This window comes from Camellia sinensis, chromosome 9 (assembly GCF_055761805.1).
Source record: "Camellia sinensis isolate YWXY chromosome 9, ASM5576180v1, whole genome shotgun sequence".
Classification (NCBI taxonomy): domain Eukaryota; kingdom Viridiplantae; phylum Streptophyta; class Magnoliopsida; order Ericales; family Theaceae; genus Camellia; species Camellia sinensis.
This window is the reverse complement of record NC_138969.1, coordinates 150,846,564-150,918,652: the sequence shown is the minus strand read 5'-3', so window position 1 is coordinate 150,918,652 and position 72,089 is coordinate 150,846,564. Positions and strand designations below refer to the sequence as shown.

Here is a 72,089-nt window from a genome sequence, read left to right as displayed (position 1 = left end):
AATTTTCATATTTTTAATTTTATTTTATTTTTTTGAAACGGCACCACGCCGTCGCAAAAGATATTGGCAAAAGTTGGAAAAAAGCCTTTCGCGACAGTATTATTTGCCATCGCAAATAACCTTTTAGAGACGGCGTTGTCATGTTGTCTTAAATAAACGTGGCAGGTTACCCCGTCGTAACAAAACACTTTTGCGACGGCATTTTTCCGTCGCAGATAACACTTCTAGCAACGACAATACAGTGTCGTCTCAAAAAATCCTAGATTTTTACATATTAATGGCGATGGCATAATTCCGTCGCAAAAAGGCAACTTTGTTGTCGCAAAACAAAGGCGACAGCATTGTGCCGTCACTAAAACCTTTTAGCAACGCCCTTTGTTGCGACCCTCCACTTGCCGTCACTAAAAGTCATATGTTGTCGCAAAAAACTTTTGAGACGGCATTTCGAGTATTTGCGATGGCATTTTGCCGTCGCAAAAAGTCAATTTTTTTGTAGTGTGTTATGAACATTAAACTATTACAAATTATTGTGTTGACAGAAGTTATGAACTATTATGATTTTATTATGAATCATTGTAATGTAGTTTCAAAAGTGCATATGGTATTATCTTTTACACAGTGTGATAGATAATTCATTATCATTAATGTATTGTGTGATATTATTTATGATTTTCATTTTTCTAGTGGTGCATCAGTGAAGTTCAAGTTTCTCTAATAATACATTTAGAGTGTTCATTGTTGATTAGTTTATCTTTAGTAGTAATTTATTAATTTTAATAATCATTTAAGTCGTTTAAACATATCCTCACATGGCCGCTTGGATTTATCTAATGCCTTAGTTTTAACCCCAGTAGAACAAGTATCTAAATAATTCTTGAAACAATTGGACCGACAATACACAAAGAAATCAAATTGAGTGTAAAACTAATTTTTTTGTGACGAATTCAGATCCTTTCAAATGTGTTAGTCTGATCGGAAATAACGTTTAAAATCAAAGTCATTTTCATTATTAGCAATGATGCACTGTGGAGTTTTTAACCAAATTCTTTTTTTTAAATCCTAAAATCAATGATTTTTCCATTTTAAGAAAATTTTGTTTTAGCAATAACTTTGTTTTTGGGAAGTTAGTTTTTAGTGCACTCTATTTCGGCATATTTTCAATATTTTGTAAGATTCAGATTTGAGCTTAACTCAAATTTATCATTTTTGATAATTTTTTGTTTTTGTTTTTGTTTTGTTTGTTTGTTTGTTTGTTTGTTTGTTTGTTTTTTTGTTTTTTTTTTTTTTTGTCTACCAAGAAATTAACCTAATTAGAGCATCCGCATCAGGATCATCAAAATAACAAAAAGCTAAAATATAACTAATAAATCATCAAATTCTCCCTCCATCAGTCTCAACAAATTTTTTCTGAATTAACTTTTTGTTAAATTTGCTACAGTACCTCAACAACTTTGTTAAGGCACTGTTCATTCTCTACATGCTTTTTTATTATATATTTTCTGGAGCAAAACAGGGCCAAAACCCTTTAAACCGGTCGTCTACCCGGATGTCCTCCCGGATATCCCACCGTGTAGTTATGTGGTTTGGAAATACTCATAGATCCTAAAGGACGTTTCTCTTCCTCTGATTGCCACTTGAAAAGGGATTAACACTCCGATCAGGGGTGCTAGAATTAGCACTCCGACGGACAAGTCAGTATATGTTTCACATTTGCTTATGTCTTAAGTTTCTTGGGGTTATTTCTCACATACCTTTCTTTGGTTGTTGTTCCTCTATTTATATACGCTCCTAGTCCTCAGGGTAGGGCCCACTCTTAATCTGTCGTGTGATTGTTCACTTGGCCCTCATTTTGTCATATTCTAATTTCCACTCGGCTTCTCACTCAACTGGCTTTATGGCCGATTAGGATACTCGGCATCTAGAACGTACGAGACGGGGCCGAATATAATATATAGCCTGATTTTCTAAATATGTACTCGGCCTATCTGCGTCCCTTGATATTCGGCTCCCACAATTGCTCCCCAAACACCCCACCAACACCAGTTAGTTGGCATGTTTGGTTTCGAACTTGAAAAGTCAAAAATTCGGCGGTTAACCTCATTCCAACGTGTGTCAAAATGCACACGCTTTTTGGTCATCATTACGATTTTCAGCCCCTTCGTACGCTTCCTCCATTTAATGTGATTTAAAACTTTGTCTCTTCGAATGTATGTTTGAATACTCAAAGTTTCTGGTTCGCCTTCTAGTACAACTCCTTCACTTCGCGACCTCTGCAACTTCCTCCCGTTTCTCATTGCCTTCTCCACTTCTTGTAAGTTCTCTTTTCCCTCATTTTGAATCCCATTTCCTTGTTTGTTTTTAGTTTAGCATACTCCCTAAACTGGCTAGGATAGCCAAACACTTGAAAGCCCTCCTTTCTGCGGACCAAATCACTGGTTTCCGACGGCATTTTGCCATTCCCGACGACGTCCACATGTCATTCGTGGTAGAGAACACACTTGATATGGAGAGGACTGATGAGAGCACAATCATCTTTCCTCTCCTATATATTGCTGAGGGCGGAGTCTGCTTCCCCCTTCACTGATTTCTTAGGGTCGTCCTTTGCCATTGGGGTCTAATCCCTTCCCAACCTAATGTAAATTTTTACTGAATCGTAAAGGTAATTGTAGAGTTGAACCGACACCTTAGGATCAATCTCGGTATCCATGCTATTCGGCATTGCTATGCCTTGGCCAAGTCTTCGGGCCAGCAGGGGCACTACTTTATCAGGGCTAAGGACACCGACCATCATTTGGTGACTATGCTTGCCAGCTCTGGCAAGTGAGTTGACGATGTCATGATCGTTGTCCGAGACAACTGGGACTTTGGCGAGGGCGAAAATCGCCTAGATCCCGTACCTAGATGAAGAGGTGAACCAGGTGGCCATATAGTTTCATACATGCATCTGCTATATATTTACTCGGCTCACCTTTCATGAACTTACCGCTTTGTGTATGTAGGAAACAATTTAAAGAAAGTACTTGTTTCGGCTGACAACGTCGTGCTTGTGGAAATCAAAATCGCACGCCAGTTCTTCGACCATCCAAACCTCCAGAAGCAAGGGAGGGCGGCTCATATACTCCTTAGATACGAGCCGACTTACGTAAACTTTTCGGCTGCAGACAATATTCCGATTCCGAGAGGCGAACAACAGCTCACAGCTCTTATTTTCCCCAACTTCAAAAACCTCAGGCAGATTGGTTTGGAAGCTTCTGAGTCGGAGCCGGCAGAAGAACAAGTAGCCGAGGAAGTCGCTGAACAACCTAATCAGGCCACTTTGGAAGCTGAAGTTGACGAGGCTCTGAATTTGGCCTTTGAGAAAGTCGGCCTTAATCAGTCTGACCCACCATCTACTTCAGGACGTGGGGATGCCTCATTCAAAGACATTTTTATCGACTTAGGGGACCTCCCCGGTATGTATACTGAGAACATGGCTGGGGAGTCTCTAACGTAGCTGGCCAGGAGAAAAAATGCCGAACGTATGGCTGCCCAGAGGAGGTCTGAGACTAACCGATCCGAACCTCCCCCTACTGCCGTGGCTGAGTCTTCTCCGCTGGATAGTGAGACGGAGCAGGTCGAAACGGCTCAGGTTGAGATGGCTCAGACGGAGCAAATTGAACAATTGGACCAGGAGGCCGAGCAGACGAGGGAAAAACGTCCCGCCGAGCTCGAAGCCGACCCTGAGGAAGCACCTACAGATAAACGGCCGCGTTTGGAGGAGTCAGACTCAGTCGTGCCGTTCATTATCCAACTGAGGATAAAGAATGTGCCGATTGCGTCTGACGTGTTGGCCTTGAAAGATCCGGCTGTGGCCCTGAGTATGGCTTCCTCAATTTCCCTATCGATTGACAGAGCAACTTTTCGTGCGGAGCCATATCTACTGTCAATAGCATTAGCCGCTCAATCGGCCATATTGGTGCGTGACTTAGCCTTATTTTCCATCTTTGCCTATATGCATATAAACATATATTATTTATTTATTTATTATTAATTAACTCTAACTCCTTGTTTTCCAGACGATAAGCAGGATAGCCGAGATCAGTCGCCGCCAACACGATGCTATTGAGCAGATCGGCTTTTTGAAAGCCAAAATCGAAAACGAGAAGAGCAAGGCCATGGAGGCCTCCCAAAGAGCTGAGTCCGAAGCGGCGAGGATGGAGGCTGAGCGCGTAAGAGCCGACGCCGAGGCAGAAAAGGCGAAGAGTTCTGACCAGCTCAGATTGGCAACCGAGGAGAGGGCAAACGCGAGCGAAGACACGCTCAAGTTAGCCAAGGAGGTGATCACCAAATTGGAAGCCGACTTGGAAGAATCGAAGAAGGCAAAGAAAGTAGTAGACTCCGAGATTTCCAAAGCGTTCCAAGCTGGAAAGGACGTCGCTTTGGAAAACTATGTGGAGGAAGTCCCTAAATTCGAGAATCGGGGCTTCAAAAACGGCTGGCTCAAAGCCCTCATTGCCACTAATGTGACATTGGCCCAGCCGATTCCATACGAGCAGGTGGACGTTGAGCCACTGGAGTCTGACCCTAAAGATTGACTAGGGTGACTTTGATTTTTGTTAGGAATCTACCATGCATGGTTCTTGTAAATTTTTGTTAGTATATTTCTGTTAATTTAATGTAATTTTCAAGTATAAAATGACTGCTATCTGTACTCAATTTATTAATGAAAATTTCCTTTGCCTTTTACTATTATTTGTGCTCAGTTTTTGTTATTGATGAAGATTTTTGATTTTTCACTACTTTGGGTAGAATGATTACTGTTTGTTGCGCGTGCTAGCTATCAATCCAATAGGATGTAGGATCATGAGATGAGTAAATTAAACATCCCACTAAATAGCTGCCGATTAGATAACTGCGTGTCTTGGCAATTTAGCCGTCTTTCAATTTTAGCCGAATGAATTCATGAATATGCCATTGCCCGTTAATGAACTAAAACACTTAATATTGGTGGCTTCAATTTTAGCTGAATAAATTCATGAATATGCCCTTGGCCAATGAACTGGAATGCCGAATATCGATGGCTCATGGGGTGGCTGGGGCATATGAACCTATCGGCGCAAGGCCTTGACATTTGGCCGATTAGATTAGCGAATCCTTAGCCACTAAGATTGATGAATCTACCCTTGCCGCAGTTAAGGAATGAACTGGAACGCCGACTAGCGGTGGCTCATGGAATGGCTAGGGGACATGAACCTATCGGCGCAAGGCCTTGACATTTGGCTGATTAGATTAGCAAATCCTTAGCCGCTAAGATTGATGAATTTGCCCTTGCCCTAGTTAAGAAATGAACTGGAACGCCGACTAGCGGTGGCTCATGGAATGGCTAGGGCACATGAACCTATCGGCGTAATGCCTTGACATTTGGCCGATTAGATTAGTGAATCCTTAGTCGCTAAGATTGATGAATGCGGGCATTGATGAGCTCACCTCAGGAGTGTGGCCCCCGTAATCAATTAGACGGGGGCTACGTGCGCGAGGGTGCCATTATTGTGTTCAAATCCAACAAATTGGGAGAAGAAAAAGGAGTGTGGACGACTATGGATGGCAAGAAGAATGTTCTTCAATAGCAGAGGGAAAAGTAGGACACTCGTAGAGCTGGACGAAGAGATGAACTGGGGGGGCGAGCCCATGCGCACGGTGAGTAGGACGTCGAGGGAGCGTAAGAAATGCCAATCCCCACGTCACCGAAGTAGGTCACCTAAAAGGGAGAAACAACAACGAGGTAACTCCCCTCGTTCGAGGGGTGAAACGAGTGTGACACCACGCCCGTTGAGCTTTTCGGTGTTTGTTGGGAATAAACCAATGACGGAGGCGGATTCCATCATCCGCGGCCCAAATGTAGCAGTCGATTTTGCGCGACAGATTTTTCTGCTAGAAGTTCAGCAGTCCATGGTCGGCCGAGCTGATTACGAAGTCTTCCAGGAGGGCATTCATGGAGCAGTAAAGGGTCTGTACACCTCCTATGAAATAGGCATGTGGCTGCGTGCCGCACGAAGAGAGATAGAGCAAAGGGATGCCTGCATTCAGAGCTTGCAAGTTCGCGCGGAGAAGGCCGAAAATGAGTTGAAGAGAACTGGTACCTCTGAGACTCATTCGGCGTGTCAAATGAGTCCAATTATCGTGGAGCGAGTGAATCGTTGAATCTTGGATCACGCGATCGCTGACCGGGATACGGCCAACATGTTTGTAATTGAATCGACGAAGGCTAAGTCTTACAAAAAAGGCTTTCATGACGGCCAAAAAGTCGGCAGAGACAAGACGAAGGAAAAACTAGTCAAGGAGGTCTGTCGATGCGAAAATCGCGGGTTTAAGCATGGATGGACCAAGGCACTCCAGGCCGCGAGCATTGATCCGGCGTCGCCCTTATATCAGAGTTATACTTTTCTGTTCGAGGCTTTCGAAGCCGAGAAGACTGACGACGAAGGTGGCGCCGAATAATTTTAATGTATTATTGTATATATAGTTGTTTTTTTTTTTTGAATGTAAAGTATGTACATTTGACCTATTGAATAAAACGCATTATTCTGGATGTCGATATGTCATTTCGATTAATGATTGCATATTAAGTTGTCTATTACTTCATGCTGATCATATCCACGAAAGGAGCTTCGGATTCGGAGGCTTATTCGGCCCAAACGTGTCATTCACGAAGGGCGCACCAAATTCGGAGGCTTATTCGGCCCAAATGTGTCAGCCACGAAGGGCACTTCGAATTCGGAGGCTTCTTTGTAATGGCCTAAACATCATTCGCGAAGGGCACTCCGAATTCTAAGGCTTATTCGGCCCAAACGTGTCAGTCACGGAGGGCACTCCGAACTCAGAGGCTTCTTTGTAATGGCCCAAACGTCATTTGCGAAGGCCACTCTGAATTCGGAGTCTTATTTGTAATGGCCCAATCGTCATTCGTGAAGGGCACTTCAAATTTCGAGGCTTATTCGGAAGCTTATTCGTAATGGTGTAGACGTGCCCGAGGACTCCCGAGCTCTGTGCGTGAAGGCGCGGAATTCGTTTACTCTCTAGCTACTACAGTTCGGACTCAAATGTCACGGTTCTGAATCTAATCTCACAATGTGCGATGTAAGATCGATAAATTACCAAAGAGTCCAAATCCAGCAAATCGTTTTCGAAAACTGATTTTTAATAAAGAAGTGCCAAACATGGACTGCTTTTCCAGATACAGAGTCGCCACCTAAATATTTTATTTTGGGAGATTTAGGAAACCCTGACTCGTGCCTAAGGCCACGCGTCTGTCATCACCAAAGTTGCCTCTGCTCGGGAACTTGGGTACGAGAGGGGAAGGTCATGCAATGAGCACCCTCGCTCCCTCGATCAAAGATCGGCCTGTACTAAGCATGATATTTTGTTTTTGAAAACATATGTGCTCTTATTCCAGTTAATTAGCTAGAATTACTATGTGATGCGCACAGCATACAAGTATAGACTAGGTCGCCTAATTTGGAACAAAACATTGCCTATTTGTTTGAAAATGGTTTGGAGTTTGCTACTCGTAAGTAGGCTAAATCAGGGATTTTATTGAATTGTTCCAATTCAAGTAATCCAACCTTCACCCACAGACATTTAGGCAGTTAATCAACTAAGCAGTTAGCCTCATGGCAAGCATGCTTTCATGGCAACATTAACACACATGCAGTTTGCTAAAGCGTAAACACTCACGGTGTACTCCGAGCCAAAACAAAGAACTGGTTATAAATCATGCATGATCCTAGTTCATGTTAAGATGGCTAATGCAACACATGCGAGAATGCAACTAAGATAGGCTCGACTATCCTAATCATGCCATGTGAAATGCAACTTGGTACATATATTCAAATAGGAATTGAAATACAATGTAGTTAGTATGATGCGCCGAGCCCGGTGCATTCAATGCAGGTGAATGGATGCACGCATGCAAGCATGAGGCATGCTAATCAAAACGTGCCCTAAAACTAACCATCGTAAGCGGTTAAGTAAAAGGGAGAAAGAAATAGAGGTTGGAAGACATGCATTGCACACACGCACGCTTATTACAACAATACGCCCTCTCGACGAAGGGACCAAATAAGAAGCTAATCTAAGCTAATTGAACTAATTATTACAACACAATTAATTAACTAATCCTAGTTAACTAATTATTACAAAACGAATTTAAATAGCTAAACGCATTAACTATTAAGGTACAAAACAAAGCAAAAGCTAGCTATCTAAGCATGGCAGCTAAGGAAAGAAGTAAATGCAGGGGCTTCAGAGGGAAAGGAATGCATGCATGCCCGGTCGCCTCGTTTGGAAATCCAATGCGATGCCCCGATTTGCCTCTGTTTTCATTTGTTCTCAGGACACTGCATCAAGCTCCATAAAGCAGAAACTTCACCTTGGAGGTCCTGTGGGAGGGTGGCCGACCACTTTTGGTCACTGTAGCCACCTGCCAACCACTTTCTTTTTTGAAAGCTAGAAAAAGTGGTCGGCCAGCTAGTTTTTCTGGCTAGCCGACCAGTTGTTGCTGCTGAATTCCAGTTTGCTGCAATAGAGAGCAAGAAAGGGCATGGCAATGTATTTGCAAGATATGTGTGCACAACCACCCTCCCTATCATGTAATGAACTCAAGGGAGTGTAGTTTTCGATCCTCGGGCCACCAATCGCGCATTTCAATGCATGATGGCCGAGAGGCGAAGTTGCACAATTCAATATGGAAATGAATGCACAAGTAAACACATAAGGCCTAGAAGTCTATCATGTATGATCAAGAGCGTCGGCGACCGGGAATTAAAGCACGATTCATCACTTTAAGTATGAAACGTCTCTCGTTTCCCGTGTTTAGACCAACACCTATTCCAAACATAATGCAACACATAACATGGCATACACAATGCGACTCGAGCATGCAAACATGCAATATGACTTAAGCATGCAAACATGCAATGCAACATGAACAACCTAACAAGGCTAATAGCATGCAAACAATGCTAATACATGCATGCACAATGCAATGCTACAAGGGCAACTTAGCAATGTTAGGAACATGCATACTCAATGCAAAAAAACAACTTGGCATACACAATGCAAATAACCACATGGCATGCACAATGCAATGTAAGATGGCATACTTAATGCAATGAACAATAAGCATGCGAACAACATATAAACAAGCATGCTAAATGGACTCAAACCAAAAGGGGGTAGACCTCAGTCATGCCCAAATCAGTGGCCATTGGTGATAAAATTAAGGCACATGAAGCATATACAAGCATGCACATGCAATGGCCCATCAAAGAGGCCTAAGAGCACAACTCTCAAGAGTGCTCAAAGAGTGACAAACATGGAAGTGTAACAACACCAAGTGCACTGAAATGAGGTAAGAAATGATGCCAAATCATTCAAACAAAGCAAGTAAAGCATGCAAGAGTCCTTAAGGCATGAAGCTAGTAAAGAGGACTACGAATGAGGCATGAAATACATGGAAAATATGCATGAACCAATCATGGACAAAGCTGAAATAGGTCAAAACAATGAACAAAACATGCTGTAGACACCCCATTTTTGACCGTTCTCAAGACTTGGATGTCATCGTTTGAACACTCGATGATCATCCATGTTCGTGTTCGTTTTGAGTTCTTGGAGGTCTCGGCTACGCGCCTCGCCTCAAGATCTCTCAACTTATCTGTTTTGTGCTTGGTTGTATACCAAACACTTGTGTTTTTGCTTCTGAGGGTAGGGAATGGCTTGTTGGCCATCCCCACACCTCACCGGCCTTGGCTTGAGGCCATCGGCCCTGTTTTCTTGCTACCGGCCAAATACCTTGGTCGGTCGGCAGTGTTTCTGGTTGGCCGGCCATTTTTATTGGTCAATCGGTCATATTTTCCATCTGACCCTTGTTCATCTGCTTTATATAGATATTTAGTGCCAGCTGGCACGCACAATTCCCCCCCTCAGCTGGCACGCACAATTCCCCCCTTCATATACGTGTATGGAGGGATTTGCCTCTTGGGTTAGCTTCTCTTAGAAGCTTTAGAATTGAACCTCTATAAGAGGAGAGGCCTTCCTCCCTCCTCAGAGGTTCCAGAGGTATGAAATTAGGGTTAGAAATATTTGTATCTATCTATCTCTATATCTCACTCTCTTTACATATTTGTGTGTGTATAAGGTTGTTTTGTTCATACTTTTGCACACAAACACCTAGCATTACACCATCCGCTTGGAGCTGAGGTCCTTGGAGGTTGATTTTGGTGTTCTTGGGTTGCTTTGGACTCAAAAAACCTGCTGGACCATTGTTCTTGAAGAAGGTCTACAAGGGTGAGTGTTCTTGCTTTAGTTTCCCCATTTTTGCACAAGATTTTGGCCTATCTTGCTTATTGTTTTGAGTTTCGACTATAATTGATAAAAGTTTTGATTTTGTGTTATTTAGAACTTTTCTTAAGGTCACTTTGAGGTTTGGGGTTGTCTCCCCCCTCCAAGGCCTTGTTAAGCCTTGTTTTAGGCCATACCTTTTGGCCATTGTTCTTAGCTTTGCATGACCTCTCTACCACTAAAATCCAGAGGATTTTTAGTGGTGGAGAGGTGGTTTTGATGTCCTAAATAGGAGAGGGTCATCCCCTCTCCTTGTTGTCTTTGATGCTTGCACAAATGGCTTGTGTTGTAGCTTGTATGCCTAGCCTGCTTTAGCTTCATTTCAGTAGGTATTAGGCTTTGTTTTTCCATGTTATACCTCTGTTTCAAGTTGGTTTAGACATGCCATGTATGCTTCATACACTTGTCTTGTAATCCCATGTTTTAGCCTTAACATGCATCATGTTGTAACATGTATTTTTAGCATGATTTTGGCTCAATCTCATGAAGCTTCTAGCTTTGTTTTAACATGCTAAAGCTCTGATTTTGGTTGTTTTGGTCATCCATGACTTGCTTTGTATAGCTACCATGTAATCTTGCTTGCTAGCTTCGAGTGTTGAATCCTCTAGCATGCTCCATTTGGATCATTTCAGTGGTTTGGCACCACTTATAATGCTATTTCAGTCCATATGTTATGCTTGTATGCTTGCATTTATAACTCCTTTAATGCTTTAAAGAGTTAGGGTTATGCCTCATGGATGTGTCATTGTGTATGCCATCATGTCTAGGTATTTGGGATGCCATCTAAGTGGGCTTTTGGGCTCATTTTAGCATGTCATATCTCTGATTTTGGTCGCCTAAATCATGCCATGTTTGGTTGTCTTGGGTGTAGTGTAACACCTCTTTGGTGGCCTTGTATGCCTCATGCCTTGCCCCTTTTTTTTAGCTTGTTTTAGCTTTGGCCATTGCATGTTTTAGGCTTACTTTGGCATGATTTGGAACTATTTTGGTCCACTTTGGTCATTTGCTTCATGTGTCACATGATCATGGTTTGAGCCTTTGGGCTAGTTTCAAGCTTTTTGTGCATGACTTGTTTGCATTATTATGTTGATTTGGCATCATTCTTTGCATGTTTTCAGAGCATTAAAATGCTTTCCATATGTCCATGTTTGTCCCTTTTAAGTGTCCTTAAAAGTTGCCCTTTTATGCTTAAGTGTTGGACCATTATACATGCATGTTTGTATGTGACTTTGTCCCTTATCCCTTAGCATATTGGCCGCTAATTTGGGCCTATTTGAGAGCTGCCCATATCGGTTTAAGACCATCCTTTGCATGTTGTTACATGCTTGCCTTGCATGTTGTCGCATACTTGGCCCCTTTGCATGTTGTTGTATTGTATGTATGTTTGTACGTCTAGATGATAGGACTATTAACATGTTGTTGCATGTTTAAGTGATATTGCATTTTGGCATGCATCTTTGATTAAGTTGCTTAACATGTTGCTACATGTCACACCCCAAACCTGCCCCTAAAAGTTTGGGCATGACCCGTTCGAAAACGAACACTTAACCTGTTGTAAATAACATACGGGGCCTCATCGGAAGCATAAAGTAAGAAAATAACTATACATATAAATTCCATTGAGCTACATCTACATGCCAGGACCTCTTATACATCACATTCATCATGGAAAATAGATAAAGCTCCAAACCATATTTTGTAGCATCGATGATAAACAAACATACGTATAGACCTAGCCCTATCATTGGGTTTATACAAAAATCATTGAAGTTCTATGTCTTCAACCTTAAATGGGTAATCAAAATTAAGCTAACATTCCAATAGACTTTACAAGAATAAATGGCTTCGTGCAGTGCCTGAACCCACGAAGGTTGACAAAAGAAAACTGGTGTCATGACTAGGACTGACCACCTGGTTGGTTACCTACAGAAACAGACATTAAACAGAGTGAGCCAAGCTCAGTGAATAGTAATACATAAATAAAACGATGCTTAACTTGAAACATAACACATAGTAATGCATATAAAGATGTAGAGTTCACATAGTTAGTCTGATTCTGTGCTGAGTACATAACGGCCTTAGGTTCAATCTTGCAACATAAACATGGTGGCTATAAGCCCTTGAAACATGGTGGCACGAGGCCCTTGAAACTTATGGCATAAAGCCCTTGTAACATATGGCACTAAGGCCCTTGAAACATGTGGCATAAAGCCCTTGTAACATATGGCACTAAGGCCCTTGAAACATATGGCATGAAAGCCCTTGAAAAGTTGGCATGAAGCCCTTGATACAAAGAACTTGTAACATCTTTGAACTTGTAACATACATAAACTTGTAACAACATAAACTTGTAACATACATAAGCTTGTAACAGACTTAAACTTGTAACATATACTTGAAACATACCTGAACATACTTGAACTTGTAACATACTAGAAACATGCCTGAAACATGCTTGAACATCATTCATTAATTCAAACGGTACATATCATAACTAGAGCATTTCTTGTTGTATCATGTCATTATCGTACGCTTAACAATGAGAGACTAATTCACATTCTCATGAGGGTCACACAATGATGCTAAACTTTGCACTTATATCGTAGATTCTGGATAACTTCCAATTCATAAGCAACATAGCAAAATAACTTCAATTCATCTGGATACACATAGCTACTCTTATATTTACCCAGAATCCATTCTTCAAGAATGAACATAAATTCTTTTCGGTAAATGACTTACTTTACGTGCTCTATTAATCAATAGCATACACCTTTGTTTAATCATTCTTTTATCTTAACATAGTTGCCTTGCCTTATAATTAACAGAGTCCTAATGGTAACCGTTACATCATTCCCATGAGTTGACATAATTAACGTAAAGTTAACAGGACATTCCTGATAATTAGTAACGAAAAGTAAGTACATTTTCATTAGATTATAGATGACTTTATTGGTTTCACAATTTCACAGCTCGGCCCTTGGCCTGAGGGGTTCACACATTCACAATAGCCTTTGGGTTTCATAGATTTACAACTTATCACATCGGCCTTCGGCCCTTTGGATTCACAAGTTCACAAGTTTGGCCCTTGGCCTCATAGCTTCATAAGTCACAAGTCGGCCCTTGGCCACATAGGTTTGATCTTCACGAGTTCTTTTGATGTTTTCATAATTTCATAATGTTTCTCACATAACATACATAACTTCACAAACTCTTTTGAAGTTTCCATAATGTCACAGTGTTTCTCACATAGCATACATAACATTTATGTCAACATAATTCTTATGACGAATATTTAACATCAATAACGATAAATGGTTAAAGGTACATCAAAGTACTACTATTCACAGCGTTCAGGCGCTTGATCCGTCCCTGTAGCTGACCCTACACAATTCACATAATTCAAACATAATTCATCATAGTACAACACCAATCAATTCACTATGAGTCAACACAACATAATCCAACAAAGTCAATATCACTTAGTTCATCAACACAATTTGTAATTTAACATAATTCAAAATAAATCCTTGAATCCCATTTCAACATTCCAAAACCAAGTTTACATCATTCATACCATTAATAGATTATTTCCCCAATTTTCCCTTCACATGATAGCATGAATTCCAATATTCATAACAAAGTTCATTCGCAAATTTTAAACATAATTTTCAAACATTTCCAAATTCTAATTAAACTTGAAGACATATAATTCAATACCTCAATTTCATTATTCTACTTTCAATTTGGGCCAAAACATTGGGTATCATCATTAATCAACCTAGGGTTTCAAGAAAAATGAGGATTTTTAACAAAAATTCACACTTCTTAAATCACCACTTTTAATTCCAATTTTCCCAATGATTCTACATCTAGGATTCATAATTCATCATTTTAACCCACCAATTTAACTTCCAACATCTCAAACTCTAAATCCCCAAATCTCATAATATGCCCTAGATGATAAAAATGAAGATTTTTACATTAATATACTGAAGTCACCATAAATCTATCCATAGATGTAAGTATTGAGGAGATCTAGAACCCCTACCTCGAAGAACAAACAAAGGAGCGAGCTTGGATGAGATTCCACCTCAATTTCAAAATTCAATCGGTTGGAAATGTTGACCCTTTCTTGTTCTCCATCCTTGATACAAGATCCATAGAGGATTTGTTAGGTTTTGGAAGCTAGGGTTTAGGACATGGAAGAGGGGAGAAGAAGAGAGGAAAAGAAATTGCAAGGAATGGTCCAAAAATCCCGTTTTTGAGCTGCTATCCCGCACAGACCGCACGTGCGGCGCTATTCCCCGCACGTGCGGCTCTGCTTCCAGCACAGATATGAAAACTTCAAACGGGTATAACTCTCTCATCGGGACTCCGTTCTTGATCGTTCTTGTGTCCAAATCGAAGCCCCAGAAATAAGCTTTCCAATGGTTCTAACCTCACATTCAAATTCAAAGTGTGGAAAATGAAAAGAACAAATGAATGACGGCTAATCGTAGGTTAATTATTCGAATTAAATTCGTTGGTCCAATCTTACTTTACCATCATACCACCACCTCAAACAATACCCCAAAATAAGGTAAGAACATTCCAAATACACTATTAAGAATGTCAAAAATGAGCCTATGCTCGAGCGGAGGGTAAAAAATTCCAAGCCGATACAATAAAGGTCGCCATAACTCAGCATATAAGTCTTTAATTCTGATAGATATAGTTGAATTAAAACACATTAACCCCTAATTAAATAAGGATGACTTTCTATACGCATTTTGGGATCATTACACTACATGTCTTTCTTGTTTGCATGTTTAAATTGCATCTTGCATGCTTGTTAGCTTGCATACTTGTTACATACTTGCACGTTTGCATGCTTGTTCACATGCTCATATTGCATGCTTAGCTCGCATGCTTAGGTTGCATAGCAGTGTGCATGCATCACATCCCTCTTGATAAAAAATGATAGAGATTGAAGGGACCCTTTGTATGTTTTGCGTGCATTTCATTTGATATCAAATTGCACATTTGGCCTCCTTGGCCATTATGCATCGAAACACGTGATTGATGGCCCGAGGGTCGAGTACCATACTCCATTGAGTCTTAAACATGATAGGGAGGGTGGTTGTGCACACATTGCTTTGAAAATGCGTTGTCATGCCGTGTCTGCCCTCTGCTGTAGCAAAATAGGGTTCTGCAGGAAGAGATGGCCGACCGACCACATTCAGTGCCGGCCGACCATGAATTGTTAGCCAAGAGCCTCACAACTGGTCGATGGCCACTTTTCCATGGCCGGTGACCATTCCTCTTGGCTGGTGACATCCCACAGTGATCAGGGAGTGGTTCGGAAACATCCTGGAGACTTGTGCAGTTTTTAGAAGTGTAGAGCAGTGTAAATAGAGACAGCATGAGTATGGTGATGGATTTCTGAGCGAAACCGAACATGCATGCATTCATCCCTCTTCCCGAGGCCTCTTTACTGTTTTCTTAGCTTAATTACTTCATTTAATTAGTTAAGTGTTGTGTAATAATTAATTAGCTTGTTAGTTAGTTAATTTATATTATTCTTTCAGACCCTCCGAGTGAGGGCACAATTGTAATAAGTGTGCATGTGTGTGATGTATGTCTTCCAACCCCATGTCTTTCTCCCTTTTATTTACCAACTTATGATGGTTAGATTAGGGCACGTTTCAATTAGCATACTTATGCTCGCATGTTTGCATCCATTCATCTGTCTTGCATGCACCGGGCACGACACATCATACTAATTGCATAGTATTTCAATTCCAAGTTGAATATGTGTATCGAATTGTCGCATCTCATATGCCATTTTAGATTAGCCGAGCCTATTCTAGCTGCATTTTGCACGTGATGCATTAGCCATTGCTAACATGAACTAGGATCATGCATTGATTACTAACTAGTTTTTGTTTTGGCTCGGAGTACATTGTAAGTGTTTATGCTTTAGCATCTTGCATGCGTGTGAGTGTTAACATGACAGCATGCTTGCCATGAGGCTAATTGCTTATGTGATATAACTGCTTGAATGCCCGTGGGTGAAGGTTGGATTACTTGAATTGGAATAATTCATTGAAATTCGTGTTTTAGCCTACTTGCGAGTAGCAAACTTCAAACCATTTCCAAACAAACGGATATGCGATGCTTTGTTCCAAATTAGGCTATCTAGTCTATACTTGTTTGTTGTGCGCATCACGTAGTAAGATTAGCTAATTAACCGGAATAAGAACACATATGTTTTCAAAAAAGATATCATGTTTAGTAGAGGCCGATCTTTGATCGGGCGAGCGGGGGTGTTCATAGCTGACCTTCCAAAATCGTACCCAAGATCCCGAGCCGAGGCAACTTTGGTGATGACGGACACGTGGCCTTAGGCAACGAGTCAGGGTTTCCTAAATTCTCCCAAAATAAATATTTAGGTGGCGACTCTGTATCTGGCAAAACAGCCCATGTTTGACACTTCTTTCTAAAAAGCAGTTTTTCAAAAATGATTTGCCGGATTTGGACTCTTTGATGATTCATCGGTCTTGCATTGCACTCTGCGAGATTAGGTATAGGACCGTGACATTGAGTCCTGAACTGTAGTAAGCCCAAATGAACAAAACGGGATTTTCTCCCGGGATGTTCGGGGACGTCTACACATGCTAAGATGGAGGCTCAAAGGCCTAGGTAAGATGGCATACATGTTAGGCTTCAAGTAAGGCAACAATGCACAACACTTAAAGGCATTCAAAGCATGAAAGAAGTGAGAATATAAGCATGCTATAAGCTCTGAAATGAAGTATTAAATGATGCCAAATCATCTAAATAGCTCAAAGATAGCATGCATGAGCCAACAAAACACAAAGCTAGTAAGGCCAATTGCACTACAGCTATACAAAACATGAAGGATATGGCAAAGGCAACTGAAAACAGTCCTAGAACATGTCAAAATGAGTCTAAAACATGCATTGAAGGAAGCCAAAACAAGCTAGCATGAAGGGCATAAGGCATGATGAATGCAAGGCAAATAAGGTGGATTACACTACACCTATTAAGAAGCATGGAATAACTTAAGAAAAAAAATCAAAGTTATATCATGGCAAAATAACCCCAAATAAGCATTGAAATGATGGCTCGCAAGCTAAGGCATGAAGGCATACGCAATGGTTCATGTTAAGGCATAAAGGGGCCAACCCTCCAACGCATTGAATGGATAATAAATGCAAGTGCATGAGCATGAAACATGGACTGAAATCACATAATAATTGATGCCAAATCATTCAAATAGTCCAAGTAAAGCATGCTAGTGAACTTGGCACACAAAGCTAACAAGCTAGATTGAACTATGGCTATACAAAGCAAGTCATGCATGGCCAAAACAACCAAAATCAGAGCTAAAGCATGTTAAAATATGGACAAAAGCTTCTTAGAGTAAAGCCAAAAGAATGCTAGAATGACATGTTAAAGCACGATGCATGTTAGGCTATTTCATGGAAATGCACTACAAGTGCATGGAGCATGCAAGGGCCAACCAAACCAAACCAAAGCAGAGTCATAACATGGAAAAACATCACAAAAAACATGCTGAAATGGAAACAAAACAACCTAGAATGACATGCTACTTCATGAAACATACAAGACTAGTTTGTGTGATTTACACTACAAGTGTATTAGGCATGCATGGAGTGACCAAAGCAAGTAAAAACGGTGACATGCCTCAGAAAAATAATCCCAAATACAAGCTAAGATAGGGCCAACATAAGCTCAACAAAGATGCTCAAACATAAGGCATATGAAACAAGTAAAACAAGACATAAGGAGAGGGGATGACCCTCTCCTATTTGGGAATCCAAAACCACCTTTCCACCACTGAAAATCCTTTGGATTTCAGTGGTATAAAAGTCATGCAAAGGCTACAACAAGAGCCTAAAGGAATGGCTCAAAACAAGGCATAACAAATCCTAAGAGGGGGTAGATCACCCCCAACGAAAACCTTAAACAAACTTTTCAAGCATGCAAAAAAAGAACTTTTTCCAGTTAAGATCTAAGCTTAAAAAAGTATGCAAAGGGGGCTAAAATCTTAAGCAAAAATGGGGGATTAAGGGTTAAGAACTCACCCTTGAAGACCACCTTTACAACTGCAACTCCAGCACACTTTTTTAACCAAAACCAGTCCAAGAACCTCAAGAACCCTCAACAACACAAGCAAGGTGTTTGAGTTTGTGTTTGTGTACAAAAGTGAGACAAAATAACACTTTAAGGCACAAAATGGGAACAAACAAGGAGGAATAGATACAAGTGTATATCTATCTCTCAAACCTCAAATTTTTTGACCTAGAGGAGGGAGGAGGAGCCTCCCTCTTATAGAGACAAAAGGCAAAGCTTCTCCAAAAAGCTAAGGCTCAAACCAATCCCTCCATACACGTGTATGGAGGATGGCTCTGGTGCCCTCCAGCTGTGCCAGCTGGAGGAAAATATCTCCAAAAAGGTGCCAAAAGAGTGGTTGGCCAGCTACAAAAAGTGGTCTCCCAAAAATGAAATTGGTCGGCCATGGTGGGAGAGAGTCCAGAGGATGAAAACAAGTAAATGGTGTGGTGGCCGACCACTTTTGATGGTCCAAAGACCAGGGACACCAGTTGTCAGACCAGAAAACTGGCTAGCAGGAGGAAAAGTGGTCTCCAAGGGGAAATACTGGTCTCCCACCCTTGTACCACCTTCCAAAGAAGGAAAGCAAGGTTTGTACCAAAAACAAACCAAAACAGATGCAAGACAAAAGTTCGCGAGGCAAAGCGCGCAGCCGGGAGCCTCGAAAACTAGCTGACAAGCACCAAAAGTGGTATATGACCACAAAAGTGGTCTCCCGGACCACAGTGTTCCTCTAGGCAGAGGCAACAAGGTGTGGTTCAAAAACCACGCCAAACGGAGAACGTTTAGCGGTCCCGAGACAAGGCGCGCAGCCGAAGGCTCCAAAAACTGAAAACTAGTCTCCAAACGGAAAAAGTGGCCTACGACCACAAAAAGTGGTCTATGACCACAAAGAGATGGTCTAATAGACCACTCCCTCCCTCCGGGAAGAGAAAACAAGATTAGGTCCACAAACCGAGCCAAAGCACAAAAAGTTCAGAGGCCCGGAGGCAAGGCTCTCAGCCAAAACTCCGGAAACTCGAAATGAGCACAACATGCGCAATCATCGAGCGCTCAATCGATGACGTTTGAGTCTTAAGGTTGGTAAAAAATGGGGTGTCTATAAATGGCTCAATCGTCATTCGCGAAGGGCGTTCCGAATTCAGAGGCTTCTTTGTAATGGCCCAATCGTCATTCGTGAAGGGCGCTCCCAATTCGGAGGCTTATTCGTAATGGCCCAAACGTCATTCACGAATGGCGCTCCGAATTCGAAGACTTATTCGTAATGGCCCAATTGTCATTCGCGAAGGGTGCTCTGAATTCGGAGGCTTATTCGGCCCAAACGTGTCAGTTATGAAGGGCGCTCCGAATTCGGAGGCTTATTCATAATGGCCCAATCGTCATTCGCGAAGGGTGCTCCAAATTCGGAGGCTTATTCGGCCCAAACGTGTCAGTCATGAAGGGCACTTCGAATTCGGAGACTTCTTTGTAATGGCCCAATCGTCAATCGTGAAGGGCGCCCTGAATTCGGAGGCTTTTGGAAACACCTTGAATAAATAATCACAACTCACTGGGCAAAAGAACATTATATTGAAAAAGGAAAAATATACATGGAGGAAAATCAAAACAAGCTGTTGTGTCGAACAAGTTAATGACAGAATTTCCACAAGTGTGTGGAATTCCACGGGCGCAGCAGGCTTCTTCCATCCATGTCTTTGAGCCGATATGCCCCTGTTCCTGCAATTGAATCAATCTGATAGGGGTCGTCCCAGTTAGGACCCAATTTTTCGTCAGCCAGATTCCTAGCAGCGGGAAGTACTTTCTTGAGAACCAATTCTCCTGGTGTATAACGACGCAACTGAACACGTTAATTATACGACTTAGCGAGCTGTTGCTGGTACCGCGCCATGGATGCAAGGGCACGGTCTCGGCATTCTTCAATCAGAGTCAAGTTGAAGGCCAACATCATGTCATTTCGGTCCATATCAAAAACTTTAGATTTCAAAGTTCGGAGGCCGATCTCCAGGGGGATGATTGCCTGGGTTCTGAAGCATAGAGCAAATGGTGTTTCCCCAGTGGATCGCCTCGGAGTAGTGCGATGAGCCCACAACACACTGGGCAGCTCTTCGACCTATCTGCCTTTAGCTTTCTCCAGCCTTTTCTTGATGCCGTCCAAAATAACCTTGTTGGTGGCCTCCGCTTGACCATTGCTCTGGAGGTAAGCCGGCGAGGAAAAGTAGGGCCGGATACCATAAGTGTTGCACAATTCTCTATACACGCCACAATCAAACTGGGTCCCGTTGTCAAAAACAAGTGCTCGTGGTATGCCGAATCTTGTTATGATGTTTTTCCATACAAAACGCTTAACGTCGGAATCTCGAATATGTGTTGGTGCCTCCGCTTCGACCCATTTAGTGAAATAATCCATCGCAACAATTAGGAATCGCCTGTTGCCTGGGGCCCGTGGCAATGGTTCAATGATATCAAGGCCCCATTGAGGAAACGACCAAGGGCTAGTGATAGAATTTAATTCCTCGCCTGGCAGGTGAGTTAAAGGGGAAAACTTCTGGCATTGACCACATTTCTTGACATAACACTCAGCGTCGGTTCGCATGGCCGGCCAATAGTACCCCTGCAATACGGCGCAGTGAACCAGAGAACGTCTGCCCGAATGGGCTCCATAACTGCCTTCATGTATTTTAGATAAAAAGTTCCTCGACTTTATTTGGGTGAACACACTCTAAGTACGGCCCAGAGAGAGATTTTTTGTAGAGTTTTCCCTGCGGATCCAAATAGTATCGGAGGGCTTTGTTTCGGAGTTTGTGTGCTTCTTTCTTATCCATCGGGAGCTGTTCTGAAGATAGGAATGTGGCGATAGGGTCCATCCAACTCGGACCGGGTTCGATAACGTTGACCTGAACTGGTTCTGAAGAGGCAATGCTCGGTTCGGGGACAAACCCTACATCAATTGTCCGCTTAATTTAGTTCGCGGTGATCGAATTTCGTGAGCAAACAATTCGTCGTTTTCATATAGGCTGCCATGCGGTCATTGTTTGCTACATATTCCCCTTTCAACTGGTTAATTACTAGCTTTGAGTCACAGAAAACAAGCAGATGTCACGCACCGAGGTGAAGTGCATTTCGCAAGCCGGTTAACAGTGCTTCATATTCGGCCACATTGTTTGATGCGTCGAATCCCAATTTGACGGCTTGTTCGATTATTGTCCCTTTAGGGGTCATGATTACTATGCCAGCCCCATTGCCACGCTGGTTGGATGATCCATCACAATACATCTGCCAAACGTTGCCAACATACATTCTCCAATCAGGCTTAGTTTGCACTTGATCAGACTTAAAGTCGGACAGGGATCTTGTGAACTCGGCAACAAAGTCGGCGTGCACTTGCCCTTTGATGGAAGTTTTGGGTAGATGTCACGCCCCAAGCTCCATGACAACGCCGCACACTCATTTATGTGAGCATACAAGGCTAAGATTCCAACACATAACCAACAATATAAAATACTTAAATTAAATCCTTAATTATCATAATGCTAAAATCCATAAAAATAGATAATTCTTGTCATATGAAATTGTCCACCAAGTCCACTAATATAATCCCTTAACAAAATAATAAACCAAGTACTAAAATCATAGTCCTACTCTCGGCACTCCCACAAGTAAAAACCCTGCGCAGCTCTAGTCCTCAGAATCTGAGAAAAATAAATAAAATAAGGGTAAGCTAGACAGCCCAGTAAATAACCAACCATCACTGCTAGCTGGATCAAGTATACAAAAAAAAAAAAAAAAAAAACAACAAATAAATCGATAACCAATAAATATAATTTTTGCTACAATTCAATAAATGAACAATTATTTGTAAGATGGTTTCATAGCTAAAAATAAACAATGCACAATACATTTTAAATGAAAAGCCAACAAGATAATTCAAAGTAATTCGTTATTCAAATCGATGGTTCGATATTCAGATAGTTCAATGATTTGATTCACAAAACCCAAGTCTTGGTGACTATGGTCACTTAGCCCGTGACAAGGCCCAGAACCACACATAGGCCGGTGGTAAAGCCCCAAAAGAAACTAGTTTTTGTGCCAATAAATAACCCCTATTGGCTAGGGTCCAAATCATAGTCAAACTAGAGTGATGTTCAAAATTCAAACAATACACAAATTTTAAATAAAACATTTGATATTTTCAGAATAAACGTTTAGTACAATTTTCAGAATAGTTCCACAAAATATTCAAATAATTTTTATAATAATATTTGATGTTGTTTTATACTTGACCCATATTTTATTTTAAGAGAACATAAAGGCTATAAATAAATACTTATAATTTTAAACAATTCAATAGGAATAAAAATGTACCAATAGTGATAGAGGGTTACTTACCTCAAACAACTAAAATAATATTTCCCAAGCTAATATCAAATTATCAAGATCCACCTCAATCTCATAAACCTAATAAAATATTACACCACATAAACAATTATTATTTGCACTTATCCTTCTCTTCTTGTAGCAACAATAGAATAAATTAATCCAATTGTCTATTAGGAACCTCCACAGTTCAGCATCAAAACAAAGCCATCACAGCTTCGGAAATTCTCAACCTATATTATCCTATTGTTGTTCTTATACATGTATAAATTTGTAATTGCTTGTAGCCAATCTTGTATCCCACAAACACACCACCATTAAACTTAACCCATCACATATCAATCTCAAAAATATAAACCACCCAAACGGAATGCAAAATACACTCTAAAATTGAGCAAAATCGAGACCCCCAACATAGATTACATCAATATATTTATTTAATCATATATGCCCACAAAATCATCTATTGATATATTAACACTAAAATCATAGATAGGAATACAATAAAATAAATCTTACCTAAGTGATGAATAAAGCAAAACCACCACTCTATGAATCCTCCCTCTTCACTTTGGTTTTGTTTTCTTTTTTTTTTTTCTTTTTTTTTTTAAACTTTTCCAAACCCTTGTTGCCTTCACCTTTAACTTTTCCAATCCCTTGCTGCCTTCACCTTCCGCAGCATCCACGCGGCTCCATTTTCTTTCTCTCTCTTTTTTTTTTTTCCTTTTGTTTTTCGTCTTTTACATAAAGGGTTATTAACCTAATTCCTTAAAATTACTAAATTACCCATACAAATTAATTTAACTACTACTTTATCCAAAAAATAATTCTACATATAACTTGGGTTTTACATTCTTCCCTCCTTAAAAGAAATTTCGTCCTCGAAATTTGACATACCTGGAGTCTCAAAAAGTTGTGGATACTTTCGTTTCATTTCATCCTCGAGTTCCCAAGTCGCTTCTCTTTCTAAGTGATTTCTCCATTGGACCTTAACATAGTGGATGACTCGACGCCTCAAAACCTGTTCCTTCCTATCAACAATTCGTATAGGGTGCTCCTCATAAGTCAAATCCTTTTTAAACTGCAACAGTGCATGATCAATCACATGACTAGGATCCAGTATATACTTCATTAACATTGAGACATGAAAACATTATGAACTCCAGCAAGTGAAGGTGGTAGGGCAAGTCTGTAAGCTACCTCACCAATTCGATCTAAAACCTCAAATGGCCCAACAAATCTAGGACTCAATTTACCACGAACACCAAACCTCATTACTCCTTTCACAGGAGACACTTTAAGGAACACATGGTCTCCAACCCCAAACACCAAATCGCGTCTCCTGTTATCTGCATAACTTTTTTGTCTACTTTGTGCTGTGCGAAGTCGCTCTCTAATAAGATTGATATTGTCCACTGTTTGTTGCACAATCTCAGGCCCTAACAACTTCCTTTCACCCACATCATCCCAACAAATAGGTGATCTACACTTTCATCCATATAAAGCCTTATATGGTGCCATCTGAATGCTCGCATGATAACTGTTATTATAAGAGAATTCCACTAAGGCCAAATGCTCATCCCAAGAACCTCCGAGATCAATAACACAAGCCCTCAACATGTCTTCCAAGGTTTAATAGTTCTCTCTGACTGTCCATCGATTTGAGGATGAAAGGCCATGCTAAAATTCAAACTAGTACCCAAAGCTGTATGCAAACTCCTCCAAAACATAGATACAAATCTGTTGTCTTTATCACAAACTATGGTCACCGGAATACCATGCAACTTCACAATCTCCTTGATATACAATTTTGCAAACCTCTCTAAGGAGAACCCTACCTTAAAAGCTAGAAAGTGAGTGGATTTGGTCAACCGATCAACGATAACCCAAATACAATTGTTACCACCTTGAGTCCTAGGCAACCCTATCACAAAATCCATGGTAATATGTTCCCACTTCCACTCGGGAATAGGACGAGGTTGTAACTTACCTGTAGGTCTCTGATGTTCAACTTTCACTTGTTGACATACCAAACATTGAGCAACATACTGAGCAATTTCCCTCTTCATATTATTCCACCAAAAGTTCCTCTTTAAGTCTTTATACATTTTAGTGCTTCCTAGGTGTATCGTATATCCTGAACTGTGAGCTTCTATCAGGATTTCTCTCTTGAGCTCCAAATCATTAGGCACACACAACCTCTCTCCAAATCTCAAGGTTCCATCTTTATGCATACAAAATTCCATCTGTATCCCTATTTCCATTTCAGCTTTAAGTTTTTGCAACTGAAGATCTCTTCCTTGAGCATCTTTAATTCTATCAATCAATGTGGGTTGAACCCTAAGGTTTGCCAACTGCATTCCATGGTTGTGCCATCTAATCTCAATATTCAACCTTCGCAAGTCCTCTAAGATATTCTTTTGGTTAGTGATCAAGGTAGCCAAATTACTCAGGATCTTTCTACTCAAGGCATCCGCCACTGCATTGGCTTTTCCTGGATGATAATCGATAGTCAAATCATAGTCCTTTAATAGCTCTAACCATCTCCTTTGCCTCATATTCAATTTTTTTTGAGTGAAAATATACTTCAAACTTTCATGATTAGTGAATATCTCACATTTCACCCCATATAGGTAGTACCTCCAGATTTTGAATGTAACACCATGGCAGCCAACTCCAAATCATGCGTAGGGTAATTCTGCTCATATGGCTTCAACTTCCTAGACGCATATGCCACTACCTTATCATTCTACATCAGGACACAACCCAAGCCCATCTTCGATGCATCACTATAGATGGTAAAACCTTCATCTCCAGACGGAGCTATAAGTACTGGAGCAGACACCAATCAACTCTTTAGATCCTGGAAACTCTTCTCACAATCATCAGACCATTCAAATTTAATCCCTTTTTGTGTTAAACGAGTCAAAGGCATAGAAATTCAGGAAAATTCTTCAACAAACCTTCTATAATAACCTGCTAGACCCAAGAAGCTACGAATTTCAGTGACACTAGTAGGCTTATTCCACTCTACCACAGCCTCTACTTTCTTGGGGTCCACAGACACCCCGTCTTTAGATATCACATGACCCAAAAAAGATACACTTTCCAGCCAAAATTCACACTTCTTTAATTTAGCAAATAATTTCGTCTCCCTTAATATCTGCAACACTATTCTCAGATGTTCTTCGTGCTGCTCTTTACTCTTCGAGTACACAAGAATGTCATTAATAAAAACTACGACAAACTGATCTAAGAAGGGTTTAAATACTCTGTTCATTAAATCCATAAAAGCTGCAGGCAAGACCGCCCCGAACTCACTCCGCGCGCAAGGGAGCGAATTGGGTTCTTAGCTACTACAGTTCGGACTCCTATCACGGTTCTGAATCTAATCTCACAAATGCAATGTAAGACTGATAAATCACCAAAGAGACCAAATCCGGCAAATCGTTTTGGAAAATCGATTTTATTCAAAAAGCGCCAAACATCGACTATTTTGCTAGATTTCAGAGTCACCACGTAAATATTTTATTTTGGGAAATTTATGAAACCCTGACTCGTGCCTAAGGCCACGTGTCCGTCATCACCAAAGTTGCCTCGGCTCGGGAACTTGGGTACGAGAGGGGAAGGTCTTGAAATGAGCACCCCCGCTCGCCTGATCAAAGATCGGCCTCTACTAAACATGATATGTTGTTTTTGAAAACACATGTGTTCTTATTCCGGTTATTAATCTAGAATTACTATGTGATGCGCACAACATACAAGTATAGACTAAATCACTCAATTTGGAACAAAACATCTCATGTTTGTTTTCGAAAATGGTTTGAAGTTGCTACCCTCAAGTGGGCTTAAAACATGATGATTTGCCACTTTAAGTGGGTTTAAAACGCACATTTTGATGAATTGTTCCAATTCAAATAATGAATCCTTCATCCACAAGCATTCATGTAGTTATAACAATTAAGAAAATAGCCTCATGGCAAGCATGCTATCATAGCAGTCACTTACACGCATGCAAGGATGCTAAAGCATAAACACTCACAGTGTACTCCGAGCCAAAAAAAAAGCTAGTTAGTGATCATGCATGTTCCTAGCTATGTTAAGATGCCTAATGCAACACATGCAAAAATGCAACTAAAATAGGCTCGGCTATCTAGAATGGCATATGAATGCAACACTTGATAACATGCTTTGAAACACGTATTCAGGAAAGTGTATTGAAATACAATGCAGTTTGAATGATTCGCCGAGCCCGGTGCATGCAAGACAAATGAATGATGCACGCATGCAAAGCATAAGTATGCTAATTGAAATATGCCCTAAAACTAACCATCGAAAGTTGGTAAATAAAAGGGAGAAAGACACGGGGTTGGAAGACATTCACACACGTACGCACACTTATTATAACATTTGCCCTCTCGATGGAGGGTCCGAATAAAAGAGCGCTAACTAGCTACGCTAATTAAGCTAATTATTACAAATCAACTAATTAACTAACTTAGCTAATTAATTATTACAAACCGAATTGAATAAACTAACTATTCTAAGTTAATTAAGTACAAACCAAATTAATTAATTAAACACTTAACTAATTAATTACAAAATAACTAAGCTAATGAACTAGTTTAGCTAAGATATTTAAACAAATGGCCTCGGGAAGTGAGGGGGATATGCATGCTCGGTCGGCTTCGCTCGAAAATCCATTACCGTGCCTCCAATTGCCTCTATTTGCATTTGATTTGATCTCTGAAAATTGCATAATCTTCCAGATTGCTTCTACTCCAACATGGGGACCTCCTGGTGGGCTGCCGACCAAAAAAGGGGGTTGTAGACCAGAAAAACTGGTTGTAGACCAGAAAAAGTGGTCGGTCGACCACCTTTACTGGTCGGCCGACCAGAAAATTTGCCAAACTCCAGTTTTGCTGCAACAGAGAACAATAAGGGGCATAGCAGTGTATTTGCAAGATATGTGTGCACAACCACCCTCCCTATCATTTCTCAAGCTTAAGGGAGTGCAGTACTCGACTCTCGGGCCACTAACCGAGCATTGCAATGCACAATGGCCGAGAAGCCAAGTTTGCACAAGTCAATATCAATGAATGCACACAAATAATACATAAGAGCCTCCACCTCTATCATGCATGATCAAGAGGGTTTGCAACCAAGAAATGCTACACGTTTCATCACTTTGAGTATGAAACGTGCCATATTCCTCGTGTTTGGATTAACGTTCGATCGAAACACATGCAATGCAACTCAAGCATGTTATCTTGACATGTTTTCCTTGGTCTCATTTTGTTTACTCATTTTAAGCTTACCAATTAATCCTTTAATTGATTTGTCCAAATGTGATTGTCCTCTAATGGGAAAGATGGTCTAAACCACAAGTACCTTAAGCATGAAAGATGCTTCATGCTTTTGGTTAGTAGAAACCCTCAAGAGAAGACTAAAACCATTAGGCATGAGAGCCTCAATTCCATGCTCAAGCCAACAAGGGGCTTAAGACCACTTTCAAGGAAAATGAGAGAGTGAAATAATTGAGTGCAATGACACACATTTCAGCACTGGAATGACATGCTCAATGACTTAAAATCATGCAAACAACTCGTGTAATGCATGTTGGAGGCATGAAGCATCAAAGCTAGTGAAGTGTATTACACTAGAAGCAAACATTATCAAGCTCAAACAACAAAACCATCCATGGACAGACCTAAAACATGCCAAATCAGTGGCATGAACATGTTGAAATTGAAGCCCAAAAGACTAGACTAACATGCACACAAATTGGCTCACAAGCAGGGCATAAGGCACAACTCTCAAAAGCACTTAAAGAGTGAAAGAAGTGAAAACATGACAATGACATATGCTCTGAAATTACATGCCAAATGATGCCATATCATGCAAAAAGCTCAAATAAGGCATGTTAGGGGCTTCAAAACACAAGACTAGCATGGCCCTTTACACTACAACCATACTAAGCAATGCTCAAATGGCCTCAACCATTCAAAACAGACCTAAGGCAGGTTAAAATAGTAGCAAAAACATGCTAGACTCGCAGCGTAGATGGCAAGAAAGATATGCTCATGTATTAGCTCACAAACAAGGCATAAAGGCGCAACTCTTAAACACAATTAAAGAGTGATAAACATGGGAGTATGGCAAAGATATAAGCTCTGAAATTCCATGCCAAATGATTCCAAGGTGTGCAAACATCACAAGTATAGCATGGTAGGAGCCTCAAAACTCAAGACTAGTCAAGGTATTTGCACTATAGCTATACAAAACATGAGTCATATGACCAAGGCAGCCCAAAACAGTCCTAAAACAGCCCAAATGGAGTTCTAAAACATGCTTGAAATAAGCTAAGAATGGCTAGATTTAGAGGCCAAAACAATAGCACATGTTAGGCAATTTAGCACAATTGCACTACAAGTGTACAAAGCAAAGCTTGAGTGATGAAGACCACTCAAAAAAGAGTTAGAGCATGCCAAAACATGAACAAAAACATGCTGGAGTGGAGCCAACATATGCTAGAATAATGAGCCAAAACATCAAGCATGCAAGGCTAGTAAGCAAGATTTGCACTACAAGTACATGAAGCATGCAAGAGGTGGCCAAACCATCCAAAATAAGAGTTATGGCATGTCAAAATAACACCAAAAACATGCTTGAACTAGAGCTAAAACAAGCTAGAACAATAGGCCAAAACACCAAGTATGCTAGGCTAGTGAGCAAGATTGCACTGCAAGTGCATAAACCAAGCAAAAGGTGAACTCACCAACCAAAATCGAAGTTATGGCATGCCAAAACAACACAAAAAATGGGTTGAGACTAAGCCAACACATGCTAGAATAACAAGCTAACTCATTAGGCATGCAAGGCTAGCAAAGAGGATTTACACTACAAGTGCATGAAGCATGCAACCAATGATCAAACAAGACAAAAACAGAGTTATGGCAGGTCTAAAAATTCACAAAAATGAGCCTAAACAAAGCCACTAAGAAGTAGAAACAATGCTCTTTTGATGGGCCATCAACACATGCAAACAAGAGAAGAGGAGGGGGGCCACCCCCACCCATTTGGGACCTCAAAACCACCTTTCCACCACTAAAATTTCTCTGGAATTCAGTGGTTTAAAGGCCAAGAAAAGATGGTTTCAAAGGCTTAGGAAGTTGGCTCAAAAGGCTTTACAAGCCAAAGAGCAAAGGGAGGGACAACCCCCTAACACAAAATAGGCTTAAACCATCATTTTAAGACTAAAAAATAGAGTTTTCTTCAGTTCAAAACCAAGCCAAAAATAGTTTACAAAGGTGGTAAAACAAGCATGCAAAGCAAAGGTTTAAAGAAAGAAGTGCTTACCCTTGAAGCACATCAGCAAAACAGGTGCAAATCTGAGCTAGAACCACTTTTTGGAGCTCAAACAAGGCTCCAAAGAATCTCAGCCCAATGGTGATCAAGTTTGATCAAGGATGCCTAGGCAAAGGAGAGGTATATCTCCAAGTATATCTCTTGCATGCACACAAGGGCAAGAGGGAGAGCCAATTAGAGAGAAAAGCTGAAATTTAGCTCTGAAATTTGTAGAGAGAGAGAGAGAGAGTTTTTAGTGTGAGAAGCTCCCACAATTGCTCAAAATGTTCTTCTCTTGCAAAATGGGAGAAATGCCTCATATATAGCAAAATACAAGAGTTTGGTCGAAATATCTGATTATAGGACAACTGGAGGTTGTGGAAGACAGTTAGAGGGAAAATATCTTCAAAATTTCTGAGTTTGGGACCTTAGTGGTCGGCTAGCTGCTTTTTCTGGTCAGTCGGCCACCCCTGGTGGTCGACTGGCTACTTTTCTGGTCGACAGCCTATTTTTCTGGTCGACAGGCAAAATTCTGCTTTCCAGGTCCAACTTCAAATGGCCATAACTCCTTTGTCTGGACTCTTTTTCAGGTCATTCTTGTGTCCACATTGAAGCCCCAGAAGTAAGCTCTCCAATAGTGGCATTCTTGCATCAAAATTCCAACTTTGAAAAAAGTTATGCCTATTTTGGTGAAGCCGCTCAGTTTTGATCCTACCCGGATTCATGCCGAACTTCTCTCAAACTAGTTTTCTTCTCTCATTTCCTCTTTTATTCAACTCCAAACCCCTAAACAAGGTGTTTTGAAAGATTTTTCAAAGATTTCATCTCTCTTTCATTCATTTCCACTTTGTCCTTGCTTGGTTTATCGAAAAGTGCAACATTTAACAAAATGCAAGTGTCGGAACATCGTAGAATCATTTTTCAAAACATTTTGAAAGAGAGGGTTTCAAGGTCTAAAATCTTTTGATCAAGTTCATTTTAGTCCAACAGGGCTATGAAGTTGGGATTTGACTCTCCTCTTGCTGAAGAGATCGAACCTTTATACTACACAACTTCCATCACCAAGTAAACCATCAGTAGCGCGCAAGTCTTAAGGGCGGTCAAAAATGGGGTGTCTACAGTACATTGGTCAACCCAAACAGCATAACTAAAAATTCATAATGCCCATACCTAGTTCGGAAGGCTATCTTAGGTATATCTTCCGCCTTAACCTTCAACTGGTGATAGCCAGAACGAAGGTCAATCTTAGAAAAGACTTGTACTCCTTGCAACTGATCAAATAGGTCATCTATCCTAGGCAAAGGATATTTATTTCGAATTGTCACCTTGTTCAACTCTCGATAATCAATGCAAAGGAAAAAACTACCATCCTTCTTTTTCACAAATAAAACAGGTGCACCCCAAGGAGAAACACTAGGCCGAATAAAGCTCTTATCTAGTAACTCTTGTAATTGTTCCTTCAACTCTCAACTCTGCTGGGGCCGTCCGATACAAAGCCTTGGAGATAGGACCCGTGCCGGGTATCAATTCGATGGCAAACTCAATCTCTCTATATAGTGGCAACCCCGGTAACTCTTCAGGAAAAACATCAGGAAATTCCTTCGCAACTAGAATATCCTCTAACTTCAATTCAGTCTCACAGGTATCTCTCACAGAAGCTAAATAGCCCTCGCAACCATTCCTTAACATTCGTCTAGCTTGCAAAGCTGAGATTACCAAAAGAGGAGTGTTAACTCCACTACCCATAAAACAAAATTTTAGTTGATTAGGAATTTGAAATACTACCCTTTTGCCTCGACAATCAACAAAAGCATAATTGGTTGCCAACCAATCCATTCCAAGAATTATGTCAAAGTCCCACATATCTAAGACAGTTAAGTCTACAAGTAATTTCCTGTCAACTATACTAACCACATGAGATTTGCAAATTAAGTCAGCAACCATAACACCTCCTATCGGGGTTTCAACACATAAGTCGATCTCTCTAGAGACACATTTCCATCCATGTTTCTCAACAAATCCCATAGACACAAATGAATTTGTAGCGCCAGAATCAAATAACACATGTGCATAAACAGAAGACACTAAAACAGTACCTGACACCACCGTGTTGGAAGTCTGAACATCTTGTTGTGTGAGTGCGTATACTCGACCCTGAGTCTTTGGCTTATGACCTCCATTTTTCTTTTGATTTCTTGAAGACCCTCTGTCTGTTGATGTTCCTTTATTTGTCCATGCTTTCTGTTTAGTCTCACGCCCCTTCTGATTAGGGCAATCAGCTATCATGTGCCCCTATTACCCACAAGAGAAACAAGCCCCAGTATTCCAGCGACACTCACTATCCCGATGGAACCCATTACATCTAGTGCACTGTATCCGATCATTCTTCTTATCAACACTGCCACCCATAGTTCGACTTCCCCAACTCCCAACTAAAGAAGTGTTTTGTCTTAGCATTGCCCTTCGAACTAGGTCTCTTCTTATAATTCTCTTCTTTCTCTTCTTGGGCTCTAGTGAGGCCACTCTCAACCAACAATGCCTTGTTCAACACTGCTCCAAAAGTAGGTAACTCGAAAGGAACCACCTGTTGCATAATGTTCGTTCTTAGCCCACCTTCGAACTTTCGTGCTCTGCTATCCTCGTCTACTTCAAATGCTGATGCAAATTTAGACAATTTCGTAAACTCGGCTTCATATTCTGCAACCGTCTTATTCCCTTGCTCTAACTTCGAAAATTCTCGCTGTTTTTGTAGACGAACATCCTAGGGAAGTATTTCTCATTGAATGCATTCTTAAACCTTTCCCATGTATAGGGGTTGGCATCATGCTCGTGTATGCGCTTCTCCATCTGTCACCAATCATTAGTCATCCCTTGTAGCATAAATGTAGCATAGGTCACCTTCTGATCATCCGTACACTAAAAAACGGGAAACAACTTCCCTGATTTCCTCCGACTGCTTCAAAACCACTACCATTATTAGTCACATTCTCTCGCCAATTGTTATTACCAGTCCGTCGATTCATTTGACCCTGGAGTGTATTCCTAGCCATATTTGCCAATGTCTCCTCATGTTCCATTGCAACCTAAATGCATCAATAATAAAACCTCATCTTATTCTATTCTCAAGTCCCTATAACATGTAAATAAAATTAACATTATATCAAATTATAAGCGTTGCCAATCCTACATCTCACCACTATTCTATACTAGCCTTTAAAATTACAACCTGGCTCTGATACCACAAAATTGTCATGCTCCAAGCTCCGTGACAACGCCACACACTCATTTATGTGAGCATGCAAGGCTAAGAGTTGAACACATAACCAACAATGAAAAATACTTAAATTAAATCCTTAATTATCATAATGCTAAAATCCATAAAAATAGATAATTCTTATCATATGAAATTGTCCACCAAGTCCACTAATAAAATCCCTTAACAAAATAATAAACCAAGTACTAAAATCATAGTCCTACTCTCGGCACTCCCATAAGTAAAAACCCCACGCAGCTCTACTCCTCAGAATCTGAAAAAAAATAAATAAAATAAGGGTAATCTAGACAGCCCAGTAAATAATCAACCATCACTGCTAGCTGGATCAAGTATACAAAAAAAAAAAAAAATCAACAAATAAATCGATAACCAATAAATATAATTTTTGCTACAATTCAATAAATGAACAATTATTTGTAAGATGGTTTCATAGCTAAAAATACACAATGTACAATACATTTTAAATGAAAAGCCAACAAGATAATTCAAAGTAATTTGTTGTTCAAATCGATGGTTCGATATTCAAATAGTTCAATGATTTGATTCACAAAACCCAAGTCTTGGTGACTACGGTCACTTAGCCCGTGACAAGGCCCAGAACCACACATAGGCCGGTGGTAAAGCCCCAAAAGAAACTAGTTTCTGTGCCAATAAATAACCCCCATTGGCTAGGGTCCAAATCATAGTCAGACTAGAGTGATGTTCAAAATTCAAACAATAGACAAATTTTAAATAAAACATTCGATATTTTCAAAATAAACGTTTAGTACAAATTTCATAATAGTTCCACAAAATATTCAAATAATTTTTATAATAATATTTGATGTTGTTTTATACTTGACCCATATTTTATTTTAAGAGAACGTAAAGGCTATAAATAAATACTTATAATTTTAAACGATTCAATAGGAATAAAAATGTACCAACAGTGATAGAGGGTTACTTACCTCAAACAGCTAAAATAATATTTCCCAAGCTAATCTCAAATTACCAAGATCCACCTTAATCTCATAAACCTAATAAAATATTACACCACATAAACAATTATTATTTGCACTTATCCTTCTCTTCTTGTAGCAACAATAGAATAAATTACTCCAATTGTCTATTAGGAACCCCCACAATTCAACATCAAAACAAAGCCATCACAGCTTCGGAAATTCTCAACCTATATTATCCTATTGTTGTTCATATACATGTATAAATTTGTAATTGCTTATAGCCAATCTTGTATCCCACAAACACACCACCATTAAACTTAACCCATCACATATCAATCTCAAAAATATAAACCACCCAAACGGAACGCAAAATACACTCTAAAATTGAGCAAAATCGAGACCTCCAACATAGACTATATCAATATATTTATTTAATCATATATGCCCACAAAATCATCTATTGATATATTAACACTAAAATCATAGATAGGAATACAATAAAATAAATCTTACCTAAGTGATGAATAAAGCATAACCACCACTCTATGAATCCTCCCTCTTCACTTTGGTTTTGTTTTCTTTTTTTTCTTTTTTTTTTTAAACTTTTCCAAACCCTTGTTGCCTTCACCTTTAACTTTTCCAATCCCTTGCTACCTTCACCTTCCGCAGCATCCACGCGGCTCCGTTTTCTTTCTCTCTGTTTTTTTTTCCTTTTGTTTTTCTTCTTTTACATAAAGGGTTATTAACCTAATTCCTTAAAATTACTAAATTACCCATACAAATTAATTTAACTACTACTTTATCCAAAAAATAATTCTACATATAACTTGGGTTTTACAGTAAAAACTAGATATCATACTGGCCGAGTTCAAGAGCCCATTTCGAGACGCACCCAGACGCCTCTGCACCGCGGAGCGTTGATCGAAGGGATATTCCGTTGGCACCCCAATGGTATGCCCCTCAAAATAGTGCATCAGTTTTCTTGTGACCATGACGAGAGCAAGGATAAGCTTTTCTAGTGGAAGGTAACGTGTCTCGGCGTCGGCCATAGCTTTGCTCACATAGTAAATTGGTTGCTGCTCTCCTAGTTCTTTCTTTAACAATACGGCGATGACCGCCCGGTCGGATACTGCCAGATACAAAATGAGTCGATCGCCGGCTGTAGGTGTTGCCAAGAGAGAAACTGAACGGAGGTAAGATTTTAGGCCATCCAAAGCGGCCTGGCACTCAGGAGTCCAATCAAATGCTCTACCTTGCCGAAGTGTGTGGAAGAATTGTTGGCAGCGATCTGTGGAACGGCTGATAAATCTATTGAGCGCGACGGCCACCGCATTAGCTTCTGAACCTCTTTGACTGACCGAGGGGATCCAAGCTCTAGAATTGCCGTGATCTGTCTTGGATTGGCTTCGATTCCGCAGTGGTTAACGATGTATCCAAGGAATTTGCCGGAGCCGATGCCGAATGCACACTTAGAAGCGTTCAATTTTATCTTGTACTTTCGAAGAATGCCGAATGTTTCTGACAAATCGGCTAGATGGGAGTGATTTTCCTTGGATTTAACCACCATATCATCGATGTATACTTCCATGGTACGGCCGAGCTGTTCCTTGAATATGGAAGTCACTAGTCTTTGATAAGTTGCCCCTGCATTCTTCAGCCCAAACGGCATGACCTTGTAGCAATAGGTTCCTCTTGGGGTGAGGAATGCGGTTTTTTCTAGATTCTCAGGATGCATGGCAATTTGATGATAGCCTTTGTAGGCGTTCCAGAAGCTCATGCACTGATGATGTGCCGTTGCGTCTACGAGTTGGTCTATTATGGGCAGGGGAAAATAGTTCGTAGGACAAGCTTTGTTCAAGTCCGTAAAATCCACACAGACGCGCTAAGAGCCATTCTTCTTCTTCACGACCACAGTATTGGACAACCATGTAGGATAGGTTACTTCGCGGACTGCCCCGGCGTCAAGTAACCTATCTACTTCTTCAACGACGGTCAACATATGCTCCGCGGCCGACCGCCGGCTTCTTTGAACAGTTAGCTTGCATTTCGGATCAACATTCAGGCGGTGTTGGGCCATTGATGGATCTACTCCTGGCATTTCGTATGGAGGCCATGCAAACACATCGATATTGCCGAGTAAGAAGGCTATCAATTCCTGCCTTTCGACGTTATCCAAGGAAGCGCCGATCATGAAGAACTTGTCAGGATTTCCGTCAATTTTGACCCGATGTAGGGCTTCGGTTGCTTTGTCACTTGGGATCCTCCTAATGTCTTCGAGACTCTCCCTATCCGGTGCCTCAATTGAATGCACTTCCAGTTCCCTCGATTTCTTTGTAGCTAGAAGATAGCATGCCTACACCGACTTCTGAGAGTCGCGAATTTGTTCAATACTATACTCAGTCGGAAAACGGAGCAGTTTGTGGTAGGTTCTTGGCACGGCTTGCATCGTATGTAACTAAGCTCTATCCATGATTAGATTATATGGCGAATAGAGCTTAACAACCAGAAACTCTACGTCTATTGATCTGGTTCCAGCCCGTACAGGTAGTGTGATCTTACCCAAATAGTACTCCCGATTAGCATTGAAGCCGAATAACGGATAATCAACCGGAGATAGGTCTGAATCGGTAAAACCAAGTTTGAAAAAATTTTTGTAATACATTATCTTCGAAGTGCTGCCCTGGTCAATGAGGACACGCTCGATGGTGAATCTGTTTACATGTAGCTCAATGACGAGGGAATCAGTGTAAGGGTGGGTCACTCTAACTAAATCACTGTCATCGAAACTAATCCTTCCAGTGTCGTGTGGCCGTTTCGCTAGCATCATCGAGCTATGTGTGCTAGACGACAACTGGATTGTGTGCACCTCAGGTGGTGCCGGCAAACTGTATATCATATGGATTACACTAAGAGGGGGTGACTCCGGCCGTAGAGCTACTGTATTTGTGGAATTGGTCTTTCGGACGTATTGCGTAAGACGGCCATCTTGCACCAATTCTTCTAGGTGATCTCTTAAAGAAAAACAACTATCAGTGTTGTGACCATTGTCTATATGATACTCACATCGTTTATCTTGTCTTCTCGCATCAGGGGCCTCTGTCATCTTGGCCAAGTGTTGTATTTTCGACAGAATCTTACTGATCGGCTATGTCAGCTCCGTATATTTCTTGCCCGGACGCCTTGTGCGCCTGTTATCCACTTGGTATTGTTCATTAGCTCATTGTGAACATTGGTCGGTTGATCGGCGCGAATCATGCCTTTTGTCTCGTTTGGGCCGATTCCGCCGTTCGGGGCTTCTTAGAGGCACGAAGCTAATTGAATGAACAACTCCCGACGTGGCTGTCTCAACAGCTTTACGTCAGGCCTTGACTCGAAGGGCATCATCTTCCACTTTGCAGTATTCTTCAACCTTCTTCATTAATGCCCAGACGGTTTTGGGGGAATGCCTGGTCAAATGAACTGCGGAGGGGGCTGTCGGGATACAATCCCATCTTAAAGGCGGTGATGGCCATGGAATCATTGCAAGCATCATCAACCAGATTAAAGCATTCCCAATAGCGGACCGAGTATTCATGAAGAGTTTCTTCCGGTTTAATTTGCATGGCCCAGAGAGAATCGGCTTGCTTCGACTGCACCTCATTGGTGACAAATCTAGCCCTGAATGACTTTTGGAGTTGGTGGAAGCTCTTAATTGATGCCAGTTCCAATTTATAGTACCATCTCACGGGCAGTGGTCCCAGACTACTTGGGAATATCCGACACATGAGGGCTTCGTCGTCAGCATAGAGCGTCATCGTTTGCTTGTAATGACGAATGTGATCAGTGGGGTCCGATTTTCCGTCGTAAAGGATGAACGACGATGCCTTGAACTTCTTGGGTAGGACAGCCCTGGCAATTCGTCGCACGGATGGGTCGTGTTTATCTTCTTCATCCGAATCATCGCCTTTCCTTCGTCTATGCCGTACATATGGACTTCCCTCAGACGAGCTGGACACATCAGCGCGCCCTTTCTTTCTGGGCTCTGGGGATGGTGAGTCTGAATCACTATCATTATTGCGTTTCTGACGTTGACGTCAGCGACCATCCTTCTTTTTCAAAGGTCGACCCCGGGTCTTGGCATGAGGCTTGTTGGGATTTCGCCACCTCCAAGGCCAAATCATGGCGTAGGCGATCATTCTTAGCCAGCATGTTCTCCAACCGCTGTTCACTTTGCTTGGCCTGATCCATAATCGTCTGCATTGTCTCATGCATTAAAGTTGAGGGTGATGTCTAAGCTACTGAGTCAAAGTTCAAGGCACATCGCGTGGTGATAGTCTCCGATCCCAGCATGTTTCCTGGAGTGAGGTCCTCTCTTGTAGGAATGGCAACGGGGCGGGGGGGCAGGGGATCACACTCCCCGTCCACGATCCCCGATGGTGGAAATACCCCCATCCCCGGCCCCGATCGTCGACGGGGAACCCATAACCGCCCCCGTCCCCGTCCCCGTCCCCTAACGGGGATCGGGTTTCCCCGACCCCGAAATTCCCCGACCAAAAAATTAAAAAAAAAAAATCAACTCTATACATTTACAAGAATTCATCAACGACAAATCTAACAAATCTACACATTTTCTTGATCTTCATCAACACATTTACAATAGATCATTCTTTTACCGCAGATGAACAACAAATCAGAGAGAGAGAGAGATTTTCAATAACAGATTTTCAACAACAAATCTAACACAGATCAACATGTTCAACTTCATCTTCATCTTCATCTTCATCATTTTCAGATCTGAAGAACAAAATCAAAAAACATAGAACAAAATCAAAAAAACAGAGAGAGAGAGGAGATACAGTGAGAGAGAGAGAGAGAGAGAGAGAGAGACAAGGAGATACCGTGAGAGGGAGAGAGAAGGAATTGTGGTGAGGAACGACGGTGAGGGAGGAGCCGTCGCCGACCAAACCAGGGAGGGAGAGAGAGATAAAGAGAGAGAAGAGGAGATACCATGAGAGAGAGACGATAGCGTGAGAGGGAGAGAAGAAGAAGCCGCCAATGAAAGAGAGAGGAGGAGCTGCGGTGAGGAGCGACGGTGAGGGAGGAGCCACTGCCGACCAAAACGGTGAAGGAGAGGCGGTGAGGAACAGAGGTCTCAGGTCGTGTGTGTGAGAGAGAGAGGGAGAAGATGTTTGTGTGTGGGTGTTCTGCGTTTGCCAACAGCCCAAACCCTACACACACTCATACATATATTATATATAAAAGGGGCAGAATAGTAATTTTACATCAGGGGCAACCGGGGCGGGGATCAGGGACTTGGTCTGGCCGGGTCCGGGGCTGAAACATGTATCCCCGTCCTCGACCTGAATATCATCGGGGATTCAATTTTTAATACCATCCCCGGCCCATTGGGGGTATTTTTCGGGGAATAACCGCTCAATTCGGGGTCGGGGGATCGGGTCCCCGTCGGACCGGGTTCCAATTGCCATCCCTAGTCTCTTGGTGTAGTCTCGTCAGTGACTATCGGAGGATCTTCCATTACGCCCGCCCTGGATGTATTTGAGCATTCCCACAAATGGTGCCAATTGTGGTTATGTGGTTTGGAAATACTCTTAGATCCTGAAGGACATTCCTCTTCCTCTGATTGCCACCGGAAAAGGGATAACACTCCGGTCAGGGGTGCCAAAATTAGCACTCCGATGGACAAGTCAGTATATGTCTCACGTTTGCTTATGTCTTAAGTTTCTTGGGGTTATTTCTCACATACCTTTCTTTGGCTGTTGTTCCTCTATTTATATACCCTCCTGGTCCTCAGGGTAGGGCCCACTCTTAATTCGTCGTGTGATTGTTCACTCGGCCCTCCTTTTGTCGTATTCCAATTTCCATTCGGCTCCTCGCTCAACTAGCTTTATGGCCGATTAGGATACTCGGCATCTAGAACGTACGAGACGGGGCCGAATATAATATATATCTTGATTTTCTAAATATGTACTTGGCCTATCTGTGTCCCCTAATATTCGGCTCTCGCACACCGGATGTCCCGTGAGTGCTTGTAGCAAAAGAAGAAAAAATACCGAAAATTAGTCTAATTGGTCGATCGGGAAATTTTATTTTATTTTTTGGTATTTTTTTTTTTTGTATTTTTTAAGAATTGTTTGGATGACACCTCATCAATTTAATAAAAAAAAAAGAAAAAGAATAACAAATACAATAAGAAATTAATATTTTAATAAGATTGAGTTAGAGTAGAGAGTTTGACGCAGTGAGTATTAAAAAGGTGACTAGATAAAATAGTAAAAGTAGATTTTGAGTTATAATTTGACTCAAAATTTGTTGAGACTGATGCGGATGCTGTTAGTTGTTTTCCTTATTTCTTTAGGTTCATAATAAACAATGATGTATGCCCTAGGGCAAGAGAGCTTTCAATGTTCAATTTCTCATTGAGAATTCGTTTCTTCATTATGAATTTAAGGTGTTCTTCATTTGCTAGAATAATATTTAGCCCTGTGTGATATTTTCGCTATGCCAGGAACCTGTGGTGTATATGTAGTGTGGGTAGGGGTGTTCGTGGTTCGAATTTTGACGGTTTGCGAATTGGTTTGGACCCGTCCGAATCTATGCGGTTTGGTAAAAAGACAACTCGCAACCGCCCGCAATGCGGTTTGCAGTTTGTGCGGATAGTGTTTGCGGATGTGCAGGCGGTTGTGAACGGTTTGCGGATTGAACTTTTTTCTTCAAAAATTTATTTTTGAACCTTATTTTTTTCCCATCTTGTAAATATTTATTTTGGGCCCTTTTCTTCCCATTTTCTAAAATGCTCCAACATTAATAATTAATGAATTAAAACTTATAAAATTAAAAACACAACAAAATCAATTCGTAACACAAACAAATCATTCAAAATCTTAAATCAAATCATAAACTAACACAAGCACATATTTTAAAATCCTAAACTAGAACTCCATATTCATTAAGGAATTTAAAATTCAATTATGTAACAATAATAATATAATCAGTATTTATTCAGTTTCAGTCGATATAATACTATTAACAGATGTAATGCTAGAGTAAGTTCAAAGAATAAAAGGTGTTTTATTTTGGGCAAAAACATCTAGGTGGGATATAGGAATGAAATCAACGGTTAAGATAAAATAAATAAATAAATAAATAAAAGTGCGGGCGGTTTCTTGCGGGCGCGGGTTAAACCCGCAACCCGCAAACATTCCATATTTCAAACCCTATCCGTCCGCATTATATTTGCGAAACCGCCTATTTGAATGCAGGTTGGACAATTTTTACGAATCGGATAAACTATTACCCACCCCTAAGTGTGAGTGTCTACGTGCAAATATGTGTACATGTTTGTTTGATCGAGAGAAAAAAGGAAAGTGATATCTACAATGAATTTTGGCCCCAGAAGTGAAGTATATACTCTAAATTTGAAATTGATGGACGTGTACAGCTAGAATAATTGTGATTCATATACTTTTAAATGATTTTTTTTTTTTTTTGATACACAATTGTTAGAGAGATAATAACAAGAAATTGACCCATTAAAGCTGATGTGTCAACTGTTAATTGAGCGTCTATATAGATCAATCGAATTGCATTAATCTCAGTTCACAAATTTCCTCATCATATTGCAACTTTTTTTTTTTCTCCCCTTTCCCTCCTTTTTATATATATATATATATATATATAAAAAAAACTCAGGACACGACCAATTTCAAATTAGATTAGACACCTAATAGCAGCCAAGCGATAACACGAAGAAGCTACAGTTTTGCAGTTATTTAATCATCTTAGGGCTAAATCTCTTGATTGGATGTGTAAGAATTTTCCCCTCGGTAGACTAGCAGCAAAGCCCATTCATTCGAAAGATTAATCAGTATTTTTGGAGCATTGTCAAGCCAACTTGATAGTTGTATATTAGTGAGAAATTATTTAGTCTTTTCAAAACATCATGATGTTGTGATTGTGTATTCGATCAATGATGTTTTATAAATTTTTCAAATTATTTTTATCTTTTTCAATTTAGGCCTTATTTGGAAATATATTATTTTATTAATTTTTTAATTTTTTACGAAAAAGATGTACAAAACAATAAAAAGAATAATGTGACAACTTATAGTGACTTTTTAACTAAAATATATAATTGACAAACGAGGCCTTAGGTCTCATTTGACAAGTGATTCTAGTCAAAAAGTCACTAAAAAAATCAAAAAACTAATAATTCATATCAAAAAGTCAAAGATTCTATTTTCTCTCTACTTTTTGCACATCTTTTCGTAAAAAACTAAAAATTCATCCCAAACATATTAATTTTTCGGAAATGAGCCGTAGCTCGAATCCAATGGCTCGAATTGGCTGAAAAGAGGGAGAGAAGAGAGGAGGAAGAAGCAGAGGAGAAAGAGGGAGACAAGAGAGGAAGAAGAGATGAGGAAGAACAGAGGAGAAAGAGGGAGAGAGGATCGTCGCTGCTCGCACCGCCACCGCCACCGCCACCGCCGTCGCCTCGCTGCCGTCGATCGTCGCAGCACCAGCGATCCCCGGCTCTGCCTCGCCTCCGCCCCCCGACCCCCGCTTCCAGCTCCAAATGTTGGGCCCCCTCCAGTCCCTCCTCCTTCTTCCTCCCTCCCCTCCTCCTCCTCCCTCCCCTGCTTCTGGTTCTGTTTCACTTTCATCTAAAAAACGAGGCCGTTTTTGAATTCGAGTCATTTCGAGCCGCTCGGTTTCGAGCTACCTATCACTTCTGTTAATTTTTTTACATCATATCTTAATAAAAAAAGTCAAAAAATTATTAAAAAAACATGCTTGCAAACGAGGCCTTAGTAAATACATAATCCTTTATCATCAAGGGGGCACACAACCAATTCATATCCCAATACATTGGCATGGTGAAATGTTTTAAAAGTATTCAATAATTTTCTTTTTCTTTTTTTTCATCTTCTAATTACTAAAACAATCAATTATAGGTGAATATTTAATGGCCCTATTGGCAGCAATTTAAAAGAGTTGATTATACTTTATTTTAATTTAAAAGTCTGTGTTAAACTGTTTGATATAATTTCTGCTTATAACTTATTAGATAAAAATAATTTAAATAAACTAAAAAATTTTGATCATTTAAAAGCGGAGAAATAAGTGTTTTTAACTTCTATTTTTTTATTGTCAACTTTTAACTTATAATAAATTATACCAAGGCCAATATTTAGTTCGTTTCTAAAAGATTAGTCTCGACTCTCAACCATTTTACTATCCGTTGTTTGGGTAGAAGGGTTTCCAACAACTACATAATCAAGGTTATTCTATTCAAGTTAGCAATAAATATAATTGTGATTGAAGTTATTAGAGACTAGTTTTGCATGATATAAACCTAGAAAGTATGTCATGTGATCAAAGTTTACATAATTGTAAATAGGGTTTAACTTCTTTCAAGTGGTCATCTCAATTTGAGAGAATGTTTAGATTTGATAGACCTATTTCGGAACCGATTGCGGTGATTCAAACCGTTCACTTTTTCAGACTCGTTGAGTAGAATATTTATATAAAAAATCAAGATGATTAAATGTCAGTAACTATATGTTTGAATCGTATTAGTTTTTTTTTTTTTTAAAAAGATGACAAATATAATTTTAAAAATAGCCGTCCATTTTTTGTAATACAAATTGAATTTAAAAATATAACTCCCAATATCCGATTATCTTGATTTTTACATGAATATTCTACTCAATGAGTTTCAAAATGGATTATTGAAATAAGACTTGTATAAATTTCACGAATTCCTCAAGTTGACTCAATATATAAATATGAAAGACGTGTAACCTATTACATAGTTTTTTTCCAAATTTGTCAAATGCCATGTTGATCTCTTGGTACATTACATACCATAGAAAATAAGCCAGAAATTTTTAGTAGCATGAACATTTATTCTTGCTATCGAGTTCAGAGATAAGATAAACTCACACCCAATTCTTATACAAGTGTGATTATTTGTCCATGAAATATATAACAACAATGCAATGTTTGATTCACTAGAAAGAAAGCTAAAATAGAATGATTATTTGTCATAGAATACTCATTCCCTTGTTTTGGTGTGGTAAACCAAAAACGAACATACATTTCAAATGAAATCACCATTCACTTATGCAGTGTTTGATTTATTGGAAGAAAGACTGAAATAAAACAAATATTTCGTTGAAATATTCATTCCCTAGTTTTGTCACAACTGGAATCACCCATTTACCAATTTGGGAAAATGACCATTCTACTAGGATATCAAAGAATAATTATTCTATTCATATTCAAAAGCATTTCAGCGAATCAAATACTACCTGCCATTTTGTGAAAAAATTAATCAGCTTCCATTTCGTAGGTAGTTTTGAGGTTTATAAGATTCATAGCAAGACAGCCCATGTTCCAAATGAGGAAAAGGAAACATATATATATATATATACACACATTTGAACCAAGTGAAGAATTTAGTGGCTAATAGATCTTTGGGTCTAAGATGTACACGAATAGGGTAAACCAAAACATTAATGTTGTGTTTGGTTGGGAGATTTGAAGAGGGATTTGGAAAGGAAAATAAAAAAGATAGGTGAACTATAAATAAAACATGCCTATATTTTATCTAGTTTCACACACCATTTCTCTTTCCCTTTCCCTTTCCAAATCCCTCCCGAAATCCCCCAAACAAACAAGTGTGATTTAGTTTTTACCAACAAATCATTGCTCACACACATGCTTAGCCCAAAGAGACAAACAGCATTGTGCAAAAAAAAAAAAAGAAAAAAAAAAAAATTAAGGCAAACTAAGGACAAGTTTGGCATGATTGAAAAAATACAAAAAATCAAAAAGTCACTATCCTATTTAAGTCACATTATCTTATTTAAGTCACATCACCTCTCTAACACATCACTTCAAACCTAACCCAAACCCAACCCATATTTCATAAAAAGTCAAAAAGTGCACTTATTTAGTCTTCCCAAACTAGGCCTAAATATCTACAGGGCAAGCATAGGAGAAACAATTTTATGCAAAGAGAATAAACAAAATAAATTTCAGCTCACAATAACATTTCCAAAGTGGATAGAATATATTTCAGAGTTTAAGAAGTCCTTTCATGAGTAAAGACTCCTATGTGAAAAATACATGAAATTAGTTAGGATTGTTTTTCCCATAGCAAAAAAACTTATAAGTCACAAATTCACAACAATTTCTTGACTGCTGTGACACTTTGAAACCTCAACACGTCACCATCACATTCATTCATTAAAGAGTGTCACAATGTTTTAACATTGCAGAATTTCCTGCAAAACATAGCTCAAATAACTTGAAGAGCGTTAGAATCCAACGAACCAAACGTGTCTAAAACTAAAGACTAAATAGATTCCTAATGAAGCTCGAATCATCCAGGAAACAAGCTGTTCAGATAACCAACTAATCCACCGCCTTACAAGGCTAACAAACTAGAATTTTCATATTAATTTGGATCTTCTCCTTGTACCGTGACTTTGGACTCTGGACTTTTCATAGAAATACACAAGATCTTCAAATCAAAAGTTCCATGGAAATCCCACCATGGCACTTCCATGAGGGCCTTCGGGAATCTACCGCATTAGGCATCACCGTTAGTACCCAGCTTCATGTTCAAAGCTCAAATGCATGAAAATCCAAATGCATTACAACACATATAATGACTATTAAAAGGTTACTTACTGCTACATAAAATCTTCAACATGCATCCAATCATCCTCACGATCCTTGTAAACAAGTTCCTTCCCTTCTCTACACCATCCAAATGCCTTTCCAACATCAAACCATCAGTGAGATCAATTACCCTTAATTTCAACAACACTCCTTCACAAACTAAACATTTCTTATCTTACAACAATGCAACATCAAGAAGCATATCTCTAACAGCATAGAGGTCGCTTCCTTTGGTACAACTGCTTCCAATTAACTTAGTCACCAGAGGAGGCTTAGGATGCAAATGCTGATCACCATGGGGTAGAAAAGAGGTGTCGGGATTATATGCAGATGAAACTTGAGCGGGATTGCAATCTTTATTTGTGGTATTTCTTCCCTCGGTCAAGGGAAAACCAAAGAGCCTGCAACTACTCTTACACATGGTTCCTAAATCTTGACTGCCCCCATTTGATGAATGAGTTGCAAGAGTAGAATGTGAAATACCCTGTTGGTTTTGCCCTTTTGAAATAGCAAAAGAACTGACACCTTGTATAACTTCCTTACCACAATATGTATCAGAAATATCAAATGCTTTCTGGTTGTTAATCTCATGCTCCTGATTAACTCTGCATGTTGAATGGAAGTTCAAAGCAGGAGTGCATGTTTGCTGGAACATTAACACCGAAGAAGGCGATGATGATTGTAATGATGGTGTGGATGAGCGCAGACAAGCATTATGCCCCTGCATCAGGACAGACCATCCACTCCCAGAGCTTGAAGATGGAACACCGTCAGTGATTCCTTGGTCCTGGTTTTCCTGCACTTGGTTAGCAGCCGGGCCTCTTCTATAACCTGAGTTTAAATATGTTTCTTGACCTTGCAAGACCTCATCAAATTGAAATGATTCACCAAAGCCTATGTTATCATAGGAAACAGAAGAATCTCCAAACGGGTTTCTGACACCATTTCCAATTGCAGAAATTGTGGAACAAACAGAACCAGGATTGCACCTCCTCATCTCTGATGAACAATAATTCTGAACATCACAAGGAGAATTAAAACCTAAAATTTCTTGACCTTGCAAGACCTTCTGGAACCTAAAAGATTCCCCGAAGTCTGACATTCCTGTCCCATCTGTACAAGGCAATTATATAAAAAGTTAAAATTATCGAAATGAAGGAATAGACAATTTATCATAGGAAAACATATATCCTAGTATGCACAACCTCTGGGAACTGGAAAATCTGGTTTTGTCGAAGACAAACCAACCCTATTCCTCTTCATACCAGGTGCCACCAAGCTGCTGGATGCAGAAACTGAACCAGTTGGCTCAATCTCCCAAGGAGAAACCCTGTTATGTCGGGGACTTTCTAGATCATCCCACCTTACCTGCAGAGGTGGATCAATAAGTCACTTGATGCTTGATGCCATCAAAATTACAAAAACAATCATGGGAATATTTCATATTCATAGATGGCATGTGCTGATTTAGAGAAAGAAGAGCAAACCCAGGTAGAAGACCAACAAGAAAATTTCATGTGCATGTTGATGAATGGAAATTTCTTCAATTGACAAATTCATTAAGACATGATTTATTAAAATATTAACAAAGCACTTCGGGTTCAAATCCCACCAAATCTCTCTCAAGAGAAAATAAATAATAAAATTAAATTTAAAAAATAAAATAAAATAAAATAAAAAACTAAATTACATACACACAAACCACAAGGAACACTTGGATAAAGTTTCATCAAATTACAACTTTATTTTGCTCAGATATAATTAAGGGGTGACAATGGTTTGCTGCAGAACTTGTAGTTGCATTTTCAGAAAGGCGGCAGAGATCAATATTTAAGATATTAAACCAATTACAATGTAGACTAGAGTTCCTGCTGCAGACAGATGAAACTGGGTGGTAGGTAGTCCAGCCTTCAAGTGTAAGGGTGCTGCTAAGAAATACTTCACGATTCATCGTAAAATACACTAAACATACAATGCATAAGTTAATAGAAATATAAAGGAAATGCTTGTCTTTCTCACGTGGCCACATTTTTGAAGGGGTGGGAGAATGTACAATGAGATTATGACACACAAAATTGAGACTTAAGCCTCAAATGTAGAATTTTCTAATTTAAGTAACTGAAAATTTTGAAACATTTCAAATCATTGTGGAAGAATGATGTTAAGAGATAATATAGTGAACTTTTATACTACAACACTCAGAGAACTCAATATGACCTAATGCTGGTGTCACCCACTCCTCTCCTCAAAAATTGACACAAGTTTTTCAATGTGGTGTTCACCATCTAAGAAGTTTCAAAATCTCAACTTGTACAATATTAAAATATATATATATATATATATATGTTATAAGAGAATCTATAAAGTCAGAGTACCATATTAACAAATTTTTGTAGTTGTTTCATAGGAATATTTCCTTTTTGGTTAAGTACAAAGTACATACCAACAAAGAAGGCCTACTTATTTTCACATCAGCATTATAGGGCATGTGTTTTATGATCCAAACTCAAGGTATGATTCTATTTTGCAATTTAGACCATAGATCCGGATGCTGTGCACCCTGAGCCCCAGACCGGAAACTTTGCATGTGAATGCATAACCAAGCACTAAAACAGATACATACCAACAGGCACCTCCATTTTGAACCAGGCCATCTAACAGGATCCACATCATTAACCCCAGTAACTAGTCCCGTATACCTGGCAGAAACACTATAAATTAGATTTTGAACGCAACTTTTTGGAATGCAGCAATCAGAAAATTCCCAACCTTCTTTCAGTTGCATCTTCTGTTTCAAAACGCATTTTAAACCTCATTCCAACAGAAGAAGAATGACTAAGGCTCTTTGAGAATTTACGGAACGGAATTATGAACTCCGACAAGCTAGCCCTACAAGATGCACTTGAAGTTCAGAGACAGTAAGAATGACTGGAGAACTTGGACCAAGTGATTCTCCCATATATTTAAAATAAATACAAATTCCAAATAAACATAAAACACAATGCTTCATAGCAAGTTGAATTTAGGAGTAAAGAAAGATTAACTGAAACTTTGGAGTACAATGTAGAGGTTGATCTGTTGTATAACTGACTACACGGCTAAATGGGGACAAGACAACATTAATCTTCGTTAATTATTTAAGACATGGAATATAGAGCACTACATACAATTCAACTAAATATTAAATTTTCACTAGTTTGGCGTACTTGATGACTTTGATGATGCCACTCATGAACAAATCAATTTTTAGCAAAAGCAAGTCACTAATTAAAGCAAATTTATTTAAGTGAAGAAGTGGGAACCTCTTATAGCCCTTTTTATGATTATTAAACCCCAAGGTTGCATCACTTTTTAAGTAGTTCCAATAACTCTCAAGGAAAAATATGCACACACAAAACTTGTAAACACTGTAAATTGCACATAATACATATAGCTTTTGGTCATCAATCTAGTTGATCATGCAAGCAGGAGAATAAGAGAGGCTGGCATCAAGGCCTCCACACTATCCTGAAAAGAAAGCATATGGAATTTGAGGTCCGCTAGAAGATTTCTTCCGAAAGTGCAGTGTACAATAAAAGTGAAAAAGGAGAGGTCCATGTTCTCAAGGGATATAAAGAGCACATATGGCATTAACTACATGGATTTCATGCCCTGGAGCACGCAGACAACAAATAAATAAATCATTTTAATAACTCATATGGAACTATTTATCTTCCTACAAAATATGGTTAGATAAAGCCTGCCACCATCATAAGAAGATTGTGTAAATAAATGGCAGGAAGTCGAACCTAAATGCTTGGAATTTTGGAACTAATTATTGAAAAACGGAAGATATTCATAACTAGAAGGAAATATTCAAGAACTGGTCAAAATTATTAAGAGGCGTCTATGATGAGTTGCCTCACCAATTTACAAGAGATGTACAGTAGTCTCTACTAGATTTTGAGCATTGGCTAATTCTAAGTTCAAAAGAAAATATGGATACTAGCACCAACTGAAAGAGCAATATCTGAAAATGATAATCAATAAGGTGTCAAAACAACAAAGTATGATATCTTCATTGCTTGATTACGTAATTATATTATTTACATATATATATTTATCTTAATTGTTACTATTTTTGGCAGTTCTTTGGCAAGTCAATTTCTGAAAGCCATCTGAATATAGTACTTGACATAGAGCTATTTATACTAAAACCCATATGCTATGTTATTAAAGAATTCGACAATTTCCTTCAAACAGTAGGAAGTTTGAAAATCTACAAATACACTAGATTTGACTTTCATACAAACATCTAATCAATTTAGATTTTCTAGAATGGCTGAATCACAAAAACTTGTCACACATAAACAGCCTTCTTCCAAAGAGTACGCGCATACTGACATATGTACTGGGTTGATATCACACAGGTCAGCTGCCTTTATAAATATTCAGTAATAACCTTTTTCATCAAAATAAGCAAATGCAAACAAAACATCAAATATTGCTATGTTAAGAAGAAAGGCAGGCTAATTTTTTTTTCTCTTTTGGTAAGTAGAGAGAAAGCCATTTTTACGTACCCGGACCATTTTACAAAACCAATCTAACCATACATACAATAAAATTGTCAATATGACTATTCCGCCAGAAAAATAATTGGTATGACTTCAAATACCTGGGATTGTAGCGAACGTTGAACACGTTTCTCATAGATATAGCATTGACAACAGCACTGATAGTGCCAACATTCAACTTCTGGCTAGAAAGAGCTGGAAAAGTAGAATCAGTTTTGACTTGAGCTGCTCTTCGGATTCCCAATCTCAATTCTCCATCACCACCCCTGCCAAAAATTAAATATAACCACCCAAAACAGGTAGTCAACATCATTTCAAATTTAGGTTTCTTACCTCAGAAAGAGCACAGCATCTCCGGAGACAAGCTTCTTCTTGTTGATAAATGCACTCCAACCAGTAGTCAGCAGATGCCTTCGAGGCTGGCCTGCTCAAACAGAAAAGAGGAAACATAAAGACAAAAACTTAAACTGGGAAACTCAAAGTACAAAAAATTTCCATCGCAATGCCATTACTCCAGGGATTTAGATCGTCTCCATTTTAGAGATGGAATATAGATCTCCATTTCATAATGGATAACCGTGAAAGATCTTCATCAAGAATTCTGTATTTTTAAAACTTATAATGACATGGTAGTTATAGACTATTGATTTTAAATTGTGATTGTGACGATGTGTTGCAACGTTATGAAATGAAATGGAGATTTCTATTTCATAGATAAAATAAAGAGGATCAAAATCCGCTGTGCCATACAGCTAAAATACAGGATCAACATAAACATATGAGTTTTGTCACAGACCCCTGTATATATGTCGGAACTTCCATTCAATCCCATGTAAATCTTTTGCTACAAGCTCTTGCGAAGGCCTTTGTTGTTTATAATCCTACAGCAAAAATGTAGAAAACTGAGGGTCCTGTAGTAGAGAAATAATTAAACCATACAGATTACTTGTCTATGCACATTGACATAGTGAGCGAAAAATATTTAAATCGGGTTCAGTTGAAGTTCAAGAATATGCAAAAACAAGATTGGAATACCAAGGGAGGGAAGCAGTCCTCGGCAGCCCGGCGAGGGACAGAAAATCCTCCATGAGTGCTAGTATCAGAAGCAGTAAGGGTCTTGCAGAACATGTGCGGTGTGATTGATTTCACAGAACCTTCCATGTCCTCTTCTTCACTTTCTGCTTCAATTTTCCCTTGTCTCCATTTCTGCTCAATCTGCTGAACACGACAAACTCCTCTCCAGTTGTTAACCCCCAAAAGTTAAAAACAACCCACATCACAGAACCACAAAACAAAGTTAAAAAGCCTAAATACACTATATGCTCATCTAAATAGCTTTTTCAATGCCCTTTTCTAGAAAAAATAATGTAGTTCAAACACCATTTGTGTATGAAATCAAGGATTGCATTTTTACCCTCCGTTTGTTTGGTAGAAAATATTTTTTTGGAAAATGTTGTATGTATTTTCTGATATTTAGTACAATAAAGAAACAAAAAATCAACCGAAAACATTTTCCGTCATCAATAGAAAACAAGTCTATTTGGACAAAAACATTTTCCACTTTTGAAAAACAAAAACATTTTCTGCACTAAAATATTACCAATGTCACCGCACCACCGCCACCACTCTCACCTCCACCACCACACACCACCATCACCGCTGCTGTCGCCCCACCACCATACCACCACCTCCACCTCCACCTCCACCTTCACCTTCACCTTCACCTTCACCTTCACCTTCACTCTACCACCACCACCACCACCACCAGCATAGAAAAATATTTTTCCCCGAAAATATTTTGTGAAAAAAGTTCTCTTTTCCATTAGAAAATATTTTCCGCCAAAAGAAACGTAGCATAAAGTAATGAAAGTACATCTCTACACTCTAGCAAGAGAAAATTTTAAGGAGAAAGTCCCAGCTATAACCGTACATAACCTGAGCATCAGGAATTAGGGAGACTTGTGCATAAACCTCATCAGTTGCTGCCTCGGCCTACCCAGAAAAAGCACACATTTCACAACGAATTCGAAAGTAGCAAAGTACCCAAAAAGGGAAATCGGACTAAAATCCCAAAATTAGAAAAATAAAAAATAAATAAAAATTTGAAACGAGTTACATGAAGATTGACATGGAGAACTCGACAGAAGACATGAGGAGGAAGATGGTAGATTGTGGCGGGAAAATCAGAGGCGTGTTCTAAGTGGCCTTGAGGGAAGTAAACCACCACAGTGCCTTTCTTTGGGAGAGAGATTAGAGGACCGGCACAAGCGTGCCAGAGCTCTAAACACACCGCCGGAGATGAAGAAGGGGAATCGAACGGCGGAGGAGGAGGAGGAGAGTCGTCGTCGTCGTCGTCGACGGTATTGAGATCAATCAAACTACACATCTTTGTGGGGAAATTTTCTAGAAGGAAAGAAAAGGTGGAATTGAAAAGAAATGGAGGAGAGGTTGCGATACGTTCACATATACAGATATCTATATATTTATTGTGGATGTTTGGGAGGTTTTAGTAGTTATTTTAGTTTTTGATTATTTTAATAAATTAAAATTTGTGTTTAAAATAATAATTGAATTTTTTTTTAGTTAGATGTGATGTTTATGAAAAAAAATAAAATGATTATGAATTTGATATGATATTTTGTCTTATTGATTATTTTATGCCTCGTTTGGCAAGTAGCTATTTTAACTTAAATCAAAAAGTTACTAAAAAAATCAAAAAATCTATAATTTATACCAAAAAGTCAAATATTCTATTTTCTTAATACTTTTTACACATCTTTTCGTAAAAAGTAAAAAAAATCACCTCAAACATACTAATTTTTTTTACCTCATATTTTAGTCAAAAAGTTATTAAAATAGCATATTTCCAAATGAGGCCTTAGTCTATTATGTCATTTTATGAATTTTAATCCAAAGAGACAAAAAAACGTTTGCCATAAGGTAAATTACAAATACACTTTCAAGGTTTGCTTAAAATACAGATTACTTTTTGTAGATTGAAAAATTATAAATACCCCATTGCTAAATTTTTTTAATAGAATTAACTAAAAAAATAAAATTCATAATTGCTCTCATATATAATAATAAAATTACGTAAATTATTAATTGAAACATATTTTTAACATCATTAAAAACTATTAATTGATTTGATAATTTCTTAATAAAATGGGCGATTTATTTTGAAATTAAAAATTTCAGGAAAATAATGTAATTTTCAAAATCACAAAAGACAATTTGTATTTTAATTAAATCTCAGAATGTATTTGTAAGGAAAAAGTTTCTACCCAATGATGTGGGAGTTCTAATATTTTAATTTTAATTTTTTAGTTTTTTAATTTAAAAAAAACTTTAGTATTTATTGATTTTTCTTAAAAAAAAATGCATGTGACCCCAGTGGGGTGCTGGATCTCTTTTGATTCCAAAACAGTTTTTTTTTTTTTCATCCATTGGCACCCCCTCAAGTGGAGGTGGGGGTGCTAGGGGTCTTCTCCTGCTGGGGTCCCCAGCAGGACTCTTTTATTAATTTATAAGTTTTTTTTGACTTCTCTCATATTTATTGTCGCATCATTTTTAATTTCTTCCATACATTATAGTTAATGATGAAATTGTAAAATTATTTTTATAAGAAATCTAAAAAAAATAATTTTATATTAAAAAAATATCTAAAACAAATATAATTCTTATTAAAAAATAACAGGTTGTAATTGCGAAAAAAATAAAAAAAATAAATTAAAAAAAATAATTTATATATTAAAAAATATCTAAAAAAATATAATTTTTTTTAAAAAAAATAACAGGTTGCAACTGTAAAAAAAAAAAAATTACATTTTGCATTTCATTAAAATCTAAAAAAAAATTCGTATATTAAAAAAATATCTAAAATAAATATAAATTCTTATTAAAAAATAACATGTTACAATTGTGAAAAAAAAAATTATACCATGCATTTCAATAAAATCTAAAAAAAAAATAATTTCTATATTAAAAAAATATCTAAAACAAATATAAATTCTTATTAAAAAAATAACAAGTTACAATTGTTGAAAAAAAAAAAAGAGAAAAAAAATTACATTATAAAAAATAATTTGTATATTAAAAAAATATCTAAAACAAATATAAATTCTTATTAAAAAATAACATGTTGCAATTTCGGGGGAAAAAAATTACACTATGCATTTCATTAATAATGCTAAAAATATGTGCCAAGTATTTGTGTAAAAACTTGACACGTTTTCATTCTCAAATTATCAAGTGAATATAGATGAAACCAAAGAACTCAACTTTAATTGCTAACAAATATTAGAAGCCCAGCCATTAGTTGAAAGGTCTCAATTCACATATCTTTGTCTTATCAAATGTTCCATTTATTTATTTTTGTTGGTTCATGCATTCATTCTAATATTGACAAAGAATTGGACATGTAGAAGAGTGAAAGACATTAAAATTATATGTTGAGTTATGTAATTGTTGTGATGAAAAATAAAGGTTGTCTTCCTCTTTTATGGCGATTTGTCTGGTTATACCTCTATTTAAAATGTCAGGTGTGCTTCTACATCATCATTGAACGTTGTTTTCATTTTTTAAATATTTTGTCTCACAATTGTTTGGGTTTTGTATTATGAAATTTATTACATCTGTGTTTGCTAAAACTATTAGATGGACATAATGCAATAAATGCAAATTATTTCAATGTTATTTTGGGGATTAAAAGTACAAAAAAATATATGAATAGACAAAATTTTACAAAATTTATTTGTGAGTCTCACTTTTTGAAAATCATATAATTCATTTACTTTTTGGATTAAATTTTATGTTTAGTTTCTGTAGTTTTTTTAAAATATTGTTTTCTTTGTTTTCTTCAAAAGTTTATTTTAAAAAATTAATTAATTAATAAATAAACCATTTTCTATTTCAAATAATTTCATTTTTTCATTTTTTAATTTTTTTTAAAATAGTTTTAGTTTTGGGCAATTACTTACTTTTTTTTTTCTTCTGTATATTGCAATTTTGTACATTTTAAGTATATGTTATTTTTACTAATATACTCGGAGATGCATTATAAAAGAAGTATTATACAAAAATCAAGTAAGAAGAAGAAAAATAAATAAAACAATACGATGAATGTGGAGTAAAGATCAAAGATCAAAACTTTCAAAGCAAGAAAGTAAATAAATTAGCAAGTAGAATAGAATGTTTAATAATAGACATGTGAAGATTTACAACAAAATTTTATAACTTTCTTTTTTGCTAAGAAATTCTATTTAGTACTAGCTAAATAAAATGCTTTTAATTTTTTTTTTTTTTGGTAAAAATTTGAAATTAAAACTATAGTAAATTTATGTAAGCATAATTGCTAACCACTTTTTTTTTTTTTTTTTTTTTTTGCATAATGTATAATATTTATATTGACTACCTTTCTTAGGTTTATTTTTTTAAGTATTTATTTAGAAATTAAAAAAACGTTGTTAGGAATAAATTTTTCCCGTACATTATTTTTAAATTTTGAATAAAAGCAAACATAAAATAATTTTTGAAAATATGCTGCATTTGTTATATTTTTTTTCTGTATGCAAAAAAAAAAATTAATAATTAAAAATCACAATTCATACACACATATATATATAATTGTAAACACAACCCGTGTATATCATGGACGAAACACTAGTATGTATAGTGAGTGAAAGTGGGTGGAGAGAGAGAGAGAGAGAGAGAGAGAGAGACCCTTCGCACTCACTGCATTGTTAAAAGAAGGGGTATGGCTTCTGCTGGACTGGACCGTGCTGTTGGGCCCGTGCGGGCTTACTACGGGTCCCGTTTTGATAATCTGAACCGTTCAATATGTAGAAATCGTCGAGTACTATATACTTGTAAAAAATCACGTTGATCAGATATCGATAGCTATGTGATCAAAACAGTTTTTTTGTCAACCGTTAATTTGTTCACCATCTAATTTTTTTAATACGAAACTGATTTGATCATATAGCTATCGATATCCGATCAACATGATTTTTCATAGGCGTATAGTACTCGACGAGTTCTACACATTGAACGGTTCAGATTATCAAAACGGGACTCGTGGTGGCCCCCCACGAGCCCAACAGCATGGTCATGTCTGATCGGACTGGACAGAAGCCATATCCTAAAAGAAGAGGAGTTAATAGTAAGAGGAAATTTCATCATAACTTTGATCATCAATTTAACCCTTGGGTGGTACCAAATTCCTAACACTATGTAAGGCTTTGTTTGGGAACAAATTATTTTATTAGTGTTTTGATTTTTTATAAAAAAAATGTACAGAAAAGTAGAGAGAGTGATCTGACAATTTATAGTCACTTTTTGACTTTTTGGTTAAAATTGAAGATTGCTAAACGAGGCCTAAGTCTAACTTTACTGGAAATGATCTGGATCGGCTCATGCTGCATTGAAACTTAGTTATTGGGGGTGTTTGGGAAGTTAGTTTCTAGGTTTTTTTTTTTTTGTTTTTTTTTTCACTAAAAGACAAATTAGTTACAAAATAAAAAAAAAAACAAATCCAAACAAAATATCACATCAAACCCCATAATCATTTCATTTTTTCTCTCACAAATATCACATCCAACCACAACAAAACCTAACTATCTTCCCAAATACACAAAAAAATGTCTCCAATAATATCCTACAACTAAAAAACTTACCAAAAAACCCACTTCCCAAACACCCACATTGTTTATAAAACATAATTTTTTGTGATATTTTTTAATTTTTTTTCTAGTAGATTTTGTAAAAAATTACGTCGTAATCGATAATTTACTATCAGTATTATAGCGATTCCAGTTTTGACCCAACTCTTGTTGTATCCCGGACTCGGGTTTCATGGTTTCGTATTGTTGTTCATATCTTGCTTCCCTTGTATCTCGTTAAATTTGGCTTTTGGATTGTTGTGGTTGCTTTTGGGATAGGTTTGTTGCTTAGTTTCTAAACTTTTGTTGTCCAGATTTTTGCTCATTCGCTCGAGCAGCACTTCTTGTGCTCGAGCGGGCTTTGCAAACTCTTAGTACTTTTGCAGGTCTGCAAAACTCCTGGGAGAGTGTATTCTATGCTCAAGTGGTTCTTTCTGCGGTCGAGCGAGCTCAGCTCAAGTGACACTTCTTGCGCTCGAGCATTGGTATGTTGTCTGCAAAACTACTGGGAGTGTATATTCTACGCTCGAGTGTCACTTCTTATGCTCAAGCAGAAGAACTTATTGTGTCTGACTCTCAAGCGTTACTTTTTGTGCTCGAGCGAATTGTGCGTATTTTAGTCTGTAAAAGTGACTCCTTACATCACTTTTTCATATCTCTCTCTCCCTACTTTTCAAAAATCCTAGATCTAGAGTTTCTCTCTCTAAAACCTACTTTCTCTCTACATTTATAGTTAGATCCATTGGTTTCTCTACTCATGTGCCTTTGTTAAAAAAGTAGAGCATCTCAAGAGCTTTATTTTAACCTAAACAAGATTTGGTTTCGGCGTCATTGTAGTTCTTGCATTGTTGCTTTGGTCTTCTAAGCTTGAGATAGGGACTTTCTACACTCTCTTAAGATTTTTAACTTGGTTATTGGTTGATTGTGTAAGAAATGTTGGATTTGGAGGATTTTAGACAAACCTAGGGTTTCGGTTTAAAATTAAAATAGGGGTTTTCAAATGAAGGTATTGAAAATGGTTATTGGTGTAGATATGAAGATGTGTTGTGTTAAAATTGTTGATTTTGACACATGGATTGGACTTAGAAGAAAATAGAGTTTTTCCCTAAAATGTTTCAAATGATTATTTTATATAAATAATGAAATTGGTATTGAGAATGTGAAATTAGATAGATGTTCATATAAATGGTGGAGTTGGATGCTTGTTATCTCTCACCTTTGAAAATTTGTTTGTTTATCTGTTTTGGAGATTGTATATCTGTTAGAAATATCTATTTTGGGCTATCGGTGGAGGATAGCTATGATTGTTGTAGAAATTGCATGAGGATTAAGTGAATTGAAACTAATCTCCTATCGGCTGTCATTGAATATGACTATGTTTTTAATACATTGTATATGTATGATGTTTGGGAGAAGAAAGGAGAAGGACTCCATTGAATTAAGTTGGCTTGTTTGTCCAGGGTGAAAGTCTCAAAAACCACGAGTGTATACATGGGTGTTAATTCTCGCGGACAAAATTTCTATAAAATGGCAAATTTAAGTGTTTATGTAATGATTGTGTTAGTTAGAGAACCACTGAGTTATAGCTTCAATTGGTTTGTCTAGCTAACAATGGACATGACTCATGAATTGAGATGAAATGAATTGAGATAAAATAGATTGAGATATAAAGCTTGGCACATTATGAACTTGTAAAATATGAATTATTTTACCATAGGCATTGTATATGTACATCACACTTACATCTTTGTTAAGATTCATATATTGTGTTAGATTGTTTCTACTAGACTTTGGCTCACCCTACTTGGGAAAAACCATTTTTAGGTGCTTGTGATATGTCTCCGCCAAGGACTTAGTTTGAAAGGACTGTGGAGCTGAAGGCTCAATTTCTGTTTATTTTGTATTTATTTTCGAGCCTAGGGTTTTATTTTTATTGAGCTTATAACTCATTTTTGTTATAACCAAGCACAGTTTTGGAAAAATGTAAACCTTTAGGGCATATGAATATATGTGTAGCTTTCATTTTTTATTACGTCTTATAACACATGCTGTAGATTCAGGATGAACGATTTATTAATGTATATTGCATGTGTCACATTTTGTATATTAACTCTGATTAATGAATGTTTCTTATTGTACCTATATCACTTTGTATTGGTGTTTGGAGTTGGATTATTGTAATTATTTTGGGGGCGTTATAACTTGGCATCAGAGCATACCGGGTTTGAATACTTTGGGTATGGGGGAAGTGGTTATTACCACAATGAGTTTGTCTCGTTTGATAGAGACTTTAGTAGGTACGGTGTGCTTACATGATAGTATGCTTATATGATTATATGGGTATGGGGTTTGATTCCTAAGATATTGATTGGGTCTACGAGTTTTTAGAAGTCCTATTAGAAGAGCACTTGATTACTACTGTTTCTAGCCGGAACTTTAGCAACGCCGCGGGACGGTCATTATCCTGGAAGAAAATTCGTATGTGTTTACGTGACTATGTGCTTAGGTGGAGTGAATTACTGTTGTCTACTGCGTTAGGATGCGAGTGAGTTAGTTTCAACACATTTGTAAATGTGCTAATCTATTATGTTACCTTTATTAGGATGTCAGGACGTGGACGTGGTGGTGGTAGGCGTGGTAAGACTAAGAGGCATGAGGTGCCTTTGCCGGATGAAATTCTGGAACAGAAAGAAGGGGTTGGTCAGGCCAATGTGGCTGAACCAGTTGGTCAACAGGCCATGGGCGCCTTAGCCCATAAAATGGTCAGAGCATTGCGGGAGTCTATGGATATTCTCAGGGCTAAGAATCAAGCCCAGGCCTAAGTAGTTGAGGCAGGGCCGTCTTTCTTGAAGTAATAGTTTTTTCGGTTGAATCCGGATGAGTTTTTGGGTGATCCAAATGAGCCACTGAAAAGAAGATAAGTGGCTAGAGCAGATAATGAAAATGTTTGAGATGCTTGGCATCGAGGACGACACTGAAAACAGATAAGTGGCTATAACAGATAGTGAAAACGTTTGAGATACTTGGTATCGAGGACGACCAATTGAGAGTGACCTTAGCATCTTTCCAGCTGAAGGGAGATACGGGTCAGTGGTGGAAATATGCGCGTGGGTGCATTGGAGTGACTTGGGAGGCTTTTGTCAGAGCTTTCCAGGACAAGTTTCTACCTCTCACGATTAGGGAGAAGTTGAGAGACCAATTCTCTAATCTTGTGAAATTGAACACTCCGATGTCCAAGTTTGAGGCCACATTTACCAGCTTATCGAGGCTTGCACTAGAATTTGTGGCAACTAAGGAGCGCCGTTGTTTAGAGTTCGAGAAGAGGTTAAGGACCGGGCTTATGTTCAAAGTGGTCGGGTCAATGATTAGGGATTATGGACGCCTTGTGGCGGCGACAGCTTATCTGGAGACCGTGACGTAGATGGAGGAGGAGAGGAAGAGTCAGAACATTCAAGGGGGTAAGAGGCAGAGGGGCTCTACCCCATAGCAGTCCCAGGGAGCTCAATCAAGGTTCACTTTTCCAGTGTCGAGTTCAGGTTCTGGGAGAGGTGATTAGGGGGATTTCGTTTGTTACAAATGTGGTCAGTTGGGCCATAAGTCTCGAGCTTGCCCACAAAGAGGAGGAGGGCAACGATCTACATCGTCTTCAGCTCATTCTCTAGGCTAGAGTTAGGGGAGAGGCCAGCCACTCACTTGTTATCAGTGTGGGTAGGCGGGGCACATGAAGAGATTTTGCCTTCAGTTGGGTGGCACACCCGGTGCGTCTAGTTCAAGACAAACACAAAGCCACCAACCTGCACAGTCAGCATAGGCCTTGTGGGCCAATTAGGATGCCTCTTCGGCTCAATTAGTGCATTAGGCTTATGCTCCGAGGGGTGAGCAGGTTGAGCAGAGACCTACAAGGCATGAGTATGTTGTTACCGCGCTAGATCTTGTACCAGCGCCTTCGGTAGTGAGAGGTACCTTCTTGTTTTGAATTCAATTGCTAATGTGTTGATTGATACAGGTGCATCCCATTCATTTATTTTGTCTGCATTTGCATCTGTTTTGGGGTTAGAGTTGGCTCAGTTAGCATTTCCTATTTGTATAGAATCACCTATTAGTAGTGAGGTTGTTTTGAAGTAGGTGTGTCGGGTTTGTGACATAGAGGTTGTCAGTCGCTGACTTCCTTTTGCATTTGTGTCGATTAATGTGTCTAGTTTTGACGTTATATTGGGTATAGACTAGTTGTTATCCTATTGGGCTGTTATAGACTGCTATCGTCAGAAAGTTACTATATGTACTCTGAGCGGTGATTGCTTTTATTTCTTGGGGGACCCGGTGGATTGAGTCTTATCATCGGTGTATGATCCGCGTGGGTGGAGTGAGCTTAGTTGCCTTGTTGCCAAATTTTTGAGTACTGAGTATGATGAAGTCTGAGTTGAGTTGCCAAGGGTTGTTTGTGAATACGCTGATGTTTTTTCGGAGGATCTTACTAGTTTACCACCTCATCGAGAGATCAAGTTCTCTATTGATTTAGTGCCTGACACGACACTGATTTCTATGGCACATTATAGATTCGCACCTGCCGAGTTGAGTGAGTTGAAGATTCAACTCCAAGAATTGTTAGATAAGGGTTTTATCCACCCTAGTACTTCGTCCTGGGGAGCATCAGCTCTCTTTGTCAAAAAGAAAGATAGTGCGTTGCGACTTTGTATAGATTATCGGAGGTTGAACCGAGTAACTGTTAAGAACAAGTACCCAATGCCTCGTATAGATGATTTGTTTAATCAGTTGAAGGGGTCTTGTTGCTTTTCTAAGATAGACTTGAGATCGGCTTATCATTAGTTGAGAGAAAGGGAGGAGGATATCCTAAAGACAGCATTCCATACGTGGTTGTAGACCGCCTGAACTCATTCTGCACACGAGGGCGTGAATTGTGGTTCTTAGCTACTACAGCTCGGACTCCTGTCACGGTTTTGAATCTAATCTCACAAAGTGCAATGTAAGACTAATAAATCACCAAAGAGTCCAAATCCAGCAAATCGTTTTGGAAAATTGATTTTAATCAAGAAGTGCCAAACATGGACTGCTTTGCCAGATTACAGAATCGCCACCTAAATATTTTATTTTGGAAAATTTAGGAAACCCTAACTCGTGCCTAAGGCCACGTGTCCGTCATCACCAAAGTTGCCTTGGCTTGGGAACTTGGGTACGAGAGGGGAAGGTCCTGAAATGAGCACCCCCGCTTGCCCAATCAAAGATCGGCCTCTACTAACATGATATGTTATTTTTGAAAACACATGCATTCTTATTTGACTATTAGTTAGCTTACTATGTGATGTGCACAACATACAAGTATAGACTCAATCGCAAGAATTGGAACAAACATCTCATGTTTACTTTTTTCGAAAATGGTTTGAAAGTGCTACTCGCAAGTAGGCTAAGGCGCGGATTTGCCACCCTCAAGTGGGCTTAAAACTCACATTTTGATAAATTGTTCCAATTCAAGCAATGAAGCCTTCATCCACAGACATTCATGCAGTTAAACACTTAAGCAGTTAGTCTCATGGCAAGCATGCTATTATGGCAGTCACTTACACACATGCAAGGATGCTATAGTGTACTCCGAGCCAAAACATAAGCTAGTTAGTAATCAATGCATGATCCTAGCTATGTCAACAGTGCCTAATGCAACACATGCAAAATGCAACTAAGTAGGCTCGACTATTCTAACATGGCATATGAATACAACACTTGATAACATGCTTTGAAACACGTATTCAAGTAAGTATCGAAATTCAATGCAGTTTGAATGATGCGTCGAGCCCGGTACGTGCAATACGAATGAATGATGCACACATGCAAAGCATAAGTATGCTAATTGAAACATGTCCTAAAATTAACCATCAAAAGCTGCTAAATAAAAGGGAGAAAGAAATGGGGGTTGGAAGACATGCACACACGCACACACCTTTATTACATCATTTGCTCTCTCGACGGAGGGTCCGAATAAATCAACTAACTAGCTATGCTAAGTTAATTAATTACAAACCGAATTAAAACTAGCTATACTAAGCTAATTAAAATAAATTAGCTAAATACATTAACTAATTAATTACAAAATCAGCAAACTAACTAGCTAAACAAAGCAGTTAAAATGGCCTCGAGGGGAGGGAGATATGCATGCTAGGTCGCGTCCTCCCGGAAATCCACTACTTTGCCTTTAAATGCCTCTATTTGCACTCTTTTGGACTTCTAAACATTATGCCAACTTCCAGAATGCTTCTGACCCATCTTAGGAACATGCCGAGGGATGGTTAGCCAAGAGGGATAGCCATCCGCCAAAGTTGATGGCCATCGGTCACTTCTGAAAGCCGATCGGTAGCCTTGGTGGCAGGTCGGCAGCTTTGATGGTCGGTCGGCCATTGCTTCCTGCAATTTCTCCTTTTGCTGCAACAGAGCACAAACAGAGGCATGGCAGTGTATTTGCAAGGAAATGTGTGTGCAACTACACTTCTTATCATGTCTCAAGCTCAAAGGAGTGTAGTGCTCGGCTCTCAAGCCACCAATCACGCATTTCAATGTATGATGGCCAAAGAGTCAAGCTTGCACAATGTTGATGAATGCACAAATAACACATAGGACTTGAGAGGCCTCCACCCTATCATGCACAATCAAGGGGGACAACGACAAAGAAATGAGGCACGTTTCATCACTTTGAGTATGAAACGCCCCTCGTTTCTCATGTTTGGATTAACATCCGATCCAAACACGTGCAATGCAACTCAAACATGTTATCTTGACATGTTTTACTTGGTTCAATTTTGTTTACTCATTTTAGATGACCAATCCATCCTTTAATTGGTTAAGTCCAAAAGTGAGAAGTCCTCTAATTGGAAAGATAGACCAAGCCATAAGCTTCTTGAGCATAAAAGAAGCATCATGCTATTGGTTAGTAGAAACCTTCAAAAGAAGGCTAAAACCATTAGGCATGAATGCTTCGATTTCACGCTCAAACCAACAAAGGGCTTAAGACCTCTTTCAAAGCGATATAACAAATGAAATATGGCATGCAATGGCATACATTTCAACATTGAAAAAGGATGCTAAAGACCTTAAAGGATGCAAACAATGCAAGCATGACATGTTGAAGGCCAAAAACATCAAAGCTAGTAAAGATCATTTCATAAGAGGCATGCAATACCAAGCCTAAATGACTAAACCAACTATGGACAGACCTAAACCATGCCAAAATAGAAGCCAAAACATCTTGAAACTTGGGCACAAGAAACTAGAAATGTATGCTCATATGATGGCTCACAAACAAGGCATAAAGGCACAACTCTTAAACACAATTAAAGAGTGATAAACATGATAATATGGAAAAGGAACAAGCTCTGAAATACCATGCCAAATGATGCCAAGGCATGCAAACACGTCAAGCCAAGCATGCAAGATATCTCAAAACTCAAAGCTAGTCAAGGTCATTGCACTACAAGCATGCATAACAAGCATCATACGACCAAGAAGGCTCAAAACAAAGCTAAATCATGCCAAAATATGAACAAAAGCATGCTGGAGTATAGCCAAAATGAGCTAGAATAATAGGCTAAAGAGACAAGCATGCAAGGCTAGCTAGCAAGGGTTACATTACAAATGTATAAAGCATGCAAGAGGTGAGTCCACCAATCAAAATCATAGTTATAACATGCCCAAATAACACAAAAAACATGCTTGGACTAAGCTAATTCAAACCACAAGAGTATGCTACTTTGTAAGGTTAATAAGGCTAGTGAGCAAGATTGCACTACAAGTGCAAGAAGCATGCAAGAGGTGACCAAGCTGACCAAAAACAGAGTTATGGTAGGTCCCAAAAGTCACAAAAACGTGCTCAAACTAAGCCACAAAAGAGAGAAACACATGCTCATTTGGTGGGCCAACAACAAAAGCAAACAATATAAGAGGAGAGAGGACCACCCCCTCCTATTTAGGACCTCAAAATAGGGTTTTTACCATTGAAAATTCTCTGGATTTTAGTGGTTAAAAGGGCACGAAAAGTTGTTTTGAAAGGTCTTGAAAGATAGCTCAAAAGGCTTTACAAGCTAAGGAACAAAAGGGAGAGACAACCCCCTAGCCAAACAAGGCTTAAACCACTATTTTAGAACCACAAAATCAGAGTTTTTTTATGGTTCAAAACTAGTCCGAAAATAGTCCAAAACAATGGAAAAATGATGGTGAAACAAGTGTGAAAAACAAGCTTAAAGGGAGAGCTATACCTCTTGATGCACAGCAGCAAAATAGCCATTTTCTTGGCTCAAATGACCCTTCAACAGCCCAAAAATAAGTTCCAAGGGACCTCAGTCCAATGACATGCAACTTTGATGAAGGAAGTGTGTGATAATCATGTTCCGTATTATGCTAATTAGTCCTTATTATGAATGTGATTATGTGTTTGATATGATTGTGAGTGCCATATATGTGAAAATATGTGGTTTTGAATTTCTATCTGTTCATCATAGAAATATCTATTTGATTATCTGCTTTGAAATTTAAATTGAAGGCCCTATCGGCCACATAAACCGAAATTGACTACGCCATTGTGATTAGCGTAATTTTTAGAGCCTACGGTGAAATTTAATTGAAAATTGATTTGGATCAAAATAATCAGATTCAGAATGGCTAATTAAAGCAACATTACTTAATCTTAAGTGATTTGATTAAAGGAGCCTATTAATAGGCCAACTTGCACTCACACTCATTTGTTTTGAGTTCAAAATCTGAGTTTATACTTTAGTGAGAGAGAGAGGCCGGCTATAGAGAGAGAAAGGGAGATAATTGTATATGGTTGGCTTAAGGCTTGGAAATTTGAAGTTAAACTCCAAGAACTTGAGTGTTTGAAGCTCCTAGGTGAGTAATCAACCCCTAATTCATGAGTTGAACTTGTGATTTTGTGAATTCAAGTGATTTGGTAGCTCGTGGCAAAGATTTAGTTGAAAATGAAGCTAGAATGTACATGCATGCATAAAATTATCATACATAAGCAAGGATTTATGATCTATCCTGTAGTTTGTTAATCATGAAAAATTGAGTTGTAAGATCATACATCCAAGCATGATTTGGATGAATTTCATGTGTATAAGCATCACTTGACCCATTTGAAATGGAAATGGAATTAAAAGATTGCATGCATGTTTGATTATTGAAGATATGGAACTCATATGAGGTTTGAAAGCATGAGCCATGATTATATACAAATGTTGATTGATTTTGAAGAATTGAACCATGATTTTGAGTAATTGGCCTCATATTGTTTGTGTACTCATTGTAGACGCGCCCGCGGAGGGGGGCCTTATGCTACTACAGTTCGGACTCGCGATTTTATTGTCGCGGTTCTTAATCTGAACCAAAGAGTCCAAATCTGGCAAATCGTTTTGAGAAAAAGATTTTTGAAAAAGTAGTGCCAAACATGGACTGCTTTGCCAGATACAGAGTCGCCACCTAAATATTTTTTAATGGGAAAATTTAGGAAACCCTGACTCGGCGCCGAAGGCCACATGTCCGTCATCACCGGAGTTGTCTCGGCTCGGGAGCTTAGGTACGATCGGGGAAGGTCAGCTATGAGCACCCCCTTTCGCCCGGTCCGAAGACCGGCCTCTACTAACCATGATATCCGATTTTGAAAACATTACGTGTTCTTATTCCATTTATTAGCCTAGAATTACTATGTTATGCGCGCAGCAAACAAGTATAGACTAGATTGCCTAATTTGGAAATAAGCATTGCATATCCGTTCGGTTTTGAAAAAGTTCTTTGGAATTTGCTACTCGTAAGTAGGCTAAAATATGGATTTCAACGAGTTTTTCCAATCCAAACAATCCAACCTCCACCCACAGGCATTAAAACATTTTAACACATAAGCACTTAGCCGCATGGCAGGCATGCTGTCATGGCAACACTCACACACATGCGGGATGCTAAAGCATAAATACTTACATCGTACTCCGTGCCAAAACAGTAAACTAGTTAGCAAACATGCATGTCCTAGTTCATGTTAAAAATGGCTAATGCATCACATGCAAAAATACAATCTAGGCAGGCTCGGCTAACCCTAAACATGGCATGTGAAATGCGATCAACTACCACATATTCAATTTGTGAATTGAAGTACAGATGCAGTTAGCGTGATGTACCGAGCCTAATGTATGTAATACAAATGTATGGATGCACGCATGCATAGCATAAGGTATGCTAATTTTAAAGATGCCCTAATCTATCATCAAAGTAGGTAAATAAAAGGGAAGAAAGAAGTGGGGATTGGAAGACATATACACCACCCACACACACTTATTACAGATTTGCCCTCACTCGGAGGGACCAAATAAATATTACAAATTAATTAACTACGCAAGCTAATTAAATATTACAAATTGCCTAATCAACTAAGCAAATTTAATTAAACTAAGAAAACAGTAAATTGCCTCGGGAAATGGGCCGCCATGCGTGAGCTGCCTCTGTTTTCCTTCCTTCACTCCTCTAGAGGTTGCCAAAACTTTAGGACTGCTTTTCTGGACAATGAGGAGTGCCACCGGCTGAATGGAATTTCCACCGGCAGTGTGGTATGGCCACCGGCACAAAACAAAGCTGTCGGCAGAGAAATGATTGCCGGTCGGCACTTTACACTGCCGGTCGGCAGAATGTTCCTGCAGAATCTGCAAATGACAGCAACAGAGGGCAAGGCAAAGCATGGCAGCATAATTCAAGGCATATATGCACCAACCATGTCCCTTATCATGGTAATGACTCAAAGGGGCATGTGTCTTGATTCTCGGACCACCAATCACGTATTTCCATGCATGATGGCCCAAGGAATCGAGTATGCAACTTTCATGTCAAATGAAATGCAAACCAATCAAACAAGCCAAGGCCCAATTCCTATCATCAAGTCAAGGAACAAGGTATGCATGCAAGATGCAATGCAACTTAGGCATGCAAGCTAAGGATGCAACATGGCATGGCAACAAACTTATGCAAGCATACAAGCAAGCATGGGGCCATGCAAACCAAATAGAGGGTGGACTTAAACATGAATTAGGCAGCCCTGAATAGGCCTAAAACAGTGGCCAAAATGCCCAAAAATGGAGGTTAAACACACATGCACACATACACGTGTTATGGTCCAAACCTCAAGCATTAAGCAAGCAACATTCAAGCACACTTGACAAGAGATTTCATGGACGATTAGCATGCAACATGAGCTCTAAAATCATGCTATAAAATGATGCCCAATCACGTTAAACAAGACAAGCAAATGCATGCAAGCATGGTCCAAATACTTGAGGCAAGTCATGAAGCTTTGAAGCACATTTATCACAACAATCATGGCATGCATTAAACAACTAAAAACAGGTTTTTAGCATGTTAAAACAAGGCTAAAGGACTACTTAGATGGCATCTAAGTGGCTCAAATTTAGAGGCATGCACAAGTGCCAAAACAAGGAGCATTGCTACACAAGCTTATGAGGCATTAAAGATGCATTCAAGGCAAACACATAGGCATGAAAATGGGACTGAAATAGCATGTAGGGTGACCCCAAATCACCAAATCAATGTAAAGATGTCATGCTATACATGCACATACTTAAGGCCAACAAGCCAAAATGCAAAGAGGCTATATGATGCATGCCAAAATCAACCCAAACACTTATGGACAGACCTAAAACATGTCAAGATAAGCATAAAATCTTCACAAATGTAAGCCTAAAACATGCTAGAAACAAAGACACACGACCTAAGACATGTTAAGGAATCACAAGGCATTACATGGCAACTATGCTAAGCATGCATGGAGTACCAAAACCAATTTAAAATCATGTTATATTATGGAAAAATAAGCATGAAAAACAGTCTATACATGCTCAACACACACTCAAACATAGGCTCCCTTTAGAGACCAAAACATGCCCTTTTCAAGGACAACAAGGAGAGGGGGTGGCCCTCTCCTTTTAGAGACTTCAAGGCACGATCTCCACCACTGAAATCCCTCAAGATTTCAGTGGTGAAGAGACCTAAACGCCAAAGTCCCGAAACTAGCACAAAATAGCACAAAATGAGGCCTTTCAAGGCCTAAGAGGGGTCAAACACCCTCAAACCACAAAACACTCTTAATAAACAATCAAGAGGGCCTAAAAAAAATTTTTTTTTGTGTTATAGAATAAGCACGAAAACAGCTCTAAGATAGGTAGAAAATCAATGCAAAAATGGGGAATAAAGGTGTTAGTTTCTTACCCTTGATGACCCCTTCAACAATGGTGCTCCAATGGCCTTCCTTGGCTTGAATCCAACACCAAAACTTCAAAGTTAGTCCCTTAGAACCTCAATAACTAGACAAAGGTGAAACACTAGGTGTTTATGTGCAATAGTAAGACACAAAACACCGAGAGCACAAAAGAGAGGGAAAGAGAGGTAGGATGTGTATCTAACCCTAACCCTAGAACTCAAACCCTAACAATGGCTGTCTAAGCTCTCAAAATATCTCAAGTGTCTAACCGCTTGCCATAAGAGAGAGTCCCTCTCTATATAGAAGCCTTTGTCTTGTAAAGCTTACAAGACAAGTTTCGTAAGTGGGAGATCCCTCCATACACGTGTATGGAGGGGAGAAAAAGCAAGACAGCTGTCTTAAAATATCTGCAAAAGCAGATGCACAGTAGTCGGCCGGCCAAAAATGCCATCTTGGCCAAAAGTAGTGCCGACCGGCACTAAATAGTGCTGACCGGCAACAAATAGTGCTGGCCGGCAATATATATTGCCGGTGGCAGCAAAAACCAGCCGGTGGCCTCTAGCCACTGCCGGTGGTGGGTGGGGATGGTCTACAAGCCCTACCCTGCCTCTCAAAGGCAAAACACAAGTGTTTGGTGTGAAACCAGACACTAAACAGTCATGTTCAGAGATCTTGAGGCAAGGCGCGCGAGCCGAGACCTCCGGGAACTCCAAACGAACACAAACATGGATAATCACCGAGTGTTCAAACGGTGACGTCCAAGTCTTGAGGACGGTCAAAAATGGGGTGTCTACAATTGCCCCCTTTTGACAGAACTCGAAAGTCATAACAATGACGGGAGTGAATCTCAAAGCCCAGAGACGACCCATTTTTGACAAGGCCGAAGACTCAGACAAACATGCAAGACAATCAAGGTATGCGCCCGAAGGCAGGGGCAAAATGCAAGACAATGCACGAAGCCGAGCATAACTTATGATCATGCAAAGAAAGCTGTAACGAAGCACACATGCGACAGTTTTAAGCTAGCATACACCGAACTACACTACAATGCAGAAAGGATGTAAGAGAATTATGCAATTCTCAATACGTCTCACTCGGGAGATACAATACCTGTGCGGCTCGTCTGGTTGCACCAGCCTCAAATGAACCGTACATACAATATCGTGCCTGAAAAGAAAACAAACTTAACAGGTACAATATTGTTAGCAACATGCATAGTAGTATACTCGAAATGCGTGACAGCGCAAAGCAAGTGGGGAGCATAACAATGCTGTGGAAATACAAACATGTAAGTGGAGCATGCGGTCTACGCCGGTAACGAAATTGATCATAAGCATGCGGTCTACGCAGGTGATGAAAATAATAATGCGGTCTACGCAAGTAGTGAAATTGAACAATTATGCGGTCTACGCGAGCAATACATGCGGTCTACGCAGGTAAAGAAATTGAACAATAAATATGCGGTCTACGCAAGCAATACATACGGTCTACGTAGGTAAAGAAATTGAACAATAAATATGCGGTCTACGCAAGGAAAGAAATTGAACAATTATGCGGTCTACGCAAGCAATACATGCGGTCTACGCAGGTAAAGAAATTGAACAATAAATATGCGGTCTACGCAAGGAAAGAAATTGAACAATTATGCGGTCTACGCAAGCAATACATGCGGTCTACGCAGGTAAAGAAATTGAACAATAAATATGCGGTCTACGCAAGGAAAGAAATTGAACAATTATGCGGTCTACGCAAGCAATACATGCGGTCTACGCAGGTAAAGAAATTGAACAATTATGCGGTCTACGCAAGCAATACATGCGGTCTACGCAAGTAATGAATTGAACAAATATGCGGTCTACGCAAGCAAAACATGCGGTCTACGCAAGTAATGAATTGAACAAATATGCGGTCTACGCAAGCAAAACATGCGGTCTACGCAAGTAATGAATTGAACAAATATGCGGTCTACGCAAGCAATACATGCGGTCTACGCAGGTAAAGAAATTGAACAATAAATATGCGGTCTACGCAAGGAATACATGCGGTCTATGCAGGTAAAGAAATGATTACAAACATGCGGTCTACGCAGGTAATGTAATTAACATGCGGTCTACGCAAGTAAAGAAATGATTACAAACATGCGGTCTACGCAGGTAATGTAATTAACGTGCGGTCTACGCAAGTAAAGAAATGATTACAAACATGCGGTCTACGCAGGTAATGTAATTAACACGCGGTCTACGCAAGTAAAGAAATGATTACAAACATGCGGTCTACGCAGGTAATGTAATTAACATGCGGTCTACGCAAGTAAAGAAATGATTACAAACATGCGGTCTACGCAGGTAATGTAATGAGATGCGCAAAACCGCGCAACGGAATGCAATGCACAAAACAGTGCGATGATTCGAATTGCACAAAACAGTGCGATGATTCGAATTGCACAAAACAGTGCGACGGTTTGAAATGCAC

At 39.0% G+C, this 72,089-nt stretch overlaps 3 protein-coding genes across 6 annotated transcripts; all 3 read right to left on the bottom strand.

The window, feature by feature from the left end:
- Nucleotides 1–31,674: 31,674 nt before the first annotated feature.
- LOC145799819 (uncharacterized) lies at nt 31,675–32,529 on the bottom strand. Its single transcript, XM_082889448.1, has one exon. The coding sequence runs from the start codon at nt 32,527–32,529 to the stop codon at nt 31,675–31,677; it is 855 nt and encodes a 284-aa protein (XP_082745574.1).
- Nucleotides 32,530–36,913: 4,384 nt separating this feature from the next.
- Nucleotides 36,914–37,561, bottom strand: LOC114287581 (uncharacterized). The gene has a single exon (XM_028230971.2). It carries the CDS (start codon nt 37,559–37,561, stop codon nt 36,914–36,916), a length of 648 nt encoding a protein of 215 aa, XP_028086772.2.
- Nucleotides 37,562–45,672: 8,111 nt separating this feature from the next.
- LOC114287575 (auxin response factor 3) lies at nt 45,673–53,178 on the bottom strand. Of its 4 annotated transcripts, none has more exons than XM_028230965.2 (11): nt 52,816–53,178; nt 52,635–52,691; nt 51,735–51,914; nt 51,496–51,580; nt 51,033–51,123; nt 50,801–50,965; nt 49,191–49,244; nt 48,916–49,035; nt 48,770–48,845; nt 47,352–47,514; nt 45,673–47,259 (listed from the first exon to the last, which is right to left on the bottom strand). In XM_028230965.2, the coding sequence occupies exons 1-11, from the start codon at nt 53,083–53,085 to the stop codon at nt 46,322–46,324; spliced, it is 2,199 nt and encodes a 732-aa protein (XP_028086766.2). In that variant the 5' UTR covers nt 53,086–53,178; the 3' UTR covers nt 45,673–46,321. The 4 variants fall into 4 exon arrangements, with proteins under 4 accessions (XP_028086766.2, XP_028086765.2, XP_028086768.2 ...); XM_028230964.2 differs by having other exon boundaries at nt 51,735–51,917; nt 52,816–53,171; XM_028230967.2 differs by lacking the exon at nt 49,191–49,244.
- Between the last annotated feature and the right edge of the window lie 18,911 nt (nt 53,179–72,089).

Coding starts and splice junctions, on each gene's coding strand:
- LOC145799819 (XM_082889448.1), bottom strand. CDS start 32,529: ATGATAGCTGATTGCCCTAATCAGAAGGGGCGTGAGACTAAACAGAAA.
- LOC114287575 (XM_028230964.2), bottom strand. CDS start 53,085: ATGTGTAGTTTGATTGATCTCAATACCGTCGACGACGACGACGACGAC. Junction 51,124..51,495: donor GTTCCGACATATATACAGGG/GTCTGTGACAAA, acceptor CTGTTTGAGCAG/GCCAGCCTCGAAGGCATCTG. Junction 48,846..48,915: donor GAAGATGCAACTGAAAGAAG/GTTGGGAATTTT, acceptor TGTTTCTGCCAG/GTATACGGGACTAGTTACTG.
- LOC114287581 (XM_028230971.2), bottom strand. CDS start 37,561: ATGACAGAGGCCCCTGATGCGAGAAGACAAGATAAACGATGTGAGTAT.